Here is a 72,089-nt window from a genome sequence, read left to right on the forward strand (position 1 = left end):
CGTGTCATATATAGGCTGATGGATGACACGACATGACAAATGGAATTTGCCTCTCTAGGCTAAACGTCACAAACGTGCCAACACCTCACTCAAAAAGCAATGCTTGGTCAGGTGACTTTGGCGTTTGTTACTGCCGCAAAGTCTCCTTGAAATGTCTCCAGAATGTACGTTTCAGTGACACGCGGGACAAGAACGGGACACAAACCCCGGTCTACTGGGTGAAAAGTCTGTTTTGTTAACCGTTAACCGTTAAGGGTTGATGTGAGACAGGTGTAGAAAAAAAGGAAGAGAGTTCTGTTTTAGTAGTTTTTATGCTGTGCATTAATAACCTGTTTTATTTTAAATAAATTATTTAAGAGTCATCCTGTGTAAATTATTAATTGTTTTGCTGGTAAAACAGGACCTCACACTACCGTGTGACACAAGCTAATTAGAACTCCTCTGTTTTTCGTTTGTTTCAGATATGAAATTCCTGTAAGATTAATCAAATTTCAACAAAGAGGTTGATAAAAGTTTCCCGCTGCAGCAAACTTATTTATACTGCCGCTATGTGAAAAACACAAGGCGTGACTCACACTTTAATGTGACTTCCTCTTAGCCTCGTTCTCTCTCCAACTCTAAATTCAACTTTTTGGTTTCGCTCTGATTTGCATCGCATAAATACACACTAATGAATCAGCACTCCTGCTGCACAGAAACACACACACACACACGTCAGCGAGTGGTCGGATCTCAGCCAGGGCGATGAGTTAACTTCTATGAATAATTAAAACTCTACAATATTTTATTTTGATCGACTCCCGGGGGAAATCAGTGTATTGAACGTCTCTCTCTCTCTCTCTCTCTCTCTCAAACTGCAACTCAACTCTTTCTTTTGTTTTTCCTTCCACTCAAACCCCAAAACTCTCCATTTCTTTGTCCCGAAGCCACGCAAGCCTGAGGATAGTTGGAGTCTAGTCATTATATGTTTGAAAATGTAGCTTGTCATCACATTTTCACCCCTTTTCTTTCTATGTTGGTCTTTCAGCCTCATTTCTCACTCTGACTCTATTCTCTTCCTTTCCAATATCACACCAGCTTTGCTTTTGGCATAGAAACCCACTTTATAATACCAGCACGCTTTATTAAAGGGGACAAATTATGCTCATTTTCAGGTCCATACCTGTATTTTGGGTTGTTACTACAACACGTTTACATGCTTTAAAAAGGTATAGTAAGTGATGTTAATCCAATACAATTTTTTGTCAAAAATCAGTGAATATCTCCTCACGGTCACCTAGCTCTCTGTTTTCTATGTCCTTAAAAAAGATTTGGTGTCAATACACAGCCTTGGCCGTATGAATGGAAAACAAACAGAAAGGAGTGCACGAGCCACATAACACTGTTCCAGCCAATCAACAACAGGCAGCAACAGATGATGGTAGGGGTGGATGGGGGGAGGCAGCATTTGAATGTGCCAGCCGGTAGTTATCTGTCCGTGAATGTTAAGCAGTTGAGTTCAAATATCAACAATCTGCGCAGAATCACTTACTGGAATGCGCTGCCTCCTCCAATACGGTCTGCTGTCTCTGTGGACTGTTTTAAAAATCAGTTGACCTACTTTTTTAAACAGGCCTTTGGATGACCTGACCAGGACTCGTGACTCGACTTTTTAATCGAATTAATCGATTTTAATTGTACTTTGTTTTAATATGTATCATATTATATGTTTTATGTAAAGCACTTTGTGATTTCTTATCGGTGAAAAGTGCAATATGAATACATTTTACTTACTTACTGTTTACCCAGAAGCCCTGTGTCAACAAGCAGGTGCCAAACTGAAGTTTCCTTAAGTGCATCCCTGCTTCCCTCACAGTGAAAACACACCGGGTGCATCAGCGTAGCGCAGCTATTTTTATTTATTTCAGCGGCCATGTTATCCAATCTGTCCGTTCATACCAGGCGCGTAGCGTCCGCATCGGCCGCGCGCTGCAGCGATAGTTTCGGCGTCTCACCTAAAGAGTAAAATATTTCACAATAAAACACCCAGGTTTATGGTGATTTTGGCTGTCTTGACTTCTCACAGCGAGACAAGCAATCAGGCACACGGAAGGGGGGGACCGACGGACGGACAGAGAGTCTATCGGAGAGAGAGAGAGAGAGAGAAAGAGAGCCACATGGAGAAGGATCGCTTTGTGACTGGCGCGTAGAAATACAGGTCCGGTATGAATGGCCAGGCGCGGGATCAGGCACGTATCTACGCCTACGCAGGCTATACGCGACACTTACGCGCCCGGTGTGTTTTCGCTGTAAGACTTGCTGAGCTACAGTTGACTGTGCAAGAGAAAACATAAAATCCCACACATGGCTCAAAGTGCAGAAGAAAACACGAATTAACCAACATCAGGAGCCATAATGATGCTTTTATGTGTACAGAAACCATTCAGCTTACTTTCTTTTCCAAGTTAGAAATCTAACATGTCGTTAATGTCTTAGCGTGTTTTATTTTCTTCTATTATCATCAGAGGCAGAGTCGTAGGCTTGCCAGAGGGAACAGGAGGTGTAATTTCACATCACGGCGGCACAAATCTAACCCCGCTACCTCAAATTTCTTTATAACCGAGCCAATCGTTCCGATAACACTGCCAGGTCCTCTATGTGTATGTAAATATGTCACCAACTGTTTACCGCCAGGGCCAAGGTTGTCATATTAGCACTGATATGGTACTCAGCGTTCTTTATAGCAGTGCCAAACGCTGGCTAGAACGGATCTGGCGTGTCTGCGTCTGTGTAAATCTTATCACTGTCTGCCATAGGGACAAATGCAGCACATTAGCATTGATGCTCTACAATAACAGCATTCACGGCTGCGACGGGTTTCCAAACAACTGGAAATCAGAGAGCAGGGAGTGTGACAGAGAGGGAGGTAAGAGAAAAACAAATACGGTGAAAAGGGAGGAGGAAAATTAAAGAAAGAGGAACAAGGAAATTAGAAAACCGAGAAATAGTACAGAGGTACAGAGAAATGAAGGATCCAACAGGAAGATAAAATGAAAATATAAATAAGAAAGTGCATCTCTGCTCTAACTGCTGTCCAGAGAGGCAGAGTTTTCCCATTAACACTCATAAATAACAGCCTAGCCGCATCATTCTGTGTTCACTCAGAGCCAAACTGAAGAGCAGCATTACTGCCGACAGGCCACTGTGACTACGACAGCATCCATCGTAATGATTGGGCCAGGTGGCCTTATATTTTTTGGCCCTGGCAAAATTGGGCTTCCTTCAAGCTTTCCACTGCTGTTATTAGAAAGACTGATGTCTGTTATTGTCCAATGCAATTCCAAATGTGTCATGATCCTGGCTTCAGGTTAAACCTTTTGGAATACAAAACACAGATGTTACTTGAACTGCGTAAACTAGTAACACAAAATTGAGACATATTCAACTTTTGGAGATCGCCAATCATGTAACCGGCGATCAGGGCAGGACCTCACACAAATGGGTTAAGTCAGTAACACTCCCACCATCGCAGAGCCATGCGGCGAATCGCCAGGATCTCTTTCAACTTCCGACCATTAAAAAAACATTCATTTTTATACTTTGGTTTTTAGAGGTGTAGGTTGGTGGATTTTGTTACTCTTGGACAAAGCTTGGCTAGCTGTTTCACTCTGCTTTTAGTCTTTGTGCTAAGCTAAGCTAAACGCCTGCTGGTAGCTTTATATTATGCGTACAGACGTAAGAGTGGTATCAATCTTCTCATCTGACTCTTGGCAATAAAGCAAAAAAAAAACGTATTTCACAAAACTATTCCGTGGATTATAATAAGGGAATTTACATATTAGTCATCCAGTCTTAGTTTACAAAAATGTCTTCAGCTTTTTATTCTGTGATGTGTTGTCCTTAACAGGTTTGTGAGGCTTCAGTGAGTCCACTGAATCGGTATCAGGTCCAGGCGTCAGAATAGAAAACAACTTTCAGAAAAAGTAGAAACTATACTATCGTGCACACTCAGCACTGACTGCTGGCTATCTTAACCAGCCCCAGCCAAGTTCAGCTAACACCCTATAGAGTCCAGTGCTCTCAGGCCGACGTTGCTTTGCCGTCACTGTGCCAAACTCTTATCTGGCTGTGTTAATGTTCGCACCGTGTGGGATCAAGCAGGGGTATGATGTCTTGCTCAAGGACACTTGGCTGTTACAGAGACTGACAGTCAGATCTACTGGGTACAGGAGCATCTCTTTACCCGCTGCCCGCCCTTCTGTGCTTGTTATTTTACAATTCAGTTCTAAAACGCATTCTCATGAAGGGGTTCGTACAATATTTTACGAACATTTATGCACACTGATACGTATATCTTACTAAAATAGAAGACTGCCGACTGGTCACGTGACACCGGCTACAGAGCTCTGTGATATGTTGCTGTATCAGCAGCACTTGGTAGGTGAGTTTACCCGATAAAAGGTGACTTTGAGGGTACTTTGGGTACAGGGTACCGCGAGCTGCCGGTCATTTCGGTGGACATTACAGTTGAGTTTAGCTGGCAAAGAGTGAGCGTCATGCGGCAACAACAGTTAAGTTTATGCACAAAAACGATTAGATAAGTTTAGGGTTAGGGGTTAGGGTTAGGGTTAGGGTTTAGGGTTAGGGTAGCGATCGTGGTTTGGATTAAAACACTCCCAGAGAACACGCTTTTCTTGGGTGAAGGTCTTTTATTTTCCCCGGAAAGCCAACTCCGCTCCCCGGCTTGAAAGCGCTGTGTTTCATGACCCACCTATCCACTCCGACCTCCTGCCTACACGTTCCAGAGCGTTTGCATACAGTGGCAGTCAATGTGGTGCATACAGTAATGAATACGTGCAATGCTTCCGAATTACAGTGCATTACTTTGTGTAACTTTTTTGTACAAATGGTTCATGTTCTGTTCATGGAACAGCCTGAATGAAGCATCAGCCATTAGAAATAAAATCCTGCCATCTCTAACAAATGACTGCTAGCAAGGATGCAGAACACATTAAAGCTGACTGTTTAAGTTATGACTCATTTTAGAGTGTTCAGAGTATGGTATTTTTGTTTTTCTCGCCTCTGACGCAGACTAATGTAGCATAATAGTGATTAAACATGAAAGCTATTACACTTGATGCACTGAACAGCAGGTGCCCTAAAGATCTCTTCAGTTAAACCAGAGTGGTGTTCAGGAAGTGATGCCATTCATGTGTGAAGTGTCGGGACAGAGAAGAAGAGCGCCACCCACAGAAACCTCAGACTTCATCAGTGGAGAATCCAAGAGAAATGTTTCTGTTGCTTCATTGTTTGTATGACAGTTGATCTGTAGGAAGTGCAGAGGAGGAATATTACAATGATGAGTGCCAAACGGCAAAGACGGACAGAAGACCAATTATGCACAGTCATAGAGGTGTTGATTCTGTATTGCATTATACAGAGAGGTGTTTCTGTTATTTAGCCTAACCTCATTGATATAAATGGGTTGGACACAATAATAGAAAAACATGTAAGTACAAACTACAGCCCTCAACATTATTATACAGTTGAATCGGGAGTGTGTCTATGTTCCCTCAGCCCTATGTTCCCTCAGCCATATGTTCCCTCAGCCCTATGTTCCCTCAGCCATATGTTCTCTCAGCCCTGTGTTCCCTCAGCCCTATGTTCCCTCAGCCATATGTTCTCTCAGCCCTATGTTCCCTCACCCCTATGTTCCCTCAACCCTGTATCCCCTCAGCCCTTTGTTCCCTTAACCCTGTATCCCCTCAGCTCTATGTTCCCTTAACCCTATGTTCCCTCAGCCCTATGTTCCCTCAGCCCTATGAGCCCATTGATGATTGATGATTGATCCCGGGGCATCGTCCTCTGAGCTCGTCCTCATGTATGAGATGCTCAGCAACGCAATTTTAAGAACAGGTTCGTCGGTTATCCTACAAAAACATATGACAACAATTCGTAGGATATCCTACGAAATTACAACGAGATGTGATGACCGGTCACAGGACAGTTAAGTTCAGCCGTCTTTAAAGTTAAAAGTTAGCCGAGGAATTCTTACAGTGAGCCGGGGCCACAGCGTCAGGTGCCGGTAGTTTCAGAGTTATAGTTGAGTTTAGCCGACATAAAGGTGACCGTCACATGGTGACGACAGTTAAGTTAAGACACAAAAACGACAAATTAAGATTAGAAAAAGAGAGTATGGTTTGGATTAAAACACCGGTCCCCTTGAGTAGTACACCCGAGACACGAACATATGTTTCCTGTCTGAAAGTCTTGTGTTTTCCCCTTAACTTCTTGCAGGACAGCTCTGTGTTTTATGACCCAGAAATCTAACCCGACCTCCTCCCTACACAGACTGACAACAGCATGTGCTCAGCTTGTCCCTAAGACTGAGCCCACACACCCTGTCATTCCAGCTGCTTGAGCAATCTAATTCTTTCACTACCCTGCACTCATTACCACAGCTGCCTCATTTATATTCCACAATCCCTGTCTGAAGGAAACACCGCACAGGGACTGTGGATGGAGAGAGCTAAGTCTCGAACAGGAAGGTGTGCCTGGTAAAAAGTGGATACCGAAAGTATATTTAGCAGCTTCCCACCTGTCCATTATAGCTCATTATTTATACCGCCATTCCTCTTTGTAGAGGTTTGAATAATACATCCAACATGTTGTCCGGCACTGATGCTGACGCCTAGCAGGTGAGGTTTTGTATCCCAGCTAGGGGAGGCAGACAACAAAGACGGGGGCTCAGGGAACCTCTGGGTGCCACAGAGGGGATCAAACTGACAGCAGACCTGGCACCGCAAGAGCTGGGAATACATGAATACAGATACTGGACCAGGACAGATGGATGAAAGGGAGGGAGAGAGGGACCGGATGTTTAATTTATAGGCAGATTAATCCCGAACAAACTGGGTTGTCATCGGAGCAGTTACTCAGATACAGTAAAGAAAAGCAACAAGAAGCAATACATTCATAGATATTCAATGAAATAAACATAACATATGTTGATCTGCTTACCAAAAAGCAGCAGAAAACAAAATGTCCGACTTAATACATTGACAGGTTTGCATGAACAGCTATGATAGCGATGATAAAAATCCCTTCAGGGTGTGGTTGGTTAGGTAAAATGCTATTACTCATTCACAGCCTTTCATTTAAAATCTCTTGTACAATATATTATTAACGTTGCATCTGTTTGCACGATGGAGAGTGGTCAAACACTAAAAACATAATAGTGAGAAATGTGTATCTGGTTTGTGTAGTTGCATCTATCAGTTAGGTACATTTCTATTAACGGTTCATTGATACAATCTGTCGGATCGGTATCATTCTTATCGATGCAATATCAGTACTGACTCTGTTAAGCTATTTGAGTATTGACCCGACGTGACTTGAATATTTTCTGTAAAAACATGTGAGTGCTGGGAGCCAAGATCTGCCGGATAGCGTGAAAACGCGGGGAGCTCCGTGCACTGGCACCAAACATTGTTCGTATAAACACACTGCCCACATCGCCATGACACACACACACACACACACACACAGTCACATACAAACACACAGACATGCAAAGCAGAGACAGAGAATCCATGTTGCATGCTGAGCTCAGAGCAGCTGAGGTGTAAATGTAGCCTTGAACTATGAGAAAACCTTTCTCTGATACCACACTGAATAATTTATGCTTTGGAGTGTAGTGGAAAGAGTGTGTGTGCGTGTGTGTGTGTGTGTGTGTGTGTTTGTACCTGTGCCCCTTAGTAGGGTAGCAGGTGTGAGTCCTCGCAGTCCATCCATGATTCATGTCTGGATCCTGACCTGCAGGAGAGGGAGGCAGTCGAAGGGAAAGACGCTGATGTCCCCTGTAAACTATTCACACTTGATTGTGTGCGGCAGAGCCAATATGCAGGGGCCATTTTCCTCAGGCTCTCCTCCCAGCTGGACGGGTCCATACTGCATCCACAGGGAGACGGCCTGGACACATCCTGATCAGATGTTAAACCACCTCGACTGTATGTTTTTAACATGTAGGAGGCGCTGTGGTTGATCTCTTAGCTTCTCACCCTGAGCCCATGACAATAGGTTAAGGGTTGGAGCGTAAAATTCCGTTCCCACACAACTTCACTGCATCCTCAATTATGTTTTTCGAGGGGAACATATTTTGTCCTGGATTACATTTGTCTTTGACATAAACAGAAATATGTTTCAAATCAAAGTCCGTGAAGGTAGGTTGTGTTGGATGGATTGGTGAAACAAACAGGACTTTCTCCCAGGAGACCACTATTCGGGTCCCGTGTGAAACCATAAGTCAACGTTGACTTGAGCAATATAACATACTTAACCTACGTCAGGTATATAACATACTTAACTAAACGTACTTCAGTTACATAAACACAATACTTATTTTAACCAAACCCATCATCTTTGTCTTTACCGACGACGTTTCATTTCCGGGGATTGTTAGGGTGCAAAAGTACAATTTTCCCTCTGAGATGTAGCGGAGTAGAAGTAAAAAGTGGCATGAAAAGAAAAAGACTCTCAAATTTGTTGTACTTGGTTTAGAGGACTTGTTGTCCATGTAAGAATTTAAGAAAGACTTTATTGTTCCACCTGCCAAAGGTGAGTGTATAAACCGTAAGGTAAATTGCCAAAAACGTGACTGTAGGGATGAAGTTAGGTAAACGCTAGTCTATATCGACGACTTCAATTTCCGGGATTGCTCCGGTGCCGCCAGAAATTCCACCGGATGTCCCTCATTACGGCTGGATGTCCGTTACCTTCCACGTTCTTTGTGTTGGCGAACCTCCGGTGGATTTCTGAGGACTATGGTTAACTGCTCCTCAGATCTCTGCAGGGTAAATCCAGACAGCTAGCTAGACTATCTGTCCTATCTGAGTTTTCTGTTGCACGACTAAAACAACCTTTAAACGTACACGTTCCACCAAAACGTGTTCCGTTGCTCTGTCCGGCGCTTAGCTCCGCCCAAGACGATTACGATTGGTTTAAAGAAATGCCAATAAACCAGAGCATGTTTTTTTCCCATCCCGGAATGCTGTGTGGTCTAACCAGACCCTCTTTTGCAGCGCTGTGGAGGAAGGAAGGTCTGGCAATGCCAGACTATCTTTGTATAAACCTAACCAAGTAGAGTGTTTGTACCTTGAAAATCCTGACGTACATAGTTATTTTGAAAAACGGAGACATTTCCCTTCGTTTGTGCCCTTCGTTTACACGCAAACGGAGAATTCGACCTCTGAATATGAGTCTTTCTAAAAACTCAGGCCAGAGTGAAGATTTTGGAAAACTTCGTTTGCACGTAAACGGAGACCAACGGAGGTATAGGCAGCCGAGGAAGTGAGGAAGAGAAGAGAGAGGAAGTGATTTGTTGCTGTTGTTGCTATTTTTGGGATTCTGATTGGCTAACGTGAGCTTGAGTTTGTCGTTGCACTGCCACCTACAGGTTTGGCATGTTCTTGACGGCATATATACACGGGTACGTGTAAACGAACACTTTTTTGAAAACTGACAGCTGTGCACGATGTTATTTTTGAAAACGGAGAGGTTGAAATGTCCGTTTATGAAAATAGCCGGCCACGGAAACGTAGCAAAGAAGCTTTGGTGGACGGTTGACCCCACAAGAGCTGAATCCACAACTCAATCAAGCCTGGTTTTTGGACTTGAATAATGACTTGGACTTGAGTCCCAAACCTGATTAGATTTTACTTTAGACTCAGACTGAGTGAGTCCTGTTCGATGGGTCGATCCAGTGGGAAGAAAAAAACTGCAGTCTCACAAGATTTTTTAAATGTGTTTTGGCTCAGTGGATTTCTCTATATTGTTTACCCATCCTGATGCATGCCGCTGTAGGCGACTGCTCCTGCTGCTGACGTGTCCTTGAGCAAGACATGTACGCTCCTGAGAGGTAGAAAGAGAGAGGGCAAGGGAAAGGAGGGAGATGAATAGAGAGATAAAAGGGAGGGAAGGATTCAGAGAGGAATTGTCTGCTGAGATTTGTCTAACATCTTTTAGACAACCACAACTGTTCGTCAAGGGGTGTGTGTGTGTGTGTGTGTGTGTGTGTGTATGTGTATATTTGTGTACCCAGCCTGTGGCAAGGGTAGAGCTTACACTGAATATTAACTGTTCTTTTCTAAATAACACAGAGGGCTTAACACGCCTGCTGTGTGTGTGTGTGTGTGTGTGTGTGTGTGTGTGTGTGTGTGTGTGTGTGTGTGTGTGTGCGCGTGTGTGAATTTGTGTGTGTGAGGCAGTATGCCTCACAATAATATTAAAGCACTTTGAAACAGAACAGACTTATTTATAGTCTGGGGACAAACACACACAGAACATGTTTGGAGGTGACAGTGGCACAGATTAGTGTGTAGTGGTTTGTCCAGCTTCTACATGACCTTTATTATCTAATAATGTTGTCTAAGAACAATAAAGAAATAACAGGTTTAGTAATAACACCTCACATTATCAGCCGCATACATTGCTTTCTGCCACAATGTCTTCTTTTGATACTATCGAACGACAACCCTGTCTCCTAAAAAAAATGATATTCCCATACAACATTCTGCATTTAGAAGAAAAAGGTATTTTCTCCCAGATTACAATTGCCTGTGGTTCCTCACTGGGCGAGGCTGAGCTAGGCTGAACTGGGCTAAACTGGGCTGAACGGTGGTTCAGTGCCTAAAAAACAACCTTTGGCTGCCAGTATCCCCAAGTCAGAAAAGATTTTCCTCCCCACATTTCTGAGGTCTGTCTTCTGAGCGGCAGACCCGCTTTAACGGAGGCGCTGAGCAAATGCGGTTTAGAATTACGCTTTCATATATATATATATATATCCCGTAAATATGGCAATAAATCAGTCGCGCTTTGTTGCAGTGTACCAAGGGGTCTGAAATTTCAATTTATTACGTTTACAAATCAGGTCAGTGCTCGGTTGAGGTTAGAGCGGAAACTTACCAACCAGAACGCTGCAGGTCCTGCTCACCGAGGAGTCTACAAAACAAATATCATCCCACAGCACAGTTTACTTTTTTGATTGAAGTATTATTCACAACGGTGCGCTGACAAAACTCTGTTTTGTCAGTCAAACTCTCCTGACAGGAGACACTTCACACTCATTCTCTCCGTCTTTCTCTTGTGTTGCTCCTGGACTGTGGAAGCAACTCAGGCTGCCTGAATCATGAAATTGAGGTATGATTATTTATAAGTTTCATTTATTTATTTATTTTTAGTTTTAGGGCCCTATCTTGCACCCGGCGCAGCGCAAAGCCCGATGCAAGTGTCTTTGCTAGTTTAAGACCGACGCAGTTGTCAATTTCCCATCAAGCGCCCGTGTCTTTCAATAGCAAATCCTCCTGCACCCATTTTTGCGCCCATGGGCCTGCTGGTCTTACAGGGAGGTGTGTTCAGGTGCATTCTTGGTGTGTTGCTGTCTTAAGGCAGCGGGAAGTGATCTCGCCATTGACCAACAAAAACCTGGTTTTAAAGTCAATAACGCAGCATTTCATTGTTATTTTAACAGCAAATTAGTAAAATGCGCCTAGGCTCGTGCACAGCGCCCACACTATGCTTGTTACACACACAGGGACGCACAGCAGCAGACAAACGCGCAAAAGATTACAAATAAAAATATTACAATGTAAAATAGTTTTTTGATATGATGTACTCGCGCGCTTTCACTTCACACACAAGCAGATCCGTTTCTTTTTTTTAAATATTTTTTGGGGCATTTTTAGGCCTTTATTTTCACAGGACAGATGAAGACATGAAAGAGGAGAGAGAGACATGACATGACATGCAGCAAAGGGCCACAGGTCAGAGTCGAACCTGCGGCTGCCGCGACAAGGAGTAAACCTCTCTATATGTGCTCCTGCTTTACCAACTGAGCTAAACCGGCCACAGCAGATCACTTTCTTCTCCTGAAAATTCCTTCCTGCTTAGCAAATCACCACCATCATAATAGCAATGCACCAAGGTCCAAACGTGCCTGGCTTTTAAAGGGAATGGGAGATGACACTATGATTGGTTTATTGCATGTTACGCCCAAAACACACCTATGAATTAATGAAGACACTAAGTACAACCCTTTTTAACCATGTGCCCGGCGCACGGACCCTTGTTTCTGCCGTTAAAGTAGCGAAAGTAATTTCGTACACGCCCTAAACGCACCTGCGCCAGGCGCTTCACGCCGTGAGCTTAGATCATTAAAATAGGGCCCTTAATGTTAACCTAAAATCTTCTGGCCAAAGGACTACAGTTGAAAATTAGCCGGCTGGCTAACACTGACACATTTACAGAAATGTTGATTAATGTCTGTTGTCCATAAAATAAACAATAAGAATAAGAATGTTTTCAAAAATGTTTCATTGCAAATACAATTTACAATTTTCAACTGAACCATGGTCCGGTCCGTTTCTAGTGTGAAAGCATTTCTTTGGATGGTTCGGACTTTCTTACAATTTACAAACGGAGGCCAGGGCTCGCAGGATTGCTTGCAGTCTTCTCCTCCTCTCCTGGCGACGACGATAAAATGTTGGCACAACTAGGACATTCATTTTGCGAGTTTGAACTGTCTAGGAGTGTGGCAAATAACCTCAACAAGGCCACAAATGAATAAGAGGATGAGGCAGAAATGCCCTTGAAAGCTCATGTCATTAAGTTTGCTGCAGCCATGGTCACATGGTCAATTGAAATAAAACACAAACAAGACTTCAGTTAATAAAAAGGAACAATACAGTGTGTTTGTACAGTATATGTGTTGTAACTGGTTTAAGTTAGACAAACAGCTAGAAATATTACATTAATGAAAGTGACTTTCCATTATCTGGCACTTTACCACATTTCTCTGGGAATTATGTTCCAAAAATAGAGAATGTGTTATATTTGAAGATTAGACATTTACTGTAACCAAAGATCCTCTCTACTAAAGAGAGCGCATTTCAATCAGCGCCAATGGTATGAAACGGTTCACACTTCCTGTCTCCTAAAGGGGCGTGGTCTCGTTTGTAGGTGTAGTGAACGGTCAGTTGTCTGAATGGATGAAAAGTTATATTTAAATAATGTATTAATATGTTCTTTTGCTAACATTAGATATTTACACAGCTAAAAGACTTGTATCACAGAGATTAGTTCTGTTAGGGCGTTCGTGAACGTTAGCTGATGTTAGCTTCTCTGTGTCGCCAGATCTCGCGAGAGTTTGGTCCTGAGACAGAAACAGGTCTGGAACAAAGTTAATTTTCTCCAATTAAAAATTTTAGTGTCAGAATGTTCTGGAGATATGTGGCTTGTGTCCAATATTTACTTTGGTGACTACGCGGCGAAAGGATTGCTCATAATCTGTGGTCACGTTCACTTATCCCGTTGGAATCAATACAAGAGGGAGTTAGATTTTTAAGTGGCATGTGGCACGTGCCAGTGGCATGTACTTCTGGTACTTCCGCATGCCAATTGCGATTGCGTGTGAATTGACACCATAGCAAGTAGTATGAAATGGTAAAAATCTGTTTAGGAACATTGGTCGGGGTGGAGGATGGGTAAAACACAGGACTTTCACCCAGGAGAGCAGCGATCAAGTCCCGCGTATGACTTTGTGTCCCGCAATTGATATTTCCTTTTCACGGTTGTTGTTTTCCTAACCCTAACCCTGTTATTCTTTTCCTAAACCCAACCAGTTGTTATTTTCCTAAACCCTAACCTAACTCAGTTCTTCTTTTCCTAATCCCAACCGTTTCTTCTTTTCCTGAACGCAACCCGCGTGTCACGTAGCCTCGTGATAAGACGTAGCTTGCGCTAACACGCCACGTGGCTTTAGAAAGTGCCACGTATATTTTAACGAAATCTTACGTTATAAGTTATATTTTAACGAAATCTTACGTTATAAGTTATATTTTAACGTTATAAGTTATATTTTACGTCTTACGATGAAGAACATGCCACTTTCGGTGGCACATGCCAGGACATGCCACTTCCGGCCACATGCCACTTAAAAATTTAACTCTTACTGATCAATACACTCTGGACCTGCATCAAGTCTCCTAAAGAGGCGTGGCCGTGGTAGAGCCCACAGGACACAGATACAGGAAACTACTCCGAGTTGGGGCGTCTCGGTTCTAAACTGTCTCTGCTGTAACATCAGGGTCACTGGTGCCAACAGAGAGTGTTGCATTATGGGTTCTTTGTAGCATTGATGTGCCTTAGTTTCTTTTAGAGTCACGTATGTCGTCAGAATCAATTGAGTAATGTTAGAATCACATATATAAAAAGGAGGGAAAAACCCATTTGATTGATTTGCATTTGTTCCCACAGCAACAAATACACACAGTGTCCAATCAGAATAATCCCCTCCACTGCTCCCTGGATAACTTTAGTTAAATGGTATAAAATGTAGAAACCTTAAGTTGATGTGGAAGAACACAAAGGACTCTTGACTCAAACAAAAAAGCGGCCATTTATAACGGCAAACAACCTTGAGCTTAACTGGCCTTAAGCTCATTTGAAATGGTTTTAAGTGGAAATGTCTCAGCGTGCTGTCAGAGATTGCTGCAGGCTGCAGTCTCGTAGAGATACGAGTGTCACGCCACAGATCCTGAAATAAGCGTGATAACACCTGCTTCTTGTTTTTTTAATGGTTTACAAAGTCGGCGTCTGTGAGAAGCTAGAAGAAAGAGAGGAGAGAACTGATGGCAGGAAGGTGGGGTTAAAGAGTACGATAAGGATTAAGTGTGCTGTGGAATCAAGGCAAGAATGGAAAACAGGGATAGGAACAAGATGGACAGGAAAGGGGAAAGAAAACATTGAAGGGGGGAAACAACAAACTAGAGCAACAGAGAGAGTAACAACATGGAGATTTTTCGAAAAAAAGATGAAATGTAAAAGTGCAGAGTGGGGTATAATGAGCTCTATAATGAGTTCTGAATATCAGAACGTCAGCACATTCTTTGATTGGATGGTTTGCTTTAAATATGTAAAGAAAGTGTAGAATAAGTTTTTTCTCTCTGTGGATTCCTGAAACACTCATAGGAATACAAATCCCCAGAGGAGATTAACATGCAGCTCTGAGTGTGTGTGTGTGTGTGTGTGTGTGTGTGTGTGTGTGTGTGTGGCAAATAATGTGCATTCAACTGTTTCTATATGTGTGCTGACAGTATACTGTACATGTGTGCAGAATTTATTGGATATTCCCAGGTGGCAAGACTGTATGGACTGCATGTGTGTGTGTGTGTGTGTGTGTGTGTGTACTACCACAATTATGAATTTCACAATGTAAAGCCCTATTAATCTCTCTGAATAATGAGCACGGTTCTTAGCTTGAATCACAAATTTGAGCGCTCAAGTGCTTAACAACCTTTTTTTAAGTTTTTTAAATGGATCATTTTTGCCTTTTCAAGTCAAAGTTTAAAAGAAATAGCAGTTCATTCTGCAGTTTATAAATGTGAGTGTAGTTTTTTTGCATGCTTGTTTCTCAGGAGCTATAATATAGCTTATGCATGTTTTTCTATTTTGCAGAGGCAGCGTTGCTCCGTCAATTGTGATTGGTTTAAAGAAATGCCCGTTTTTCTCCCATCTTGGAATGCTGTGTGGACTAGCCAGACCTTCCTTTGCAGCGCTGTGGAGGAAGGTCTGGTAATGCGAGACTAGGTAAAGGAGGATGTGACGTGAATTTGAATTAAAGCTCCAGCGTATCCAACACGTTCTCACACTCATCTCGTAAAATGTGGACGCTTGGTCAGGTGCCTTTGTCGTTCTTATTGATGCTAAAAGTCTCCTTTAGCGCTTTAAGTAAACGCGCTTGGTCGGGACTATTGCCGTCCCTTTTGACGCAGATATGTTAAGGAAAAGGACGTGGGTGGGCAAACGGTTCTGTGACACGCGGGAGGAAAGAAAAAAATGACTATAGCAAGCGTGACAAGCGGGACGCAAACGCTGGGTGAAAGTCCTGTGTTTGACCCATCCGCCACCCCAACCAACCTCCTTACGTGGAAATTCACCCTTGCATACTACTCGCTAAATCCTATCTAACTGCTGCTCTCCCCGGTGCGTTACACGAACACGCTGAAAGACGCCTTTTTCGTCGCATCAGACGCTGACAGCCACTGACAGCCACTGTCCAAACGTCCTTATTTTACGAGTTCGGAACGAGAACGGGTTGGCGTATCAGATCTCTGAGTGTGATGCGAGGATTTCTGGGGTTAAATTACCCTGCACGCCGAAGACTGAAGATGACGGGGAGAGTGTGGAGTAAACATGGACATACTGTATATGGTGGACTGAGACGTAGATGATGGTGTAGCTGATAGATTGAGAGATGAATGGAGGAGTGGAGGGGTTGCCAGCTGCCCCTTGCAGGGATGAGAGGCTCCCCGCTGCCAGTGTTTGTGCGCCAGTTTGTTTATCTGCCATTTCTTTGTTTGGTCTTGATGTCATATTTTCATTTCCTGTTCTAGGCTTTGATGGGGACATGGCACATCTGCTCCAATCTCTGTGTCTGCTATACCTCTCCCTCCCTCTTTTCTGTCTTTTTATTAAACTGTCCCTCCTCTTCTCTTCTTATTTCAAAATCGGAGGTTCATCTTATTGTTCAAGGAACAGTTTACACACCCCAATTCCAATGAAGTTGGGACGTTTTGTAAAACGTAAATGAAAACAGAATGCAATGATCAAGCAAATCTTTTCCAACCTATATTCAATTCATTTCAATCAATATACTATAAGATATTTAATGTTCAAACGGATACAATTTTAAGTTTTCTTTTGCAAATATTCACTCATTTTGAATTTCATGCCTGCAACACGTTCCAAAAAAGCTGGGACAGGGGCAACGCAAGACTGGGAAAGTTGAGGAATGCTCAAAAAACACCTGTTTGGAAGATTCTACAGGTGAACAGGTTAATTGGTCATGACTGGGTAATGATAAAAGGAGCATCCCCAAAAGGCTCAGTCGTTCACAAGAAAGGATGGGGCGAGGTTCACCACTTTGTGAACAACTGTGTGAGCAAATAGTCCAGCAATTAACTTCATTTAATATTGTATGTGGCGTTATCTTTTGCGGGGTGCAAATGTTCAACCAAAACAAGTTCCTTTTGCAGATCCACCGTGGCTGCGTCGGGAGCTGAGCGCCGCCCAAGACAATTGTGATTGTTTAAAGGTCCAATGTGTGGGAATTTCTCCCATCTAGCGTTGAGATCATATATCGCAATCAACTCTCCTGCGCTATGCAGTTCAAAGTACGTATTACAGCTACGGTAGCCTTCACGCTTCAAAAAGCTTGCTCTTTTCAATATCCTTTTTCTTTTTCTGGCCGAAGAAGAAGTGTGGTCCTCCATGTTTCCTTCTTCAAACTTGCCGGGGCCGGAAAGCGACGATAGCCATTAGCAGCGTTAGAGAGAAGACACACCAGCCCGATAATCGGGCGTCGGACCGCCTGGCGAGGTCCGTGACTCGAGTTTGTTCTGTGTGTCCCGTGCCGTCGTCCGTCCGAGGAGCCGTCGGCGTTCATTTGGGCCGACCCGACATGTTCAGTCGGAGACAGGGCAGTCGGGACTCACCCGGAAATGGGGAGCGGATGAGCCGCTCAAAATCTGACGAAAATCTTTTAAACTGACCTTTGTCGATCTGAAATGAAGACAGATTCAGCAACTGCACGGCCTATTTCTCGCTTAAAATGTTTTCAGAAACACGTTTCGGTGAACTATTTTAGTACAATATGAGATCGTATTCTGAACGAGCCGCCATGACAGCCTGGCTGTGAATTTCCGGAGAAAAAACAACCACGTGACGCGTTCGTCCAATCAGCCGGTTTTCATTTTCTGGGAAATAATCAGACTGTTAATGGAAACAATACAGAGCAGCGCCGCCTGCTGCTATGGAGACGTATTGCGTTTCGCGCACGCGCAGAGCGTATGCTCAAGTCGGCGTCGCCTCAGTGTTTTCTGAGGCACTTTTTGGACCTCGGGGACCCAACTGATCAGTCCGACTGGCTTTTCTGCCGATGGTCGGCCCGTCTGGTTGCTGTGTCAGGGCCATTAGCAGCACCTGTGAGTTTATCATGTGATAGCGAAAACGCGAAAGGCAGAGCAGTATGTCCTGTATGTCCCTTACCAGCTAACGTATTTCAAGATACATGGAGCATGTACCCCAGTTCATGCAAATGCAAGTGCTAAATTTCAAGTCAATAGGAATCCTTGGAATTGACGGTGGCGGTAAATATTCATGAAAAAGGACAGAAAGTTTGTGAACGGGCAGCACAGATTTTGATAATGAACAACTGAACACGTTACACACTGGACCTTTAATGAAATGCAAAATGAGTTTTTTTTTGGAATCAGTAATGTATAGCCACCCTAATGTGACACTACCTATGCATCAACACAGTCCCAAAACTTTTATGTGAGAACGTACATTTCAGAAAGCATACTATATATTTTTGGGAACTCTTTTCCCATGCTTCCTACTCCTCCTTTGATCTTCTTCCCTCCAGTCTGATCCCTTTCTCTTTACCTCATTGTTCTTATTTTAATCTCTTCTGTTATTTTTGTATGTTCTCGTCTGTCTTCTTCTCCCCCTTCCTCACATTTGCTCCTTTCCAACCTTCCTCTTATCTCCCTTCTTTCCTCCATGCCATTGTCCTCGTCTTCCTTCTCCTCTGCTCTCAGGGTAGGAAATAAACCCACAGAGTGATAATCTCTAGCTAAATAGACAGCTGATCCCTTTAAAAGCTATGCTGCGGAGGGGAGGAGAGTGTTTACAGGGCCTCCAGCGAATGTGCTCCACTACTGGGAAATTAATTAGCCGGCCAAACTCTCAGATGATTGAAATTCTCATCCGTTTTCCCCCCTCTCTCCACATTTCAAGTTCTTTTTCTTTCAGAAAATCTCTCCCTCTCTGGCGGTCGCTTGGTTTCCATCCAAAAATTATTTTGCCAATTATAATGAGGTAAATTCGCTCTTGAAGTGGCATTTATTTTTCATTAAAAGGGATAATGCGATAATCAGTGATGGAAATGCATGTGTTGTGAAAAAGTAACCACAGGCTTGGCACAGTCCGTCCATTTTGTTCCACAGATAATCGAAAAGTGGTTTCGGACCTACTGAAAAACTTTCTGTGAGATATTTCTGAAATGGGAGCTTCAGATGTGCAATATTGGAATTTTAAAGCATGCAAATTCTTTGTTTTTTTTTGTCTTCAAATTGATGCATGAAATATGTTACCTGACAAGAAAGAATAAAAAACAATCAATTCAACGACCCGTTCCACTTTTCATGCAGATGCGTTTCGGTTTGATGTGGAGGAAGTTCATTTGTTTGCTTTAGCGTCGGCGTGCAGTGTGCAAAGCTTTCATTACCACCAATAAGGATGATCTATACAAGCAAACGCAGGTTTCTAATGTGTCCCAGAACAATATTAATCAAAGTAGACAATCTCTCTCTCACACACGCACACGCACACACACACACACACACACACACACACACACACACACACACAGTGCTGAAGGAAGTTTTAAACTAGAAACTTTTCTTGAGCAGTCATTATTCTTAGTTGTTGCTTTTGCAGTTGGGACATTAAAAGTGCAGCAGTCTGAACTATGTTCGGTTTCTTTTTACAAAATGTAACATTTGGGGGCGGCTGTGAGCGGTCGTCTACCAATCAGTCAATCCCTGGCCCTGGCAGTTCCATGTTTACGTGTCCTTGGGTAAGACACTGAACCCCAAATTGCTCCCGATGCTGCGCCATCGGAGTGTGAATGTTTATCTGATGAGCAGGTGGCACCTTTTATGGCAGCCTCTGCCACAGCGTATGAATGGTCTGTGAATGGTGAATGGTTCCTGTACTATAAAAAAGCGCTTTGAGTTGTTGTTAAGCCTAGAAAAAGCGCTATATAAATACAGTCCATTTAAAATAATTTGGTGAGTCTCTCTTTGGCGCTGTCTAGGTTTCTTCTTTCTGTCAATCAATACTACTATCTCTTGTGTAAATGTCAGCTGTGTTTTTGTTGAGATGAGAGAGTGAAGTGCATGGAGAAGCTGCTGATGTGCTGATTTTATTTGTGTATTCTTTTGAGTGTGTGTAACCCAAAGCAAACCGCGGTTTCCAATCATCACACAGCCTGTTGAGTTTAGTACTGTTCAAAAATCTCACATATTGTTGGTTCACTTTTCTGCACAGGGCACATGAGAGCAGGGTATTTTTCATACGCTCCAGCTCCCTGTTGGACGCATCTGGGAAGTCTTAATATGATTAGTTTGGCCCAAATTGTCTTGAGGCTCGTGAACCAAAAGGTTACTTTGTCCTTCCAGCCAGCTGTCCATCTTAGACGAGCGCTTTCAAGTTTTTACCCTTCACAACTCCCCTGTAGTTCAAAGGCATTGTGTGTGTGTGTGTGTGTGTCAGGACTGTATTCTATTAGTCATCCCTTGTCAAGTCCAAGACAAGTCCAAGACCAGGACTAGTCGAGACCAAGTCAAGACCGAGTCCAAAAAGGTTCAAGTCCAAGTCAATGCTAAGTCCAAACGAGAGACAGTCAAGACCGAGAATCCTCTTCTAGACCACTTAGGTTGCTTTCACATCTGCCTCCTTTGGTCCGTTTAAAACTCATCTAACTCTGGTGTGGATCAAACAAAAATCTGGTCCGCTTAAAAATGGGGTCTTGGTTCTCTTCCAGGTGAGTTTAGTTCACTTTAGGGGAGAACGCAATCCGACCCAAATACAGGAAGTGAACCAAAAACCCACTATTTACAGACTTATATATGATTTAAGGGACAATAACTTTCAGATCCATAAGCTGTTCAGAGCACACATCGCTGGTCGTCTTTGTATATAACCAGAGCTACGGGAGAAGCTGGAGAGGCAGAGCTTTCTCCCCACCCAATTAGGCTAATAAAGTAATGATTAAAAAAACACAAATGCTTGATCAAGGGCCCGGCCCGGGGATAGTGGATAGTGAATCTAAACTCTACTTGGGAGGGAAAGGGACGAAAAGGTGAGCAGAACTTTTTGCTGCTGTTATCTTGACTCAGGGAGGCATTTTACAAAGTCTACAGACTACCACGTTGTTGTTGGCATTAAGAGTGTAATACTCCCATACTTTAGAAGACCGTGTGCGATCCTTTTTCTCAACGTGTTGTTGAACTTGCGGGGACTCCATACTTGCGCTGTTGCTGCAGGCAGCCATGTTATTTTTAGATTTCTATGCGTGACGCGCCGATGCGCTGACGCTGACTCGCTCGAGTGTTTTTACTACTTTCCCTCATCAAAGTCACTTTCATAGACTAATTAGACATGTAAATGTCCATGTACCTATATGAAAATTCATACGTGATTGTTAGGTGGGTATAGATCAATTCTGCTAACATTTTTGGTGATGATCGTAAACGGAAAGTACCGTGAAAAGACTGGAAAGTGCGTCAGGTCGAAAGTGTCCGGATATGGCCAATAGCAGCGAGTGGTGTCCGAACGTGGACACAGTGACGCTAGCTGTGAAAGCACCCTTACTTACCCGTTCATAATTTATGTGATGCAAGAGACAGTATACCTTCTATTTTAAAATGATTATTTTGCATTATTATTATTATTTGTAATGATAAAAAAGCAGGTACAGAGTAACACACTGTAGGATCAAATTAGCAATCATCAAATTAAATTCAATACAAATCAAATTAAATAAAAAATTAGGCCATATTATTTACTTTTAGTATAAAAATGGCACTTAAGTCACACAAGGCTGAAGTGCAACTTCACATTTCAGATGTTATTCTGGTGTAACAAGAACGTTCTGGACTGACGATGGAAAATGTAACAAATAACAAGCAACCAAGGTGTCACTAAAAAAAAAAAACTAACATGTTACAAAATCTGACACAGCAAACTAGAAAAGATGGTCCACATTAAGACCGTACAGAATGACCCGGGGTCAGTCCTATGTTCCCACAGCCCAATGGTCCCACAGCCCTATGTTCCCACAGAAAAAAATTAGGCTCTATGTTAGGGTTAGGGTTAGGGTTACATTCCATCTGTAGTCCATTGCTAATGGATAATAGGTTGGGTGTAATTGGCTACTAAATTGGGAGAAAGGGGGTTAAAATCTGATACAAATTCATATAAAAGGAAATGTGGGAACATAGGGCCTAATTTTGGAAAAAAAATCTTAGAAATGTGGGAACTGTGGGAACATAGGGCCTAATTTTGAAAACAATCTTAGAAATGTGGGAACATAGGGCCTAATTTTCAGTAAAAAAAAATGGGAACATAGGGCTGTGAGAACATAGGCACGCTCCCAATGACCCAAGGTTTAATTCGTTTAGACACATTTCAAGTCTAAATGTTACAAAAAGTACAACTGTTAAGGGACATAAAGAAAGCAACTGCTGAGCTACATCTTCCAGGGACAAATTCATGTTGATATTTTCATTTGTCAGTGTCTTAATTTGACACCTTACTAGTACAGTGCGTGTCACAGTAGGCTTCGTTAATTCACTCGCTGTTTATCTCAAGTGTTTAGTATTATGATTCATTTATTTCCCCTTGTCACATTTTTCTTCCCACACAACTTGTATTTAGGTGTTAAATGGAGCCATTAGTCATGTCAGCAGGATGTGAAACCAGGCCGAGATTAAAACGGGAGGCGGCTTTTTAATTTGATTGTGTTTGCTATTTTTTCCTTGCTTCTTTGTTTTTCGTCTAGCTGTTACAATCACATTCACCTGATAACACGATATGGAAGTTTTTTTTTAGGACTTTTTCCCTGTTAAATGGTGTGTGGTGGGGGGTAATGCAGAAGCAGGAAGAAGAGGAAGATATGTCAATATTGTTGACAGCAAACTTTAAGTCAACGATTTGAAAATAAATTGATTGGCTTTTATTCAGCTCCAGCTGGGTAGATCACAGTCACACTTGGGCCAACTGACCGTAATGATCCCATGACTTTTTTCCCCGATATCAAACGTTTCAATTATACAGTGAAATATTTTTACAAATACGAGATGGATTGGCTCAATTTTTGTTTGTTTTTTTGTTTGATGAATCCTACTGACTTTGGTGATCGCCTGATCATCATCTTTATCGTCACCATGGGGTTATGGTGTGTGTCCATTGTCAGCGTCATTTCCCCGCTTCCCATTCATTTCTATCGGAGCAGCCGTGCAATGCATTCTGGTAGCGTTGCAGGGACTTTGGAAAAGCGGGGCATCAGATTCTGCTTGTGTCGCGTAATTCTAGTCTGGCTATCACCAGACCAAGCTCAATCTTTTAAGATTGAACATTAGTCTGTGGAGTCTGCTCTGTATGTTCAACTGCACAAGAGGCGTGATCAACGGGCATAGTTCAAATGACTGTATGCAATTGGATAGTCCTTCAACCAATCAGACCAATGATCCGGGTGACGTAGCAGCGACAACGGCATCAACGGGTTGCTGCGCTTCGGTGGCCGCCATGTTGAATGTAAACAAAAAGCTGCTTGGTCGCTTCTCTATCGTCATCGTGTTAAACCCGCCAAAAGCGCGCCAGGTGGGTAAGCCAGTTTGTGATTGGTTCCCGCAAATTTGATGAAAAATGAAAATGAAAAATGTTAAGGTTTCCAGCCTGAGCTGCAGGGAGAAATCAAATCGCCGGCAGATCGGGCTGGGTTTACCCAGTGTAGCGTAATTCCAGTTTGAAAGCAGTTCCCTAAATTGATATGGGAGCCAGATCAAAATTTGCGAGGGGCCGGATTTAGCCTGCGGGCCTTGAGTTTGACACGTGTCCAATGTTTTTACATGTACACCAGCAGAAAACTCTCTGAAAGTGTCTTACTCAAGGATACCTTAAAGTTGCTCATGTGGGACTTGTAAACCACTGCAGTGTTCAAAACATACTGAATGTCAGGTGGCCTTTTTAGAGTACAAATCGACAATTATGTTCCCCTGTTACAGTGTTCAGCTTCTGGCTGAAGGTGAACAGATGTTGCTCTACAGGAAGTGTTTGCTCAGTGGAAGAAATAAAGGGTGGGACTGAGCTCATACTTTGCTTGCTCAAGGTGAAGAGTTTCCTGGCACTCATTTATTAGCAGTGGTAGAAGTATTGCACTAATAACAAACTGTACAAATACTCTGTTACAAGTAAAAGTCCTGCATTGAAAATGTTGCTCAAGTGAAAGTATGTAAGTATCATCAGGAAAAAAATGTCCTTAAAATATCAAAAGTAAAAGTACTCAATGCAGAAAAATCCTCACGTTTTAGAAACTGGAAAAAGTAAATCAACTAAGGCTCGGCTAATCATTTCAGCTGTACTTGTAGGCCTGTATATTGTTGGGTAGCTTAAGTTACAAGAAAACATATTTTATTAAAATGCATGTGTTTGTGTGCAAAACTCTTAACTTGTAAAGTAACTAGTAACTAACGCTGTCAGATTATTGTAGTGTAGTAAAAAGTACAAAGAGCAAATGAAACAAATCAAGTGAGCGATTCCACACAAACAATTTATAAGTGGCGGGCAGGGTTGGGTACCATTCACATTTTGAAAGTATTACATTACATGTCATTTAGCTGACACTTTTATCCAAAGCGACTGACAACTGCTATATATGTCAAAGGTTGCGCGCCTCAACTGCCACAACTATGGGTCTTGCTCAGGGACACATTGGTTGATGTATCGCAGTGGGAATTGAAGAGCCTGACGTCGTCATACTCACTAGTCAGAATATGAGTCTGATGCTGCTCCATTGGGCTGTGATTATGGGGCGTGTTTCAACCGAACCAGGAAAGAAAATGCCTCTGCACTCAATTGGATAGACCTACAACCAATCAGAGCAACGCAGTATGTGACGTATGTTGAGCAAAAACATCTTTCCGATCGACAAATGCCTGACTTGTTGTCTGTTCCTCTTTTAAAATGAATGCGCTGTCGATATCTTCTATAACAGACGCGATGGTGGAATCTACACATCTCAATTCTCCAGCGGCAGCCATCTTTGTTGTATACAAATTCAACCCAAGCGCTCTTTGGTGACGTGGTTGATTACATTACTGTTGATCATCTATCCATCATTGTATAAAGCCCGCCCTGACAATTGATTGGTCTGAACAGCTCTGGTTCGAGCATAGTTGCTCCACAACGGATCAAGTCCATACCGAACTTCCCGAACTCAAATGTTGTGGGCGGGGCTAAATTCAACTGGCATCCAGGGTAGGAATTGAACCCAGATCTCCCACACCAAAGGCATGTGTCATATCCACTGCGCCATCACCATCAAACACAAGCTCGCACATCTCTCGTGGGACGAGATATCGTCACACCTCTATATTATACCGATGGACCATGGAGAGGTGGATTATTCTCTGGGAGTAGTTGAGAAATTTCTGTGGATGTTTGGATTTAAAAAAAAGTTACAATGGCTTCCATATAACCGAGAAGCCAACCAGAGATCTTTTACAGTCACCTTTCAAGCCTGAAGGTGATATTTTGGTACTTATTTTGGGAGAAGTGTCAGTTTAACGGACATTAACATTCAGAGGGGCCCAAATAACTAAAAAGGCACCCTAAACTTCCAACCCTGAGTCAGATGAAGGGAAACTCCCAGTCCTTAGGGGGAAACCTCATTAGAAGCCTTTGACAAAATCCTCCTCCATTATCATGAGCAGCCCTCATTAGCACATAATCTGCCCAATCAATCAACTCTGATCCGTCTGATCATTAAACGAGCGACTTTCCCCTTTATGTGTCGGATCTGCTTTGTTGGAACGGGGGTTTGGGCTCACGCTGTGATAAAGTGACGTCCTGGAGGTTCGCTTCCACTTTATCTCTCCCATTTGAATGTCTTTGATTTGGGAGTTCAGAGGGGAAGCCTTTTAAAATGGCTGTTTTTTTTTTTTTTGCATGAAGCTCCACACTGCGCCGCAGCTCCACAGAGGTGGAGTGCTGAAGATCACGCACTGCCTCGCTAGGAATATCAGCCTCACTGACGGTGAGAGTGAGACTTGATTCTTTGAAATGCAGGGCTCATTTGTTGGGATTTGTGAACTTGTGACTTCTATCCTCACCCTGAGGAATAAAGTATGAAACAGACTGGGCGCATATTAATGAAAAAAAGTATTTCACCTTGATGACTACAACTCATTTCAAACAGTTGACTATTTTCTCCTTATTAAGCATCTAGTGTTTATTATTGCTGGCAGGGAGGGATGAGCTTTAAATATCCCATTGCAGCTGGAGATCTGAATAATGTTTCTTTTAAAGTAGTAGAAATTCTCCTTGTTCTCTTAAAAATCACATAGCCAGGGGTGTGATGAATCAAGTATTTATGTCATGCTGCTTGGAGGGGAGGCATCTCAAGGCAATCCTCTCTCAACATTCTGAATCTTTTACTTTATTAAATATCCTCAAGTGAAACAAAGGAACCAATGCTAACCTCGTGACAATGTTGATTTTGTTTGGCAATGCAATATATATTTCCTGAAGCCATGTCATGTAAATGTACTTCAAAATACCCTTTGATGTGCAATAACTGCCCCCCTGATGTTATCCCCTAACCATTTGTCAGAAAAACATGTCTCTCAATTGACTGTTAATACACATCTAACAAACCTTAGACTTCGTCAAACTTAATAATTTAATTTTTTAATTATAAATTAAATTAAATAATTTATTTCCCAGATTGATTAGTTGATTCAATCGACATATCTGTCAAACTTTCTCAACAAATAATCACGCAAAAACAGCACTTTAATATACTTGGAAAAAAGTCCCTCAGCATGAAAAAGCATAAAACACAACTAATTGACTAAATAAATCTTAGGTGACTAAGACCAAGACTAGCGATTAGTCAACTAATCCACTAAGAGGGGGCAGCTCTACTTTCAACTTTGCTTTCATGTAACTGAAATATAATTTTACATAACATGTAGAATCACATTTTCCAGAATACAATGCATGTCATTACATTTTTAGTTGATTTGTCAACTAATCAACCATTTTAGCCTTTCATTTAGTCGATCCTCATCAGTCATCCTGTCACAAAATGCACCGCTGAGTGTGTAAGTTGCTGCTCTGTGCCCACATACGGACCCTGAGATTCAGTTTCAACAAGATAAGAAGAAAAGGTGCCAGTCAGCCTACAGACCAGCGTGCCCTGGGGATGTACAGATAACAGATTCAGCCTGACTTTCACTCTCACAAATGGACGCTTTGTCCTTTTCGTCTATGGATATTTTGGGGGCTATTTAAAGTGAACAAATACAGTTGAACCACCACACACAACACAGAATGAGGCATCAACAAGAACTTTGAGATAAACTGTAAAACTGTTATTTCCACTGTTCTCTGTGATAAGAAAAGGCAACTGGCTTATTAGAAATTCTTGAAGGGGAAGGTCCTGTGTTGTTTGACTTGGGTTAGCCCTATGTTCCCACATTTCTAAGAATTATTTTTCATTGAAAATTAGGCCCTATGTTCCCACAGCCCTATGTTCCCACATTTTTATGATTTTAAAATGAATGTGTTTTATCAATGTTAGGGTTAGGGGGTTACGGTTAGGGTTAATATGGGAACATAGGGCTGTGGGAACATAGGGCCTAATTTTCAGTGAAAAAATTAATTCTTAGAAATGTGGGAACATAGGCACGCTCCCGTTTGACCCATCCACCACCCCAACCTGCGTCCTTAGGTGGATTTTCAGTCTTTCATACTACTCGCTACAGTTGTCTCTCTTAATACTACATCATCTTACAGCGCCTCGGTCGAGCTGCTGCTCTGCCCGGTGCGTTCCATACAGACTCTAAAGGGTGATTTTTGTGTCGGTATCTGATGCTGAGAGACGCGGACCGTGTGAGTTGATGAGTTGGGAATGAGAACGGGTTGGCTGACCACATCCAAATACCAAGACATCAGCAAAGTGTCGCAAAGTACCAAAGTACCAGCAAAGTAGCAAAACATCCCAAAGTCAATGAAGATATATATATATATATATATATACTGAAAATCTATCCTGTGTATTTCACAGAGCAGTTTAAACTTCTCGCGTCTCTTTTTGCTGCTTCCCCCTTCTCTTGGCCTCTTCATAAACTTCTCTCTGCTTGACTTCTGAAGAGGCGGAACAACAGGAAACAGTACAGACAAGTTAGAACACAACGTGGAAATGAGATTTAGCATTCTGAGGCGGCGGATAAGAGCGCCGCTTCCAAGATGGGCTTTTTTCATTAGAATTTTTTTGTGTTTGTTTCTGCATTGAAAAAGCGCTTCCTCGCTGACGAAACCCTCCTCACAGCGGAGGCTTACCGGCTGCCACCAGTAACTATGAACTGGGATGTTTTGTTTTAGTGTGCAGATGTAGAAAAAAGAGGCTGGAAGGAAGTGTGTGTGTGTGTGTGTGTGTGTGTGTGTGTGTGTGTGTGTGTGTGTGTGTGCGTGTGTGCGTGTGCTTGTTTTACTATATTCGTGGGGTCCAAAAACCGGGGAATACAGTATACTTGTGGGGTCTGCACAGCCTTGTGGGGCCCAAAATGCTGGACCCCACAAGGTTAAAGGTCTGTTTGAGGGTTAAGACTTGGTTTTAGGATTAGGGTTAGAATTAGGTTATGGTTAGGGTGAGGGTAAGGGTTAAGGTTAGGTATTTAGTTGTGATGGTTAAGGTTAGGGTAAGGGGCTAGGGAATGCATTATGAAAATGATGGGTCCCCACAAAGATAGTGAAAGAAACGTGTGTGTGTGTGTGTGTGTGTGTGTGTGTGTGTGTGTGTGTGTGTGTGTGTGTGTGTGAAGAAAAGCTTAATTATGTTTATTTTATGGAAGTAGAAATGTATTTGTGCCTTTATGACTTCTGTGAATTCAGAGTCAGAGGTCAGAAATGAGACTGCAAACTCAACCATGTAAAAAAACAAGTTTCTGAGTTTGAAACTTTGACGAAAAAATGCATTCTGAATGTGAAGCAACAAAGACCTGCCAAAGCAGATCCTTGTTCCCTGGCGTGTCCGGTCCTCAGCCATGGATCTGTCGGCAGGTTTTTGTTCCAGCATTTCGGCAGCTGAGTTCACTAATTAGAAGCGTCCCTCTACGTTTGAAGATAATTAGTGAAATCAGCTGCTGCTGTGTTTGGTTTTAATACAACTCTGCAAACAGTTTAACTCGGGACTGGAGAGCAGCAGCTAAACTCTGAGCTCACACACATAAAATGCGTAGCCCAGATCAAAAATCTGGAACATTTAGTCGGCTATTTGGCGGAATTTAGTCGGGTGACAACACATCACAATCAGCTGTGCAGCACATAACTGAGGCACTGTTGAAGTGTTTTGTGGTTCCTTAGGAAAGAGCACACGCCACACTAATCACAAGTCACAACATTAATACATGTTTGTTTGAAACAAAGCTTCAAACGTTATGTGAAAGTATAGTAATAAGCTTGCAAATCCAGTCTAAGTGGGCTTTCACACCTACCTCGTTTGGTCCGGGCTTTCGGACTTTTCAGTTTGATCCAAATTAAAATTACAGGCGTGTTAGGGCGTTTTCACATCTAGTCCGGACCAAGGTCCGAACCAACGTTTGTGTTTAATTACATTGTATACATTTGATCCCGTTATTTTTGGTTTCACATAGTGATTTTGCTAACGCACTTAAGAACTTTCCACGACATGCCTACGGCGTGTCGTCACCACGTACGTGTGTTGCATCTCCCTTTGATTGGTGAGTAGATGGGCGTGCGTCTGACGTTGGCATGTTGTCATTTTGGCGTTTTTTGGCGGGTAGTCTTTTCCGTATGAATGAAAATGAATGAACAAATGAATGAGCAAATCCTGATTGCGTTATTATGGTATTACTACCAGCAGCAACAACGTCAGCACCAACTGCAAGCGCAGCACCAACTAAATGTCAGCATTTTTATGAGGGTTTTCTAATTGACTTTTAATGTTTTCGTCTGACCAAATTGAATTTGAAAGGGCCGGTACGTTTCAATTGTGGAAGCACTTCAGACCAAATACAGGACGTTCTGGCAGGCTATCATTCTGTTATAAGACCGGGAAAGCTCCTCTAAAATAGCTCAGTGTTTAGTGTGTACATGAGAGAGAGAGTGACGGTGAATGCCCTCAGAGCAGACAGCTGTCATCGGCTACCAGAGCAGAGAATAAATCTGCATTTTACTTGTTAAGTGGTAGTAAATATACAGTGTAGGTTTCAGTTTGTCTCTGAATAAATGCTGCAGCTGCTTAAAACCCAAGTAAAGTTCCCGTGTCTTGCTTCTCAACAACGCAACAAAACAAAAAGAGCCGTGGTACCACGGGGAGAGCAGCAGTCAGTTGGAAAAACTCACAAAACTCCTGACAGCAGAGAGTGGATTCGAGAGGACGGGGAAGCCCGTCTACAAGTATCAGAAGACGCGGCTCACGTATGTGATGACGACAGGCCGTAGTTTTGTCGGGTATAGTTCTTAAGTGCGCTTGCATAACTGCAGTGTGAAACTAAAACTAACTGGATCAAATGTATACAATATAACAAAAACATGAACCTTGGATCAGACTTTCAGGTGTGAAAAGGCCCTAAACTGGACTGGAGAGACTTTAGTTTCTAAAGTAGCGCAGAACTCCACCATTGCACCAGACGTATTCAGCGACAGAGGATATTATAATTGTACAATAACAATAAATCCCTCCATAGCGCTCTGCTAGTAGCAGCATGGATTCTCTTGAAATGACATAGTCGCCGTGTGTCGCGTTGCGAGACACGCGAAAGACCCTTTCGAAATCCAATTTGAGCGGCCAGAGTGTCCGCACTAAGACCCCTTTTTTAGAAATTGGAATCGCATTTCAAAAACCAATTCTAAATGTGGTTTGGATCCAATTTGCAACAAAAAAAAAAAGGATTTGTGCTGGCAGTCTGAACAAGGCCTAACATTCAATTTAATTTCAATTCATAAGATGCATAGCAGACCCCATCAATCACAGGTGAAACTAATATTACTAATTGCTGCAGTGCATTGCCATATGTGCTGGAACAGAGCCATCGTTAATGTTATTAATCCCACCTGTGCTCTTCCTATTGTGTCTGAAAAGGTTCATGAATTAGATTCTAGAGTTCTCTAATGCCGACCTTACACCAAATGACTTTTAGGGCCCTATCTTGCACCTGGCGCAGTAGTGTAGTGTGTGTGTAGTGTTTGGAAAGAAGTGTTTCATGCAATTGAAAACTGAGTGAAAGGCTGAGAAATAGCTTATGGTTTTGGAGATTTGGTGTGTAGTTCTGCACTGTGAGTGAGAGGTTTCACAAATCGTGTGACATGAAAAGATTTTGTGTGTAAGCAGTTGGAAAAAAAAACTGTAATATTCAAAAAGACAACCCTTCGTGACGACTTCTATTAAGCTGTACTGCATTTCTTATGGTGCACTGAATATTGTGCCCTATGTGCGCGAGTAGCTGCTTATCAGCGGCCCCCCGTTTCACTTTCTGCACCACTGTCACTTTGACAAACTACAGTACATGTACTTCACTTAGTGAGTGAACACAGGGACACAGTGGAGGAGCTCGATACATCGGTCTGAAATCCAAGGTTCTGCTTTGAGTTTCATACAGTAAGTGAATAAAGAGCCTTCAGCAGATAAAACACCTTTTTTGTGTTTTCCAGATTTAACACGAGATAGAACATTCCCTTTTCTTTTCTGTGTCTGTTTTTACTCATGTTATGCTGCAATACTTTGCTTTAGCACATTTGTGTGTTTGTGTGTGTGTGTGTGTGTGAATCCCTGCTGGCTGCCTGTGCTTGTCTTTGCAGTAAAGAAGTGACTCAGCTGACAGAAGAACAGGTCAGGTAATCTTCACAGCCCCTCAGCTCAACAAAGACTCTGTGCTCAGTCACGGCACAAAGTCTCACTGCTTCACACTCACACACACACACACACACACACACACACACACACACACACAGACACACAAACATCAAGCAGGACAGGACGAGCGCGGCAGAATATCTTCTGTCGAGAGCAGCGCTTCAATGGATTTAAAGCCTCTGACTGAGCTGTCTTTTGGTTTATTGGGATCTCTGACGCACATGTCGCTGCTGCTCGTCTTCATCATCTTTCTTCTCTTCTCGCTCTCTCATCTGAGTCCTCCCTCTGTCCTCTTTGGGTTGTTTACAATGGCGGTGATGTAAACTTCACAGCTACAAAATGCGACATTTTGATCTTTAGAGGCGGCTAAGTGTAGTGCTAGTCCTGCCCTCCTCCCCCTGCTCGTGTTCCGTAACAACACTTGTCACTTATCTTCATGCCCTGTCTCCGTGAGATAATCCGGTGCCGTAAACGTGCTCGGCAGAACAACACAACAAATTGGCAATTGAGCATCTGAGCCGTGCTCCTCTGTCACTGCTCCGCCAACCCTCTCTTCTCCTTAATATTGCGCCAGCCTGGAAAGTCGCATGCGGAGCAGATGTTCCAACACTACGCTTCCACTAAAATCAATGAAGCTGGCGACACCTGATACGAGTGCAGCGCGTAAATGGTGCCTATGCATCGCCAACCCGTTCTCACTCCGAACTCGTAAAATACGGACGTTTGGGCAGTGTTTGTCAGCATCAGAAACGACGAAAAAAGCGCCCTTCAGCGTGCGTGTAGAACACACCGGGGAGAGCAGCAGCTACACTCCGTTTGAAGATGACGTAGCATTAACAGCGACTACGGTAGCAAGTAGTATGAAAGCCCGAAAATCTGCATAGGGAGGTTGGTTGGGGTGGTGGATGGGTCAAACAACATCAGGACTTTCACCCAGGAGACCGGGGATCGTGTCCCGCGTGTCACGTTTTCCTAAACACAACCGTCGGTTTCTTCTTTTACTAAACCCAACCGTCCGTTCTTCTTTTACTAAACCCAACCGTCCCATTCTTGTCCTGCGTGTCACAGAAACATACCTTTTATACGCCCACCCACGACCTTTTCCTTAACCTAACTGCGTCAAAAGTGACGCCAATAGTCCCGACCAAGCGCGTTTAGTTAAATCGCGTTTAGATATGACGCTAAAGGAGACTTTTATTGTCAATAACAACGCCAAAGGCACCTGACCAAGCGTCTGTATTTTACGAGATGGGAATGATGTGTCGGCACCGCGGAGATCCGCTCTACAAGCGTATAAATAGGACAGTCTTCTATTTATATTTTTTTACGTGAGGTGCGTGCGGCCCTTTTACACACGTCCCGCATGTCAGTGAAACGTACATTTTGTAACCCCACCCACGATTTTTTCCTCAACCCAACTGTCCCGTTCTAGTGCCGCGTATCAGTTAAACAAACGTCCCGACCCACAGCGTTGAAAAGGGACACCAAGAGTCCCGAGCAAAAAGCACAAATTCGTTGAAAGCCCCACTGCGTCTGACTGAGACCCTAAATCAGATTTTTGGCGTCAGTAAAAAACGTCAAATGGTCATTTTTTTGACGCGCTGGAAGGGAGAATGTGTTGGAAACGATGATGGAGGATCTCACACTGGCATCGAGCCTGTAGGAGGTTAAGGAGTTCAGTATATTAGGCATTAAAACAGAAAATAATATTTAAAGATCGAGATCTCCATCCACACGCTCCACTTCTTTGCCCATTTTTTGTTTAAGCAGCATCAGGCCCTGCCAAGATGGCGACGGCCGGAGCCGCCGGGAGCCACCCACTTTGAGGATCATTTTGGCTCTTCGGAAACGTATTGGTGACGTCGCAGAGACTACGTTCATATTTTACAGAGTCTACAATGGACACCTCAAAATGAAAAAGAAAACCATGATTACAGCAAACACTTGCTGAGCTGTCACTTTGTCAGAAATACACTCGTATCTGTTGACAGTGCAACTAAACAAACTCATGTTGTAATAAAGAAGTCAGTAGATAACAATTACAATTCTGATTTCATTTTGCAATGTGCTAACTTCTCTTTTACCCTCGCTTAATTCCATGCCTCGTCTGTTTACATCGCTCCAGCTTTCCTTGGCCTCTTTTGTTTCCTCATTCTCTCTCTTTCTCTGCTCTTACTTCTCCTGCCGGCTCTTTATTTTTCCCCCTTTGTTCTTTGTCTCCTGTCTCATCTGATCTCCTCCTCTCCTCCTTTACCTGTAAAAGCAACATGAATATTTCAGAGATGAGGACTGCTGAAGCATTGAAGTGTGTGTGTGTGTGTGTGTGTGTGTGTGTGTGTGTGTGTGTGTGTGTGTGTGTGAGAGAGAGTTGGGCTACATGTACACAAGTGTGTGTCTTGTCTGGTCTCCATGTGATGTGATGTTTCAGGGTAGAAATGTTTACATATGTTGAGGGGGGTGTGTGTGTGTGTGTGTGTGTGTGTGTGTGTGTGTGTGTGTGTGTGTGTGTGTGTGTGTGTGTGTGTGCATGCGCGTGTGTGCGGGTTTTAACCTAATTGTGAGGACTATATCAGTTCCAGCTCTCACATTGCGGGGACTCAACTCGCATCTGGCGTGTGTGCACGTGTGACTAATGCTCATCTCCCATGATGCCACTTGCCGCGACATGCGAGCATTCAACACGAAAAAAACCCAGAGCTGCTGCTGGCAGCTGTGAAATGAAGGGAGAGGAAGGAAGGAGGAGTGAAAAAAAAAAAAAAAAATGACAAAAGATGCAGAGATGATAACAGCGCTAATTAGAAAATGTTATCATGCTAACACACTAAACTAGCATAGTGAGCATGACAACTTTACTTGATAGCTTGGCTGAAGACTTTTTTTTTTTCTATTTGTGTTTGTTATTTTCTTTTTTAATATTTCATGAGAGCAGTGGTTGATTTGAGCAGGGCTATAAAAAAAGAATGCCAATGCCATTTCTTCCTCTCTGTTGCCTCCGTGTCTGAGCTGTACCTTTTTAGAAATGGCTCCATATGATGCTTTTAATATTTCATGAAGTAGTAATGTTAAAACGTTCCACTGGGTACCTTTTGGTATTCTCGCTTCATCTCGTGTGTGTTCTGAAGCAGCAACCAGCACGCTAACGTTCGACACGAAACACAGATTCCCCCCCCCCCCCCACAGCCCCACACAGCGACCTGAACCCAAGAGATGAGAATATAGAGAAGGGTGTAAACAATAAACAAAGAGAGAAGGGAGGAGTAAATGGATGGAAATGAGGAAAGGAAGGAATAAAAGGGAAAGAAACAGTATTTTGGCTTGTTGTTAGTGATGATGATGAGATGACAATAACAGGTCACACTGTGCTGTACTTGTAGTTTGTTGTTGTTGAAGATAGGGAATGATACGTCTTTGTTGATAATTTAACCTACTGTAAGCTATACTGTGATCTGTTGTATATTTATGTGCGTTTTATATATTATGTTTTTATGCTTTATGCCTGCTGCGACACAAATTGCCCTCTGGGACAAATAATAAGTTGATTGATTGATTGGTTGGTTGGTTGGTTGGTTGGTTGGTTGAGAGAAAGGGGATTTTGGCAAATTGGGTGAATCCCAAGTCTTTTATTTGATAGTCTATATTGACAAAGTTTAATTTCCGGGATTGCTCCGGTGCCGCCTAAAAATCCGCAGGATGTCCCTCATTTTCGGCCGGATGTCTGTCACCTTCCGTTTTCTTTGTGTTGGCGTTCTAACCTCCGGTGGATTTCTGAGGACTATGGTTAACTGCTCCTCAGATCTCTGCAGGGTAAATCCAGACAGCTAGCTAGACCATCTGTCCAATCTGAGTTTTCTGTCGCACGACTAAAACAACTTTTGAACGTACACACGTTCCACCAAAACTAACTCCTTCCCGAGGCTATTTTGCAGAGGCACTGTTATTGCGTCTGGCATTAAGCGCCGCCCAAGACGATTGTGATTTGGTTTAAAGAAATGCCAATAAACCAGAGCACGTTTTCCTCCCATCCCGGCTCTTTGAACTAGCCAGACCCTCCTCCGCAGCGCTATGGGAGAAGGCCTGGCAATGCGAGACTACTTATTTGATATTTCCTCGCTCCTCGCTTGAACTGGAAGTTATTTTGGTCCGCCTTCTTGAAGGCCGTCACAAAGCTTTTAACCCTGCCCCGAGGAGCGAGGACGGAGGAGGGATCTCTGAGGAGCTATGAGCGAGGATACACGAGAGCAGCCTTCCCGGAAGCCGTGCAGCTGAAAGCCATTACTAACTCCGCCCGTACAGCTGACGAATTCACGTGACGCTTCAGAGAAAAAGAACGTCTCATCCCTCTGAAAACACATTTCCACGTTTCCTCTCTCCTCGCATGATTTTCTCGCGATGCTTCCTGCGTGGGACGGACTAAGACGCGAGAGAAGGAAACATGGAAGCAATTTAAGGATCTTGGGACGTACCCATTGAAGAAGGGAAGAGGAAAAGGAAGGGAATGAAAGAAAAGGAACAGAGAGAGAGAGGAGTGGAGGAAAGGAGGGTGGGAGAAGAGTAGAAAGGGATTGACAGATGGAGATAAAAAGACGACGAGATAATGTTTGGGAGGGGAAAAGTGAAAAAAGTGGTTAGGGATATGGTTGTTTCAAGACATGCCAAGTCACTTGATTATGTCACTAAACATTATTAAAGAAAACATTGCCCCTGACCTTTACTTTTCAGTTTCCGATGCCCCTGCATATGTTAGCTTTCCATTTACCACAATTAATATTACCATTATTGCAGAAAAAGCACAATTGAATAGCACAGCTTCCAAACCTCAGCCTCTCCGCCTTGTTTACCGCCCATGTGAGCTGTGCTGCTATCTCAGCGCGCACACAGGCAACACAAGCAGGATTTATGGACAAGTTGACATTTTATTATGCTTGTCATGGGCAATGAAAATCATCTTTGTTGTAGGAAGGACACACATAAAGGTCTGCACACCCACACTTAATGAAACTTTCCCCCCCCCCCCTGTGTATGAGGAGCTGCAAAAGTCATTACAGTGATTAGTATGGCACGGACAAAAGGACACACATAATGCACAAATGTACTTTGACATTTTCCTGCTTATCAGTGGTTATGAAAGCTGCTGCTATAAATAAAGGATATTCAAAACAAATGCCTGCATTATTCAAACATGTATTTGAATATAATAAGGCAGAAGGACACACAGACACAAACACACAGCATCCTCCAAGCAGGTTGAATAAGGTGAAGTGGAGATTGTGATTGTGCTCCTTGTAATGAATAACCTTTGTTTTATTAATCATAATCTCCCATTGCCAGACCTAGCTCCACAGCGCTACAAAGTAAGGTCTGGCTACACCACAGATACATTCTAGGATAGGAGAAGAAAAATTTCTTTAAACCAATCACAATCGTCTTGGGCGGCGCTAAGCTCCGGACGCAGTGACGGTGCACTCTGCAAAATAGTCTCGGGAAGGAACTTGTTTTGGTGGAACATATGCACCCCGCAAAAGAAAACGTCAAATACAATATTAAAGGAAGTTCACACAATAAAGTAACGTGAGCTATTTAAATTAGCTGGATACAAGTATTTTGCTCTTATCGTGTGTCGCCATGTGTACTTTGTTCGCAGCAATCCCACCAATGGCTCCCAAAACATTCCAGTTAGAGACGCCGTAAACATATTCTTTGTGAATTTTTACAATCTTTCCCCGAAAGAACCATACACCTTGTTGCATGATCCAAATTTTTTTTTCAAATCTTGCCATTTTTTTAGCGTGTAGCTTGCTAGCTCCAAGGTTGTTGTTTCCCGAAGAAAACGGAGTTAGATCACAGCACACTCAGCGCCGGATGTTCCGGCGATTATTGTGGAATGTCGTCAATCCAGACTAAGGGAAAATACCATTTCTTTTTTTTATTTTTACCAAATACCAAATGGCCTAGTCTTATATTTTTGATTTTTGACTTATATCTATTTGACATGGTCATTTAAAACTTGTTTGGATTGTCTGACGTGAGAGTTTGCAACCCTGACCTACACACATACATAAAATACATGAACTATGCCAAACTCATCCAATCACATAAATGCACACACATCTAGAGATACAGACATACTGTGCACTGACTCACTGAAGCAAACTCTCACTTCCTGCAGGATAAAGAAGCATAGCCCTGCTGCACACACACACACACACACACACACATAATCATAAGCACTCACACTGTGCACCGCATTGACACACATTTAATCAGCCTGGTCTCACAGAATTCCGTGAAATGATCACGAACTGTTAACAGCGCATTACGTGGTGGTGGCACGGAATGTGTAAAAATTCTGTGTGGCCACCACGGAAAACAATGCCAACGTAAAGTCAATGAGAAGATGACGTAGCATTAAGAGCGACAGTATGAAAGCCCGAAAATCCATGTAGGGAGGTTAGCTGGGGTGGTGGATGGGTGAAACAACAGGACTTTCACCCAGGAGGCCGGGGATCGTGTCCCTCATGATTCCTAACCCTAACCATCCCGTTGTTCTTTTCCTAAACCCAACCTGTTGTTGTCCCGCCCACCCACGACCTTTTCATTAACTTAAGGGGCCGTGTTCATTTCACGGAATTCTTCCGTGGGCCCATCTTTTTCACAGATTTTGAGTTAAGGGGCCGTGTTCATTTACGGAATTCTGTGATATCAGGTTGCATTTAATCCAGGCTCTGTGTGTAGATTCCAGCAGATATACTATATTAACTTCGGTGAGTGAGCAGTTACTGAAGCAGAAGATGCTTTTTTTCTTTTCTTTTCTATAGTGCCAAGCACTCGGTGGAGGATAAACAAGTTGCTGCATCCAGTCGGTGGATGTAAAGTGTGAATTAAGGTCTAAAATAGGCTGTGTGAAAAGAGGTGTTTGATGTTGCTGTGTGTGACACATACAGTAGGGTTTCTGAAACCCTCAACAGAAGGACAGAGTGAGCCAAATACAACAAAGTATCAATAGAGGACATATACAGTAGTATTGTATTACTATACTATAGTGTGGGTATCAGTAGAGGGTAAAAACAGACCATAGAGAGCTATTTTGAGTAATGGTTTGAAATTGGCGTTTTGTCGTTTACCTTCTTTTCAGGCTGTTCTCGTGAACCATTCGTGAACGTAATGCACTGTAATTTGCGTGTTTTCACAAATGTATAACTGTAAGCACCACACTAGTAATACAACAGTACTATATATGTCCTCTATTGACACTTTGTTGTATTTGGCTTACTCTGTCCTTCTGTTGAGGGTTTCAGAAACCCTACTGTATGTGTCACACACAGCAACATAAACCACCTCTTTTCACACAGCCTATTTTAGACCTTAATTCACACTTTACATCCACCGACTGGATGCAGCAACTTGTTGATCCTCCACTGAGTGCTTGGCACTATAGAAAAGAAAAGAAAAAAAACATCTTCTACTTTAGTTAACCGTTCACCGCAGGTATATCTGCTGGAATCTACACACAGTGCCTGGATTAAATGTGTGTCAATGCAGTGCACAGTGTGAGTGTGTGTGTGTGTGTGTGTGTGTGTGTGTGTGTGTGTGCACAGCAGTTCTATGCTTCTTTATCCTGCAAGAAGTGAGTTTGCTTCAGTGAGTCAGTGCACAGTATGTAACCCTAAACTTAACTGTCATGTGACAGGTCTTCACGGTGCCTGGCCGACAGTCCCTGTAATTTCCTAGGACCCTTTAATTGTCTTCTTTTTTTTTTTCTTCATAAAACATAATATCAGAATAACCAACCAACCCTGCAGATGATCCAAATCATAGTCCAAAATGTTCTTCAAGAATCTCTTGACGCAGAGTCCTGACGCAGCTAAATGCATCCCAGCTGGAGTGTTTCAAGTAGCTGCTGCTGTATATTACTGGGTCGTCACAGTGCTGTCAGGCAGAATTCTGGTTCCTGTGCGCTCCTCGCAACCCTGCTGTGGTTTAAAGCCAGATCTCTAAGTCGCTGTAGAGGGGATGTTATAAAAAAGTCTGGTTAGTCTAAAAGCTCCTGCAAGACTTCCTCTTTACTGAATTCATCCCTGGATGTCTCTGTACTGTCAGACTCAATAGTTCAACTTTTACTGTTTCATGTCTACAATTTTATATATATATATATTTCTCTCATGAGATGTAGTTTGTGCTTTTGTTATTGTTATTGTTTCTCTCACATTGTCATACTGGGGTCACCACAGGTTACATCTTAGTTACTGAGCTGACTTAAAGGTGCTCTAAGCGATGTCACGCATTTTTTAGTCTACCACATTTTTTGTCACGAACAGCAAACATCTCCTCACTATCCGCTAGCTGCCTGTCCCCTGAACACACTGTAAAAAAAACGCGGTCTCTGTAGATAGCCCAGGCTCCACAAACGCCAACAAAAACAAACTGCGCCAAAGTTTCTTCTCCGATACATTTGGTTTCAGCTGTTACTTCATTTGACCCATTAGTGATGATGAACTTCGCCAGGTGCCCTGACCAACCAGTGGGAGTCAATAACATTAATCCTCACTGGCTTCCGACCCACAAACTCTTGCTGGTTGTGTTTGCTGGAACTTATGTGTCACACATGCAGACGGCCTCATGGATCAACGCATTCTGTGCGCACACTGCATGGGCAGTGGTGGCGTAAAGGCTAGTCTATATCCACGACGTTCCACTTCTGGGATTGCTCCGGTGCCGCAGGAAATTCCGCTGGATGCATGTCTTTTCCATGTCCTTTCTTTCGTTTAGCTTTCTTTGTGTTGCAATTTTAATTTTGTCCAACCTGAGTTTTCTGTTGCACGACTAAAACTACTTATCAACGTACACACGTTCCACCAAAACAAGTTCCTTCCAGAGGCTATTTTGCAGCGGCTCCATGCGGAGCTTAGCGCCACCCATGACGATTGTGATTGGTTTAAAGAAATGCCAATAAAGCAGAGCACGTTTTTCTCCCATCCCGCAATGCTGTGTGGACTAGCCAGACCCTCCTCCGCAGCGCTGTGGAGGAAGGTCTGGCAATACGAGACTACATGACATGTAACCATGATAACCAGTTAAGGTCACGCCTCTCTCAGATTTACAGTTACTCTCTACGATTAAATCTCAACGATTAAATAAAGGCATAAATGCTAGAAGCAAGCCATAAATAAATGAGACTGCTGTTGATCCTCAGCTGTTACTGGACAAATAATGAAGTCAGGCACATATCTAAATACTATTTCCTCTATAATATGTAATGGGAAATGTGCTGCACATTGGTCATTATGGTTAAATAAGGCCTGACAGGCTGATTCAGTAAGCAACGTGAGGCCTGAAGGGGCTGATTTTGCAGTAACAGCATGCTCTCAGTACATTAGCTGCTTTATTACGCAGATGTTTTCAAAGACATTCATCATTTATTACAAGCTTAGTTAAGGTTCACGTTTCCACTGAACATCTGCACTAACAATGAAGCAATGTCGTTTTTGGAAAAGTTGTTGCAAGTTAATTCATATCAAAAACAGTTGAACTGAAAGAACAGATCAAACTGCTCTTACAAAAAGGAAGATTTAATTCTTCTATGATGGTGTCATGGATTTCTCTAAATGGAGTTTTTCATGAATACCGTATGAACATGATTCCACAGAGTTCTGAGTTAAGAGATACGGAAATATAAGGTATACGTTGGTGTGATGAAATGATACACCTACTGTGTTTGGTTTGGTTTAAATGAACTCTGATGAGCATGGTCCCAAACCCTTTTCACATGAGACTAGTATTACATGGGGTATACTTGGGGACCTCTAGTGAGAATGCGCCGAACGAAACACAGACGCGGGGGTGGTGGGCTTTCTCTTCAAGTAATCAAACTGTTGGAAGAGTAGAGATTGGCGGAGGTGGCGAGGAGACCCATCAGAAGCATCCGAGTGCTGCAAACACTGCGGCCCCCGACCTCTGTAAATGTATTCATAACGAGCAGAGAAGGAAAGAACTGGTCATGACAAATGCTGAAAGAAGGAGGGAGGGAGAGAGAGAAAGAGGAGGGAGGAAGGGAGGGGTGAAGGTTATAATTACCAACACCAGCTCAAAGGGCTGTTTAAAGATTGGATCCTGTGATGAATTATTGATGTGGAGCCTTTTGAATAAGGCCAGAGCTCGTTTGATTACAAATGTTATTAGGGCTTTACGAAAAAATGCTTTAATAACAAAATCCATCAACGTAATCGCTATGTAAAGAGAGTGAAAACTGTCATTACACAAAGCATACAGCAGCGGTATTGTTACTGTAGCTACAGATTTAGACTGGTCGTGGCTTCTCCTCATACTCACACTTGCTGCGTAAATGCATGTAAATGCACACCAAAAACATCATGAGTCGCATAAGAAAAAATATATCACCAGGCCAGCTACATCCACCCGATAATAAATGTATTACTGTATCTTAATTAGATATCTTATCTGTATCAGTAAACACTTTAAAGAGCCCCTATTATGCTTTTTTTGAATTTTTCCCATCTTTAAGTGTGTTGTTTAGTTTTTTGTGTAAGTAATAGATGTATAAAGTACAAAAAAAACACATTCACTCCGACAGACAGCACATTTTCTCAACTGCCTTAAAACGCCTCGCCCACATTCCTGTTTAAAATTCCTCATTTAGTGATGTCACTGATTGAGAAAGCCAGCCCAGTTTTTCATATGTGCTGCCCATTGGTGCTGCCTGGGCAAGCACAGCCCGCCCAGTGGCTTGTTTGAATTTGATCGACCAATCACAACAGAGTGGGCCAGCTGACCAATCAGAGTAGACTGGGCTTTTTAAGGAAGGCGGGCCAAGAGCTCCGACAGAATGTTTCAGGCAGAGGAGCTGCAGCAATGGGCAGTATGAGAAACATAATGTTTTTTGAACATCAAAGCATGTAAACCTATTCTAGTAAACCCCAAAATTACAAATATGTTGCTGAAAAGGACTATAATATGGGCTCTTTAACACAATGTGTTCATACATACAGCACACACTATGGAAATGAGATCAGACTTGAGTCTCAGTTGCACGCTACAGACTAATGTACCAACCAACCCAGTTTAAGTATGCAAAAAAAGTGAAAAGTGCTCAGCTGCATTGATCATAAAAACAATTACATTAGTGTTTAATATGATAGAGGTCACATGTATTGACAAACCCATGAAGATTTTAGCCTCTTTTAGCTCATAGTGTCGGTTTTATAGCACACTTCCTGTCTGGTTCAGTAAAGTCGGTTTTACAGCACACTTCCTGTCTGGTTCAGTCTCAGTGTCTTCAGCAGCAAGCTCTGATAAAAACTCTGTACTCAGACAGCAGACAGACACAGTTAGAGACTAGATGGTGAAGAAAGAAAAGCATTTAGCAGCTTCAGATGTATTTCTATATAGTCATAGAAACTAATAAGGTGATGTGTCAGCTTGCAGTGGTGTTCCACTGTCCCCTAATGGCCAGAAATCAATGAAGGCAGCCTAAACAGTCCAACTTAAAGGGGCGCTATGCAGTTTTGGCCATTTCTTCGCTGTTTTCTCGCTTTTTGCTCGCAGGTTTCTCTATAGAGCTCCCCCTACAGCTTCGGAATAGATATTTGGAAGCTCCTACGTTTACTTGCGTCTGACTCCTCGCTCAGTCAGTCTGCCGTTTCCTCTTTCTCTGTTCCTCTGACAATGCTTTCCTAGCTTTCTGCTTCTTTTTAGTCAGCTAAATATGTCACGATATGACGATAGTGTGAAAAACTCCATCGCTACCTTGCTAGCCGGTCCCTGAATGGCCGTATGTGTGCAGTGCCGTGAAGCAATTCGTTACATGGCGAGACCTGATATCACGCGATACTTCCTGGCGCTGAGGCCGGCGGCTCACTGGCCAAAAGTTACAAGTGTGGTTTTTCTGCTCACAGGCGCTAGGGGGGAAGCGAGACTCGAAAAAAGTCATATAACCATTCCAGTGACTCCGAATGTTCAGTTAAGGTAAATTCAGCTAAAAAAAACGGCATAGTTCCCCTTTAACACCTCTTTTTAGTAGTGTGTGTGTGTGTGGGGGGGGGGTACATGATGCAATATGCTACTCACAGCTGGGACAAATGCAAAAACTAAGCGGACATGTGTGATGGTGTGAAAGTAAACTTGCATGAAACATTGTTTTATCATTTATCAAGTTTTGATTACTGATACTCAAAATAGAAGACCTACTGTATGAAATTACACGGTGCATGGTTAAGACTTATGTCGGACGAATGTCATGTGCTCTTCCCACATAAAGTAGCCATTAATCTACATTGAGTTGTCAGATAATGTACACATGACTATATTATATTACAGTATATCCTATTTTCCTAAGACAATCATGATCTTGTTCCGGGGAAACTATATTTGATGCATTGTCCGTCTCCCTGGTCAGAAAGACAATGGTTCAAGCAACAGCTTCAGAAAAACTCCTTACAGTACCTCTGTGTTACAGACAGAACAAGCTGCTCTCATCCCTCACTTACACCTGGATTGTGCTGAGATGTGCCTTTGAAAAGCCTAATTGTGAACACGATGCACAGCCAACAGCTTGAACAAATAAATGCCAGATGTGAATGCATACGAGTGTGACTGGATTGTTCCTTATGTAGAGAGTAAATCACCATGCTGGTCACATTTTTAATTAAGGGGACATACTGTATTTAATCTCAATGGGGTTTTCTCATTAAACAAAGATGAAACAGACACTGAAGCTTCGAGAGTTACACTTCTAGATTTAAGTAGGCTATGTGGAGTGAATAAGGTTGTTCGTTTGCTCAAAACCGCCAGCCCAATCTGGGTTGTACACCAATTAAATGAGTCCCCATTCATGTTGTGGCATCTCTTTTGGAAGTCTGTGCAATAACACTGGAACCTATGGAAATGATTTTACTATTTAACTGATTTCGCACAGCTTTTTGACAAAAATATGTCCAGTAAATCCAAGCGGCAACTTCCAGGCCTAAAAGGTGAAGCTAATGCGGATGTGCTTGAAACCTGCGTTCTTTCTAATGGCCAAAGGGGGGGCCACTTCACTGGTTGCAAAAAAAGTCAGATAGTACAGAAGTTTATGAGAGAATGTCCCTGTTTTTAACCTGATTTATTGGAAACATTTTCCCAACAGGTTTATGGTCTCTATAAATCACTAGTTTCAAGTCTTATCTTCTTACAGCATGATATTCATTTTGTCAATTATGGTCCAGTTTAGAGTAAAATAGATGATGAAGCAGGGTATGGTTTAGGGCGTGGCTACCATGTGATTGACAATTTGCTGCCACAATGTTTCTGGTTTGGGTGCTGTCTGTGTTTTCATCTTAGAACTTTGACCCTTTCACTGTGTATTTTCAGCTCATGGCAGTTAATTGTAACATTTTGGTCGCCTAAAAATGTCTTGTTCAGGGTTCGGTTGTGCTAAAAAACATTCTACAGCAGAGATCTTCAACAGGGAATCCAGGACCCCTAAGAGGTCCTCAGAGTTACTTCAAGGGGGATTCCAAATTATGATTTTTTTATTTTTTTTATTTTATTAAGTTTTTTCAGTACAGCAAAATACTTTGCACATCTATAATGTAAGACAGGTGCATCGGAGGGGGATAAGCAGGTCAGAAGTTGCAAAGAAACTCACACAGACTTGCAAAAAATGAATTAAATAGTAGGCAACGTTTCGGTACTAGACCATCATCTGGCAAAATGAATGAAGGGAGTTTCTTTGCACCTTTTTGAAAGTTTTTTTTAAAGAATTAAAATGTCTTAATATGAATCCAACATATTATTAGCAAATATAAATCAGCCTACTTGTGTAAAAAACACATTGATGATAGGCTTACTGGCCAATACTGTAGGTTAGTTAGTCACTAAGGTAGTCATCCAGAGATGCCACATGAATGTTTAACATCATTAAAACATGATTAATAAAATCATGCCAATAATTTTTTCTTATAGCTTAGTTTCTATGCGCTAAACAAGGTATGTTTATTCTAGGCCCAGTTTAATATGCAACTTGATTTTATAAAATATGTAGTAGGGGGTCCCCACTCTATCTTTCTCTCAGATAAGGGATCCTTGGCTTAAAAAACGTTGAAGACCCCTGCTCTAAGGAGTCGGCTGTTCACTTTTGCCCCTTGGTGGTTCAATATGGTGTGCTTAGCTCCAACCTCTTGTCCAAATATGGTCACTTCTGGCTACAAAAAACCAAGAGGGCGACAACCAAAAACCAACATATCCAAAATGCAAAACTCAAGGCTTCAAAACGATAAGCAACAAACCAAGTGGCTATGTCCACTACTTTTAAATTCTGTTGAACCAGTTACATGTCGAAAATGTCGTCATTAAAATGTAATTGAAATAAAGGTTAATTGTAGTTAGAAATGGGCAGGTATACAGATTGTACTGGGTGGCTAATTGGGGAATGAGTAGCAAGTGTGTGAGTGGGTGTAGAGAATACAGAGGGTTACAGCTGGTTGAACTGGGAATGACTCACCAAAAATGGTCATCCTTTGCCCACGCTGTTTGTGTTTGATGGAACATCAATAGTCACTGCTAGGGGTAGGTTAGAAAATATATATTTTTATTGTGATTTGGGTAATCTGACCCCTGGTGGACTACAACATCAATTAAGTGCTAAAATCGGTGTGGCCTCTAGCTCACCCATTAAGAGCGTGTGCCCCATGTAGGCTGAGTCCTTTGCAGCGGCCCGGGTTCGAATCCAACCAGTGGCCCTTTGCCGCATGTCATCCCCTCTCTTTCTCTCCCCCTTTCTTGTCTGTCCACTGTCACTATCGAATACATAGAAAAGGCCCAAAAAATAATCTTAAAAAAAATGAAGTGCTAAAGTCAAGGAAAAGACAAATGTGTTTCTTGATCGCTATGTGAGAGAACCAACAGTGAATATGGAAAGAGAGGGAAGACAGGAAGAGTTTACCAAATATTTACGAGTCAAATGTGGGTGTAGAGGACCAAGGAGATGTGTAAATGCAGCCAGACAGTACAGGGACATTCTGGGATGACTTCAGTAAAGAGGAAGCCTCGCAGGAGCTTTTAGACACAGCAAATAACATCCCCTCTACATTAAGGACTCCGAGATCTGGCTTTAAACTAGAGCAGGGCTCAGAGAAGCACAAAGGAACCAGAATTCAGCCTGGCAGTACTGGGACGACCCAGTAATGTACAGCAGCAGCTACTTCCAACTCACAGAGCTGTGATGAATTTTAGTCCTGAGTCAGACATGGCCATGGTTTGTGTCAGCATCATGTCCAGCGTATTTCTGCACTTTCAGTGATAATTTGATGAATGGAACTCGTTGAAATATGCACATTACAGATGCAGTTTATATTAGCGAGGCAGGAAAATGTAATGTAGAGCTTTTGGCAGCTTTGTGGTCCAGGATGAATTCAGATGAAGTGAGATGTGGTTTTAGAGGTAATCAGCAGTTAATACCAGCTGGTGTGATTTTCATTTTTTACTAAAGATGGAAATGCTTTTGAAGTGGATGGATTAAACGCTTCACATCACTTAAACCCTCCTCTATTTTGCTCAAACCTGAATTATCACTGATTTACACCGGACCAGGATAATAATACAGGCCAGAAATCTCAACAGTAGTCCAGGCCAATACCCACACATTCACAACAGCCCACATTTTTTCTGTTTACTTTTAGGATGGCCATTCTCGTGTTCAATTATGTTTCATAAGTTGTTGCACCAATTTTTGGTTTGATACCATTCGTTACAGAGATTTGGTGAAAAATATAAGCATTTTTGACCACTCGAGAATTGACAAAATTGTCAGATATCGCTCCGAAATACCACATCAAGACACCAAGACCGTGACAAAAATCCATGCATTGTAAGGTAAAAGCATGTCGTTGCCGACAGGGACTTCATGGTGCATTCAGGTGCACCTCATAAGCTCTGGGGAACTTAAGCTGTTGTAAAGTACCTTTCTGCCATCTAGTGGCTCTTCTTTTCGTTGTTTTACAGTTTGCTCCCAGTTGACTGGTGAAAGACGTTCTTGTTATAACATTTTAAATAAACTATTTAATGTGGTCCATTCCAAAAAAATACAGCGGTTATTGATAGCATGTAGCGTATCTTTTTAAAGAAGAATTTGAAAATGTATATGTTGTCAGGGAATGAAACCAATGATCTGTTGATCATTACGAGTAAAGACTCCATAGTCTAACAATTTAAAAAATTAAATCAAATCTAGGATTTGGAGAATCACACCCTAAAGGTGTAGACACACAGAGCCGATAATCGTCCGTCGGACAGTCTGGCGAGATCAGTGACTCGAGTCTGTTCGGTGTGTTGCGTGCCGTCGTCCGTCTGAGGGGCCATCGTCCTTCATTTTGGCCGATTTGACATCGGCAGTCGGACTCAAATGACCCATCTGATTGGTAGAGTGCTAACCCGGAAACGGGGAGCGGGATGAGCATGACTAGAGTCTCTCAAAATCTGACGAAAATCTTTTAAACTGACCTTTGTCGATCTGAAATGAAGACAGATTCAGCAACTGTACGGCCTATTTCGCTCTTAAAATGTTTTCAGAAACATGTTTCGTGAAGTATTTTAGTACAATATGAGATCGTATTCTGAACAAGCCGCAATGACAGTCTGTCTGTGAATTTTCGGAGAAGTCGGACCAATGTGACGCGTTCATCCAATCAGCTGCCGGTTTTCATTTTTGGGCGACAATACAGATTAGCGCCGCCTGCTGTTATGGAGATGTATTGCGTCTCGTCGCTTTGGTGTGTTCCGAGGCACTTTTTTGACCAACTCTGGGAGACTGATCAGTCCAACGGCCTTTTCTGCCGATGTTTGGCCGTCGGCTCTGTGTGTCCACACCTTAACCCTTGTGTTGTCCTCTGGGTCCCGGTGACCCGGAGGACAACACAAGGGTTAATGAGTTGTACTACAGAGCACATGAAAACAGTTGGATAAGGTGCTTGGTCAAGTCTGATGAAATAAACCCTGAAGATGTCAGTTGTGTGGCATCCCCAAAGGGTCATAGTGGAGTTTTTTTTCTAAAAACTAAGAGAAAGCATTTTGTCACATGATCCATATTTCCAGAGGGCCAACATCTTACAGTTTTTTTTCCAATTGCTTAAACACAATTTTGCCAACTAGGCTGGTTTTATCAAAATACTTAACACAATTCACAAAACCACACACCCAAACTACAAAATACCTCATATATCCTGCACAATGAAGCACTGCAACCAAAACTACATATAGCATTATCATAATAAAACTTTTGCATCAAATGGCACACACTTCATTCATATTACCAGATGTTTGTCTAACCAACTACACACTGTTGGGCATAATGAAAAGCACCCTCATCTTTAGTATGCTTTGCCATAATACTAAAATAGTTCAAACTGTAGAATATTCTTGCTCACAAAAAACAGTAAACTGAAAAAGAAAATTGCAGAAAAAATGTGCAGAAAAAATGTATAGAAAAAAAAGAGGCAAGAAAAATAATTAGGCAGCATCTTGCCGCACAGCTGGGTCTCGCCACAACGCCTCGTCCACATCACAGGCAATATCTTCCCTTGCCAGACATTGAGGGAAGAAGCGCCTTGAGAGCCTTATCTATCCCTGAATCACACCCACATCAATCTCCTCACATGCTTCTTCCATAGCCTGCACAAGCCTGTCGTATACCTTCCACCGCCATGCCGAAAAGAACTCTTCTATGGGGTTCAGAAATGGTGAGCATGGTGGGAGGTATTGCATGAGAAATGGTGGGTGGTCAGCAAACCAGTTTTGGACTGGGGCTGCACGATGAAAGCTCACGTTGTCCCATACTACAACGTACCGGTTTCTTTGATGGTCTGCATCATTCATACGCTCTGGTGGTATGAGAATGTTGTGGAATCTGTCCAGAAATATGAGAATATGGGCTGTGTTGTATGGTCCAAGGTTGGCATGACGGTGGAGGACACCATGCGTATTGGAGATGGCAGCGTACATTGCGATGTTCCCACCACGTTGGCCAGGAACATCTATAATGGCTCTGTGGCCAGTAACGTTTCTCCCCCTTTTTCTGGTCTTTGTTAGGTTGAACCCAGCCTCATCTATAAAGATGAACTCATGTGGGATTGCATGAGCATCCATTTCCAGTACTCCCTGAAAACAAAGAACAAAAATCAGTCAATATGGTGTTATTCAGTACACAGGAAACAATGTTGCGTGTAGTGTACTGCAGTCAATATTGTACTTACATCCACATATTCTCGTCTGAGCTCTGAGTTTCTTTGAGAGATTCTCTCAAATGGCACCTTTATAAAGTTGTTTCATTCTGATTTGGTTTCGCTTGAGAATGCCTGCCAATGTGGACAGACTGACTTGTTGAATGTTGTTGAATATGGTGTTGTCTTGGATGATGTGGCTTTGAGTGGCTCGTAATCTAATTTCATTATTTTCCAAAACCAAGTTTACAATGGCAGCTTCCTGTACCCCGGTGAACATTTGGCCCTTTCCTCCACCATGGTTGCGTTTCTCAGTCCTTTAGAAAAACAAAAAAACTAAAATATAGGGCTTGGACAATGCAGCCTGAAGATATTCCCCCCACGGTAGAGTAAATTGTACAGGAAACTTGTACAGTTAGTGTATGACATCAGCCATTCATGAAGTAAACAGGTGTCACCCAACCTGATACACTATGACTTGGGGTGTACTACATAGTGTGAAAGAAATTTTGGTTATGTACCTGTACTCCAGTCTAGATGTCCGGATGACACAGGCGACAGTAAAACGGCTCAAGTTTGGCTGCACTCTCTGATCAGCCTCTCGCATTGTCAGCCCATGGTTGATGACATGATCAACTAAGGTTGCTCTGATTTCATTTGAAAGTTGTTGTCTTCTTTGGCCATGAACTCTGCCAGCTCTACCCCTACCTCTCACCTTACCTCTTCCTCTTCCTCCCTCTGCAACGTCTTCAATTGTTGTTGTAAAAAAAAAAGGTGCTTACTTCCTGATTGAAGTGGTAACAATTAACCATGGAGGTGTTTGGCCAGGTGGCACATATGTTGGCCAATCAGCTCATGTAGTGTCATTTTATATGGCAGTGGTTTGAAATGGCAAACATGTGACTTTATGTCCGATTGTTGTGTCCTATGCAGAGAACCGTGTTCAGTGCATTTAAAAAGTCCAATTTTGAATTACAAAATGTGTGTGAAGCAGAAAATGTGTTTTTGCTTTCTGTGTGTCAGTTTAAATAATTGTGCTATGCTATGTCATTTTAGTGTGTTAGCAGTTGAAAAAAAATGTAATACAAAAGATGTTTTTCTTTACAAATCTTATCTTCATTGTTCTTTCTCTCCCCATGTCTCTTCCCCTCTGTATTTTTCTTTCTTGTCTTTTCCCTCTCTTCTCTTTCCTTGTGCATGAAAATGTTAATGTGCTTTTAATGTCAAGAACCCTCTCTCTGTCTCTTCCCATCTTTCATATTGTTTATGGAATGTAAGTGGTATTTTAAAGTCAAGTTCTCTCTCTTTCTCTACTCTTCAGGTAGTTAATGCACTTTTAATGTTTATTTCTCTCTCTCTCTCTCTCTCTCGCTCTTATAAATGGCATTTTAATGTAACCTCGCACTTTCTGTTGTTTGCCTGGCTCTCTACCTCTGCCTGCCTGATTTCCCTTCTCTTTTCTTCTGCTCCTTCCTCCCCTTTTCCACCCTCCCTTCTTTAATCATCTGTACTCTTTTTGTTCTCCAGTTTTTCTCTCCTCTTTACTTCTGCTCACCTCATCTCTTCTTCTCACCCTCATTGACTCTCATTTATCACTTTTCCCTTAACCACATCCCTCTTTGTTCTTATTCTCCTCTCTTTTACTATCCTCCCATCCTTCCTTCACATGTATCTCCTTTCCAATCCATCTCATTTCCTCCTCTCCTTCTCATCCCTATTCTCCCTCTCCCCTTGCCTCCTCTCTCCATTCCTTAGTTCAGGGGTTTTCAAACTTTTTGTGTGTATGGACCACTATTTGTGATCAAGAATTTTCGCGGACCACCTCATAATACACATAATAAAATATGTCAACACACAGTCCTACCTGAATTAATCTGCACCTCTTAATAGGCCTACTAGCACTAAAACTATAACTGGTCATCTCATCAGTCCAACAGGCTCGTTAAAAGAAAGTTTACTGCACACAACAGCTGCCACATATTTAATTTATTTATTTACTCAAGCGCCCGAGGCATAATCAGGTTCATTTGAACAACAGGCTTATTTCCATAGCAACAAAGTATTAAATATATACAGTAATAAAAGCACTTGGATTTAGTCAACATTTCAAAACCTTTGGTGATTTTAGGGGATTATTAATCTTCAGAGTTTGGACTTGAACGTCACGGCCAAGCGCCACTATAGCCTATTTTAGTAATCACACAATAACATGACAATTTAATTTAAATTTAAATTTTATATCAATATACATATTCTTAATTTTTATGGGAATTTCCTGGTAAAATGAAGGTTAAAAAACAATCATTTTATATTTTATATTGCTTTTCCACGGACCACATGCAGTACCCTCACGGACCACTAGTGGTCCGCGGACCACAGTTTGGGAATGACTGCCTTAGTTCTCCTCCACTTCACTCGTCGACTCACTTTTGTTCACCTTTCTGCTGATTCTGCTGCCGGTTCCATTCCTGGCCTTTCAACCCAGCCAACACTGTGAGGTTCAGCCAATTATGGGCCCATTGTGGGATTCCTCCGCCTCGTTCTGACTAACGAGGGCAGAAAGGCAAAGAAACTCCAGAAACACACACTGGAGAATTTTGAATAAGGAATTTCTGTGTGTGTGTGTGTGTGTGTGTGTGTGTGTGTGTGTGTGTGTGTGTGTGCGTGTGTGTGTGTGTGTGCGCAGCAGGTCTATGCTTCTTTATCCTGCAGGAAGTGTGAGTTTGCTTCAGTGATTCAGTGCACAGTATGTAACCCTGTGTGTGTGTGTGTGTGTGTGTGTGTGTGTGTTTGTGTGCATGTGTTTAATTGAAGAAATGTGTAAAGAGTTGAGGGCTTTGTGTATGATGATTTGTGTATAAAGTACTACATGTACTGTACACATGTGTGTGTGTTGTCTGGTAAGATCATGTGTGAGGGTGGAAATCATGACAAATGGTGTGTGTGTGTGTGTGTGTGTGTGTGTGTGTGTGTGTGTGTGTGTGTGTGTGTGTTTAACCCCGTTGTGAGGACTATATCAGTTTCAGCTCTCACGTTGCGGGGACTCAACTTGTGGCGACAGGTGGCATAACATCAAATAACAAAAGAAAAAAAGATTTCCCCTCGGGGATATAAAAAGTACATCTTCTTCCAAAAAATAAGAAAAGCCATTGGTCATTTTTTACTTTCCCAGTGGCTGGTCCTGGTACTTCTGTGCTGGGTCGTAACATAACTACCACAGTACAGTAGCTGCTGAAACTAAAAAGGTATATATGTAAATGTATATGTATATAAATGAATAGTATCTCTGAAAACAGATATGCTAATCTAGATGTGAAGAAAAAAATCTTTTCTTAGAATGAATAAACCTGTGAGTAGAGGGTGGAGGTGAAGAGGACTTTTTATAGCTCAGAAGTGTGAACAGTGTTCTCTCACTTCTTATTGCTCTTTTTATAGTTTGCTGTCTCTCACCGCGTGATTGCTCTCATCCATTTCTCCATCTTTCCCTCTGCCTTTTCTCTCTACCTCCTCCCTCCATCTCATTTCTCCTGCTTGTCACTCTCTTTGAAGCTTTCTGTCCTCTTCCATGATTAATTGATACAATCAGGCTGTTCTCAAGAACCATTCGTACATACAGCTACAAAAAATAATACACTGTAATTTGTATGTATTCCACATATTTATTACCGTATGCACAGGGCTTTCAAGCAGGGAAACAGAGTTTGTGTCCCGAAGGAATTTAGGGGGAAAACGCAAGACTTTCATCCAGGAAATGGGTGTTCGTGTCCCGGAAGTACTTACCTAAAGGGCCCGGAGTTTTAACCCAAACAACCCTTACCCCCTAACCCTAACATCTTTTTTATAATCTTAACTAGTCATTTTAGTGCTTAAACGTAACTGTCGTCGACACAGGACAGTCACCTTTTGTCGGCTAAACTCAACTGGAACGGCCTCTGAAATGACCATAAAGTCACAGTGCCCTGTACACGGCTCACAGTCCCCTTTTCTTGGCTAAATTGAACTGTAAAGACCGCTAAACTTAAAGGACAAATCCGGCGCAAAATGAACCTAGGGGTTATTAACAGATGTGTACCCACTCTGTCGCTCTCTGGGACATGTTTTCATGCTAATTGAATGTGTTTGTAGCTTGAAAGACGCTAGCGCGGACCGCTGATTAACTTACAATGCTAGTATTAGGGGCACAGGGAAAGTAAAAACAAATTGCTATTTATACCACTAAAAAGGCTCAAAATATCACCAAACGTCAACGGTAGCATAATGAGGGTTTAAATTTTAACCGAAGCATTGAGAACTTTGTAAGTGTACAGACAGTTTATTGAAAAGATACATTATAAAGACACTCACGTTCAGGTTTACATGCCGCCGCCGTCTTGGAAATCATGACTTACATCTGGCGATGCAAACTAAAATCATTCATGAGAAAGTTATGCACTAATCCAGCTTGCGAGCGTGCCTATGTTCCCACAGCCCTATGTTCCCACATTTCTAAGATGTATTTCAAAATTAGGCCTTATGTTCCCACATTTCCTTTTTCATAAATTTGTATCAGATTTGATCCCCCTTTCTCCCAATTTGGTAGCTAATTACACCCAACCTATTATCCAGTAGAAATGTACTACAGATGGAATGTAACCCTAACCCTAACATAGGGCCTAATTTTAAGAAAGATCTTAGGAATTTGGGAACATAGTGCCTAATTTTCAGTGAAAAGAAATTCTTAGAAATGTGGGAATATAGGGCTCTGGGACCATTGGGCTGTGGGAACATAGGGCTGACCCCAAACCGCCCACCTCATCTCGAAAACTTTGTCTTTGAATTAAGATTTTTTTTTTGTCCAACTACTGCTTCTAAGGTAAAGAACAAACTTTCACACTGAACTAATTCTGTTTCACTTCTGTGGAAGTAAACAAATGTGGCTCACCGCACTGAATTTTGCAATTGGATCCTTTTTTTTTAAAGAAGGAAATGCTTAACAAGTACAGACAGGGGGAGAGCTGGATGTTTAATTGCATATATTCTCAGAGTTGGAGATAAAAGAGCTTGTAAGGCTGAAATAGCAAGGGAGAGAATAATATGCAAAGTCATGACTAAATGAACAGAGAAAGCAAAAGAAAAACAGCGAGAGCGGACACTGGACTGATATAAGAATTAGTTCCAAATAATTGATTAAGGCCTGAGTGAGAGATGATTCTTATCTTTCTCTCCGTGTTAATGGTAATGAGGTTGATAGACCAGTATATTTAAGGCCAGTGTGCCCTTTATCACATACAACGCTTCACAGCCTCCAGTAAATGGTCTGGAACATCTGCAGGGCGATAATATTTTGCTTTAAAGCTGTTTTAGTCATTCAATCGCTAATTCTTGATCTAATGAAATGAATAAACTATTTATAGAGCACATTTCCTCTGCAGTGCTCGCAAAGTGCTCGAAGATGAAAAACAAAAAAAAAAATTAAAAATATTTAAAAAAAAAAACAATATGAAAGAAGCAGCGTAATGACTTAAAATATGACGTCTTTTGTAAAAAGGGTGAAACATTAGCTGTGTGTGTGTGTGTGTGTGTGCGCGTGCATGTAGCAGGCAATGGGAAGATAAATCATCCATTAATTATTCAACCAAAGAAAAGAAACAAGGACATGAGCCGAGGCCAACTCCTCCTTCTTACCCCCCCCGCTCCTCTGCATGCATCGCTCTCTTTCACCTGCATCTCTTGTTTATCATTTTCTTAGTCCTTAATTATAAAAAAAAGTAATTTTTTATCTTTCACTCTCATCTTTTCTTCCTCAGTGTTAAGGAAGACTCAGGAGCAGCACAACTTATTTCACAAAAATGAAGAATGTTCGGGAGACCTTGATGAATTACACAGGAGCATTTAAGGAACGCTCAATTGAGGAGACAATTAAGCAGGCAGTAGAGTTTAACCACGATGTGTTATTGTGCAGTGCTGTCCCAACTCTCTGAAGTTCCTGTCCTCCTGAAGGTGTATTTAAACTCATGCTGGAGGCGTTACATTTAGCTGAACCTTTAAGGTAAACAAAGATATTGCAGTCGCCTAAAACACAGATGCTAAAGCCTAGTTCAGCCTCTCTCTCTCTCTCTCTCTCTCTGGGATGTATCAGAGCGTCAAAAACGCTAAAGGAGACTTTTTGTCAATAACAAACGCCAAAAAGGCCAAGACCAAGCGTCGCTTTTTGACGCGATGGGAGAGAGAATGGGTCGGCACATCCAATCGCCACCATCATAAGAACATAGAAAGACACCAAAACGTTCTAAAATGAAAATAAATAAAAAAACAGGATCAACCAGGATGCAAAAGAAATATCTAACTATGTAAAGCAATAACAGTGGAAGTCTGAAGGTCCAAAGAAATGTCCAAAAAGCGAGTGAGTTGATTTTCAGAAAGTTTTGTTCCACGAGTCAGGTCAGATCTTTCATCTCACCCTCCTCCTTTTTTTTCATCTACCTTTATTCCTTTTCCTTTCCACCTAATTTTCTCTTTCCTCATATTTCCTTTCTATTCTCTCACTTTCTTCCCTCTTGCACTAATCACTCCTTCCTTATCTCTTCTCTCCCACCCCTCCATCCACTCTCCCTCTTCTTCCATCCTCTTTCCATTTTTAATACCATGCTCCATCTCTCCCTCCATCCCTATTTCCTCCTTCTTTGACTCCCTCCTTCCTTTGTCCCATTGTCCCTTACATTCTCTATTTTTCATCACGGTTTCATTCTCTTCTTTGTCCACTTTCTCTGTAGCCTCTTTTGAATTCTTCCTTTACCTCTTTCCTTTCATTCATCTTCGCTTTCTTACTTTCCCTCATTTACTCAGCCCTCTTTGCCCCCTCTCTAGTTTTCCTTCCTCTCCACCATCTTTTCACCTTCACTCCTCGTCCCTTCTTCATTTTCTTTCTCTGCATGTGCGCTTTCGTCATTCTTCTTTTATTCTCTCGCCTTCCTGTTCCTCCATCTTTACTTTTTAATTAATTTCCCCATCCTCTATTCGTTTCCTCTGTCTAGTTTTCCCTCTCCAGCAGCTCTTCTCTGCTCCATTCATAATGCCTGCAAACAAGCAGAAGTTTCATTATATTTGTCCCTATACTTCCACAGTCGTGGAAGGAGCAGAATATCAATGAGCTTCCAGAAGACGTTAGAGTAATCTGAAGCGTCAGCTGGCAGCCTGCAGAGGGGGAAATATTTTCTCAGCCTCTCCTGCACGAACACCGGCTAAGGAATCCTGCAGATCGGATAAGAATAAAATGTCCCCGCAGCCTTGTCGGAGGAAATAATGGGCTGCTTCTTTGCTTTTCTGCTCGGCTTTCTCTGACAAAACAGACACCGATGTAACATACACAGAAATAAGCCCTATTCGCATGGGATTAGTAGGCTACTACCTGGTGACCCCTACAGTAGTTATTTGTAATAATTACAGCGGTTGGCTGTGATCTTATGCTGCGTTCCAGGCAACCCGTAACTCGTGTTTTTGAACTCGTACCAGATCGTTGTACTCCCAGTTACAGTTTTTGACGTCACACACACATAAACAACAATGACGAGCCCTGTTAATACTGTACAGACGCTGGTGATTAACAGTGAGAAATAGAAATAAATAGACATAAATAGGCACCGTAAAGTAATTCCGCACATTGTAATCAAAACAATACACATACGATTGTGTACTACTACAGGTTATGTTTATTAAATGAAGCCCAAAATATGTCGCCGACTAGAAATCACTGGTATCAGCTAGCGCTAGTTATCGCAACGTCAGTAAATTCAAGAAAAAGCAGGCTTCGGTTATCCCGTGCGAATGCACCACACGAAACTTGTGTGTGGTGGGGAGTAATTTCTAAATCACACGAGGTCCCCAGATGATCCCGTGCGAGTAGGATTTAAGACAGTAACTCTGATTCTCCACCGGGCACGTCTGCCACGTGCCATACCACACCGGGAGCATCTCAGAAGCGGAGCGTCTTGCCTGCCCGACTAGCAGATTATATTGTATCTACTTTGTACTTTACAGAACAATCGCGTGTTTATTAAGCTAGTGTCTACCTTCCACTCCAAGCACTCCTGCAGTTAAACTCCATGCCTTCTCTTTTCTGGCGTTGTCTTCATAAAAAAGATCTGTCATGTCTATTATGTTTTTCAACCTCCAAGATGAGTCTCTCGTCGTCCGTGGTGGTGTAGAGGAGACGTAAACGATATTGGGGGGGTGTGTTTTGGTAAATTGAAAGGATACTCTCGCTTTTTCACTTCCTGCCTGACTGTCTGAATGACCCGCGGCTCGCATGAAAATAGACCTATTTTAGCGGAGCGGCGAGCCGCTTCACTCACACTTCTGGGGCGCGGCTGGTGGAATACCAAACATTGACTTGAAAGGCCGTGATTGCTCGCGGGGCACGCCACGCGCCCGGAACGCAGCACACACGCACCTGGTGAAATTTAGGGGTAAAGGGAGCGTGAAAGATGAGACTTTTTATCTTTTTACATGTAAATGAGGCACTGCTGGAGACGGGTTTTGATGTCTGATTTGTTGTTCAACGCTGCACAGTCTGCAGAAATCAGTGCGACTATATTTTTCCAGTCATTTCCAGTTTCTCTGATTTTTGAGAATCAACATTCATCAATCTGCTTAGAAATTATATTAACTTTATTTTGCCTTGCAATCACCAATGTAGACCTTTTCTTCTGTAATAAAAATAATGCTTAAAGTCTGTACACGCATGGTGCAGCATGACTCCCCATGGTGAAGGTTCTGCAAAATGCTTATTCGGTAAAAGAAAAATGGGGCTGACTCCATGGCAATATTTCTTCCTAAAATTGAACCCTGGTGCTAAAGACCAGGGGTTATCCATCATCCACTCTCTCTCTCTCTCTCTCTCTCTCTCTCTCTGTCTATCTCCACGTTTCCTGTCTCACTCTTCTGTCACTATCAAGAAAAAGAAAACAATTGGATTGACAAAATCATTTTTTTGGACAGAATTAAGGCTCACAATACACAGTTCTATCAATGCTGATACTCTCCCAGTATGCTTTAAGCGCTCGAACCAAATTAAATGATCCGTACTGAGAATTTCTTCTTTCCCACTCCAAATTCAAAGAATCACTTTCTCCCCAAGTGTTCGACAGATGGTGGCTGCTCAGCACACTGACATGTTTTATTTTCCTACTTTTTGAAAAGTAGTAAGGTGCCTTCGGTCTTCTAGAGCTGGCAGACATCAGCATAAGGCTGTTGAATGTATGCATGTAGAAAATACTACTTTTCTCTGTCTAACACAACAACCCAAAAAAGATATTTCGTTCCTCCATATACACTCAAACTTTACTGGTGCGGAGATAAAAACGCAGTGTGTCTTCTTTCAGTTACTAAGCTTGTACTATACTAAGCTGTATATTGCTGCAGAAATATTTCTACAACAAGAAATTCTAAATAATAGATGAGCACAACTCGATACCAAAAATTAAAAAAAAAAAAGTTTTAGGAGAGCCTTCTTCTGTGTAGGTTATCAGCATGTTGGTGTTGGGAGACAGCCAGTGTCAAGTGCACAACGTCACGCCAGAACACATAGAACACTGAAGTGAAACTGATGCTCGGTGAACCGTATCTAATGATTTTAATTAACTGTAAACTGATGAGCTTGTCACAAGAGAGAATGTAGTCAGAGCAAACATTTAGCCTTTGTGAAATGAAGCAGTCACTACAATCTTTGAGTTATTCTTAGTAATGAAGACGAGGAGTGTGTGTGAGTGTATGTGTGTATGAGTGTGTCTCAGGAAACAATAGGAACCTCATAGGAAACAGCAGCGGCTCACAACTGAATGCAGAAAGTTCTGTAAACCATACAACGCTAAATCGGTCATTTATTTCTATCCTCTAACACGACCCACAGGAGCGTTTTTATAAATGAGCGCCCCCTAGAGGTGGCAGGAAATATGACCCACAGGACTTATATCCGTCCTAAACCACAGTTGCGGTTTTAATCACGTCAGTAATATAGTGACACTTGGTTAGTGTTTAGGCACAAAAAACACTTGGTTAGGTTTAGTTAGTTAGTTTCTCAGTTAGTTGAGTTTATTTTGAACATGTTAAAAAAAAAAAAAAAAAATTATATATATATATACCATAATTCCTCAAATAAAAACTGGTAGTCAATTAAACGCTGGGCCTCTGACAGTGGCCAGGGTTGTGGTCAACACCGACAAATAAAGGCCGGCCTCAAATTAAGGCTGGGCAAAAAATTGTGTGGATAATCACCTAAATGCTTTTCATATAATATTAAGTAAAAATAAAATTCAAGTTCATCGTAATGTACATTTCTACCAATTTAATTTAACAGATTCAACAATATATTAATGCGTTTTTCCACACTTTGTTTTCCTGGATTATGGTACTCATGTAAAGTATTATTGTCCTACCGGTATTTTAGTCAATGCGGCTGTATGTGTTACTCAGCCAAGTGTAGTTTGTAGTAACGTACAGGTGCCAATAGATGGCAGTAGCAACATTGGATGTAACGCGGGTCTCAATTAGTACTAGTGACGGACTTTTCAACAACTTATTAAAAACAAAACAAAATATGCAGAGGAAAACTGAATGAATAAATTGTTCAATTGCCAATAGGTCTTATTTCTTCAAACTTCAATCATCCAATCCACCAAACACAAACGAGTCAATGGCAGAATAAGCTGTTTGGCATTAGCAGAGAAGATTTGGCAAATTTTTCAGGGGCGCAACCCACATACTCAGCGCTGCTGCTCATCCCACAAATGCATGTTCCTTACAAATGGCACCATTTGAAAGGGAACTAAACAGGCTTTCCAACGGTATAAGATGTATTGCCAAAAAGCATTGTTACCACAGAGAAATAATCTACCAAACACAAATTTCCTTACTTTTTGTGCTAAGTTTATATGTATAATAAAATTTATATATATAAATTATATATATAGATACACATACATACGCATGTATATCCATAATAACAATTCAAGCCATTATCTTTTATTTGACTTTGCGTTAACTCAGATCAACTCGATGTTCCACTTCCACTGCTGCAGGTTTTACCGTGTGTCTCTTGTAGGAAACTGATGTTAACGGGAGGTTTCTCCAATTGTCTTTCCTTATTGTAGATCATGTAGTCATTTATACTCTTATTTTGTGTCCAGCAGACATGCTGCTGTAGGCAGTGTTGTCCTACATCAGGTGTCTGTGTAGGAATTGCGTTAATATTGGATGTGGATGATTCTGCACAGGATGATTTACAGGAAGCAGTGTGTGCTTTATGTTGCGAAGGCAAGCGTGTCAAGGTGGTGGATGGATGCACATCAGAGTTTGTGTCCCATCACAATCAGTTAACACAGAAAAAGACAGTTAAACAGTTAACGGTTGCCTTGTTTTTAAAAACCTTCAACCACAATATTTCTCAGACTATAAAGCTTTAGTGCGTAACTTTTTGATATAATGCTGCGGTCCAGGCAACCCATAACTCGTGTTTTCACAACCTTCCACCCGTGAAAGTGCCCTGGAATGGCAGTCAAACCCGTAACTTACTGCTCGTGAACTCGTACCAGATCGTTGTACTCCCAGTTACAGTTTTTGACGTCACACACATAAACAACAATGGCGACCCCTGTTGATGCTGTACAGTCGCCGGTGATTAACAGTGAGAAATAGAAATAAATAGACATAAATAGGCAACATAAAGTAATTCCATACATTGTAATCAAAACAATACGCATACGGTTGTGTACTACTACAGGTTATGCTTCTTAAATGAAGCCCAGAATATGTCGCAGACTAGAAATCGCTAGTATCAGCTAGCGCTAACTAACGTCAACGTTAGGTAGCCGCTAGCTAATGCTAGCTAACGCTAGCAAGAAGGGTTTGTCATCGTGACATTGCCTGGAAGGCTACCAAGTCGTGAGTCGTGACTTGAAGTCGTAACTTACGGGCTAAAAATTGTGTCTGGAACGCAGCATTAACGAACGTCTGTTACATTCAAGCCATTGCCAAATGAGTTGCTACAAAACTAATTAAGACTATCAGCTCCACACAGCCGCTCTGTGCGGAGTTTAGCGCCGTCCATGACGATTCTGATTGGTTTAAAGAAATGCCATTAAACCAGAGCTTTTTTTCCTCCCATCCCCGAATGCTTTGTGGAGTAGCCAGACCCTTCTTCAGCGCGCTTTGGAGGAGGGTCTGGTAAAGCCAGACTACTTAATCTATAGCTGTGATCCTCCTCACTGATCTCTGCAAGCTTTTCACTCTGTCATGAAGATGATGTACAGAAGCTTAAACACACCTATTATATTATATATATATTATATACTATTCTGTCTCTGTCCTTTTACTTTCTATACCATTTTTTTCATTCTGTCAGTATAGTCTGCTTTTCTGTTGTGAGATGTTTCATTATTGAATAACGTAATTTCATGTTCATCTGTCCGTGGCTCCGTCTTTCTGTCTTCCAGCAGAAGAAACATGCAGCAATACTGTAGTTGTCTGGTCTTTAAAAAACATCTCTGTCTCTGTCCCACTCAGTAGTGCAGTATGAAGATGTGTCCTCGAGTGTGTAATAAATGTGTCAGTCAGCAGCATTTGGTCCATTAAAGAACTCATGAAGCCTGCAGACTCTGCTCTATTTCTGGCTCTTCTTTCTTTCTATGTCTTTACTTTCTATTTTCTTTCATTTGTCTTTCATTCCTTCCCCTCCTTGCTAAAATATGATCTCTCATCTTCTCTCTCTCTCTCGCTCTCTCTCTCTTTGCAGGGAGGCTTTTAATAAGGTCAATTCAGAAAAAGCTCACAGCTTAGAGGAAGAGACAGGAAATAAATATCTCTTCTACACACACATACATACACACAGCCTCACAAAAAAATGCAAATGCAGGAGCTTTTTAAGCCCAATTTTACAGCGTTGTCCTGCTGCTTTCATGTTTGGTAATCCTCTCAGAAAGATGCTTGAAATCCTGAAAGCCTGTTCCTGACCAGGTACCATTCCGTCACACACACACACACACACACACACACACACACACACACACACACACAGGTAGCAAAGACCGTCTTCTCTGACCAGCTAGCAGTTTTGTTTGTCCTGGAGAACCGATCGTGTTAAAATCTCATTATTTCACCAGAGGTTTGGTTTATAACAATATCCCGTGGCTGGCGGGCACCGGGGTGTTTAAAAAGTTACGTTTTTCTACTAAAGGCAGACTCTCAAATTTGTGTGGTGATAGTTAATCCACATCGTTCATGTTTAAAAGAAATACCAACTTCTGCCAACAACAACAAAATTACAACAATAGCATTTGGCAACTAGCCAATCAAATTGCAGTGGGGCATCAGGTAATTCGCTCTATTTGGCATCAAATTTGTGACATCCACTTTTATTGCCAAAGGCTTTGAGCATGTGTATTGTTATTTTCTCACATTCGGAACATGGGGAGAACCAAGTGCATTTAAAACACAATTTTAAAACTCTTTTATCAGCCACTGACCTTAAACTGTAGAAAAATGATAAATAATAGCAGCAGACTTTTTTTATTTGTCATGCATTAATCCATAGTTATATCCCTACAAACAAAATGGTACAAAATTGTGTGGGCTCATCATTATGAGAAAACCATTTCACATTGCACACAATCATTTGATCCATTGTTAATATAAAAATATCTTTCAGCACAAACTGTGTGTTGCACTGAGGTGAACTAGAACCACTAATTACGTGTGTATGTTGGACAAAATAGACTTTAAGGATAAAACGATGTTGGTCGCTGTTATGTTCGTAAATGGCGATGAAAGGGCGAGCCGCTAAGCTACAATGATTAAAACTGAGTGTGAGCTAAAACGGCTGGAATAGATTTTACCCATCAACCAGTCTGTCTTGTCTCGTCCCTGTGTCAAGTTTCTGTTTTTAGTTTGTTTCATGTATTCTGTTAGTTTTCTCCATTTCCTGTTTTATTTTGTACATTCTCTGTTCTCCCATGTGTTGTCTTGTTTTACTTCCCGCCTCACCTGTCTCGGCCTGAACGCTTCTCCGGTGAGTCTGGTGACTGTCGAGCCTTTTTGATGCAGCGTGGTTTACATTTTTAGCTCCAGTCTGTCCACTATCCCATGCCTTCCTGTACGGTCTGTCCAGTGCGCTGAAAGATCAGCTGGCAGCATTGGATCTTCCAGGGGACCTCGACGCTCTCATCGCCCTAGCCATCAAAATTGACAAGCGGCTCTTCGAACGTGAGAGGGAGGGAGCTGCTGGCAGTTAAGGTGGCGTTGGAGGAGTGGATACACTAGTTGGAGGGGGCGGAGCATCCATTCTTGGTTTGGACATTCCACAAGAACTTGGAGTATCTACGATCTGCTAAACGACTGAACTCTCGTCAAGCCAGATGGGCCCTGTTTTTCTACCAATTCAACTTCACCCTGTCATATCGTCCTGGTTCCAAGAATGTTAAACCGGATGCTTTATCTCGACTGTTTGATTCTGGTTCCCTCCCTAAGTCAGAAGAGACCATTCTCCCAGTATCCTGTGTTGTTGGTGCTGTTTCATGGGAGGTGGAGGAGAGAGTCAGACAAGCTACTGTTGACATACCTTTCCCGGTCGGCTGTCCGCCTGTTTGTTCCTCCTGAGCTTAGGTCACAAGTCCTCCATTAGGCCCATTCCAGTTTTTCACCCGGGAGTCAAAAGAACTATTTTTGTGGTGCAGCAACAGCTTCTGGTGGCCCAGAATGGGGGAATCCATGAAGGAGTATGTGGCGGCCTGTCCTGTGTGTGCTCAGAACAAGTCTTCTGACCAACCACAAGCAGGGTTACTTCATCCTCTTACTGTGCCCTCTCGACCCTGGTCTAATATATCTCTGGACTTTGTCACAGGTTTGCCGCCTTACCATCCTTACCATAGTTGATAGGTTCTCTAAAATGGTCCACTTTGTTCCCCTATATATATATATATATATATATATATATATATATATATATATATATATACACATATATAATAATGCTCCATCATATGTTCAGGTTACATGGACTTCCCAGGGACGTGGTGTCGGATCGGATCTCGCTTCTGGAAGGCATTCTGCAATCTTCGCAGAGCCACTGTGAGTCTGTCCTCTGGTTATCATCCACAATCTAATGGCCAGACTGAACGTCTCAACTAGGAGTTGGAGGTGGGTCTCCATTGTCTGTCCTCTGGGAATCCTGCTAGTTGGAGCAAGCAGCTGATTTCGGTTGAATACGCCCATAATACTCTGCCCTGCTCATCCACTGGCCTCACTCCATTCCAGTGTGTGTACGGATACCAACTCCCCCCTCTTTGCAGCTCTGGAGTGAGAGGTGGCAGTCCGCCCTGGCATTAGTTCGCCGTTGTCGGCGGACGTGGACCAGGGCGCGTAAGTCCTGCTTCACAAGTCTTCACAGTACAAGGTTGCAGATCGCCGGAGTTCCAAGGCTCCAACCTACATGGAAGGTCAGAGAGTTTGGCTGTCTACCCGGGATCTTCCCCTCCGCGTTGAGAGCCGTAAGTTGGCACCTAGTTTCATTGGCCCATTCCCTGTCAAGAAAGTTATTAATCCTATTGCTTTGAGACTGAAACTTCCTAGGACCATGAGGGTGCATCCCACGTTCCATGTGAGCCGTGTGAAGCAGGTTCAAGTTGGTACCCGAGACCCCTGCTCCCCCTCCTCCGCGCATCATTGGCGGAGGGCCTGTCTATACTGTGAAGAAACTTCACGCTGTCAGAAAACGAGGAAGAGCCCGTCAGTACCTTGTGGACTGGGAGGAGTATGGACCCGAGGAAAGATCCTGGGTGTCAGCCAGCAACATACTGGATCCTGAGCTGATTTGGGAGTTCCATCAGCTACACCCTTAAGATCCTGGGCCGTCTGGTGTCGGCCTTTAAGGGAGGGGTACTGTCATGTCTCGTCCATGTGTCAAGTTTCTGTTTTTAGTTTGTTTCATGTTTTCTGTTAGTTTTTCATTTCCTGTTTTATTTTGTAGATTCTCTGTTCTCCCATGTGTTGTCTTGTTTTACTTCCTGTCGTTATTTTCCAGCCTGTGTGATTACCTGTCCCCACCCTAATGTGTTGCACCTGTGTCTCATTGTCTCCTCTGTCTTGTGTTTTTAAGTTCAGTCTTCCCCTTACCCCAGTGTGAGATCGTCTGCTTCCATGTGTTCAGCCTTCGAGCGTTTTTCCCTGTGTCCTGTTTTCTTGAGTTCCTGTTGTTTCCCTTGGATTTTGACCATTGCTTGTTTTCTTGGATGTCCCTTTGCCTGCCGTTTTTCTGGACACTGTTGCTTGTGAGTTTATTAGCTTGCTAATAAAACCATTGCATCTTACGTACCTGAGTCGTGCATCTCTGGGTCCATTTCCCTGCTGCCCCACCTCAACACCGGGATGGACTTTGTGTTCATTCAAACTCAAAACAGTGATTTATTTCCTTTCTCTGACAGTTTAGAGAGAAACTATTCCTTTTAAAACAGGTACTGACTTCTTATCCTCCCATCTTTTTAAGACACTCACATTTAGACAAAGTTAACAGTGACAAACATAACAGAATGAGCAAATCAATTTCTTATTACATGTGCGACAGCGTAGTGACTCACAGACACACATACACACAATGGTCAGAGCTGAAATAACACAACGCTAAGCTTCCCAAAAACTCCAGATGTGGCTGTGTACATGCTGTGTGGGCTTTACTCAAATCCCTGTTTAAACTTCGACTCTCCCTGGGAATTAAAAAATGAATAAGCTTCATTACTGAGGTGGTAAATAGAATACAGGGCTTAGTATCAATATCATCGAGCTTAAGCAAGAATTCAATGAAGAAGCAACTCAGCTCAAATTCAATGTCCGAGGAAAGTAAGGAAAGTAGGTAAAAACTAAACAACAGTCATACTGAGAATATAGAGAAATATGGGTGCTACATTTCAGTTACCTGTTCGCTTGTAAAGGCATGTTTTAAAGTTTGGGTTGATCACTCAGTGCAACACATTCTCATGAACGGGTTCGTAAGATATCGTACGAAAACCTATGCACACTAATTCGTATGATATCCTATGAAAGTGCCGGCTGGTCATGTGACGACCAGACACGTGACAGTTCATTTTAGCGGTCTTTACAGTTAAATTCAGCCGCCAAAAGGTGACTGTGAGTCGGGTACAGAGCACCATGAGGCCCCGCTCGTTTCAGCGCCCGTTACAGTTAAAGGTGCACTATGAGTTCCCAAGTGACGTCACTTCTGTTGACATTCGAAGTAGTAAATACCAAACAAAAAAGAGCAAGCTCGCCCCTCCCCCCATGTTTCCGTAACTGTCATGACTAACTGACTGTCACTAACCCCCACCCCTTCTCCCAACCATCTTGTCGGTGATTGGCTGGAATGAGGTTTGTTGTATTTTGGTGCACAGCCTGTGCCCCTAGTGTTTGTTTGACGTTTACGACCCCTGTGTTGTCTCCTGAGACCGGGCTTTTTCACGGTGTATTCAGGGGGCAGGCAGCTAGTGGATCAAGGAGAGATGCCTACGATTTGAGACAAAAATGAAATTGCGCTGAAACCATGCAGGAACTCATAGTGCACCTTTAAGTTTAGCTGACAAAAGGTGACCGTCCTGCAGCGACGACAGTTAAAGAGCCCCTATTGTGCTTATTTGGTAATTCCTGTCTTTTGGTGCGTTGTATAGTATTTTGTGTATGTTATAGATGTATCAAGTACAAAAAATAATAAGTTTATTTGATATAGCACCTTTTATAGACAGTCACAAAGTGCTTCACATGATAACATTTTTTTAAATACAGTAAGACCCAAACAGTAAATGAGCAACCAAAAAAGAAATAAAAGAAACATATCTATATAATAGGGGCTCTATAAGCTTAGAAACCAAATAGACTAGTTTAAATTAGAAAAAAGATACACATACCTACAGATTGGCATGGGGTACTTTCCATAAGATCATCTCTCAATGCAAATCAAACCAGCTATTAGGATAACTGAAATAAAACCATGTCAATCTCTAGGTATGGTGAAGGGGATGTGATGATGTGGGGCTATTTTAATTCCAAAGGCCAAGGGAACTTTATCAGGATGCATAGTATCCTGGATCCATGAAATAACTGGCCTTTAAAAATAAAAATCTGCCTGCCTCTATGGGAATTTAACATAGGGGTGTACTGACTTATGCCCCCTGTATTTTAAGGAAGAACATTTATTTATTTACGATACATTATTCATTCACAAAGAAAATTGGTGTCCTTAAAGGTTGGATTTTTCCTCATTTTTTTAAATTAAGGCATTAAGATCAATTTCCAAAAGATGTTGTTTATTCCTCTTTTTAGTCAACTTTAGCATGTGTATTCACTTATGCTTAGCACTGTAAATGATTTAGTTTTATTTTGATTTCTACAAGGACGTGTACAGCAGCAATGAAATGCAAAGAGTGCCTGTATATTACAGGTTTTCCCTGTTTATTTCAACTCATTTCCATAATCATATTCAACAGAACAGAAAAATACTATATACGGCTGATTGGCAGCTTTGGGGATTTAGCCAAAAGCCTGTCATTTCCTTGCTAGGATCTTTAATAAATGTGCTCCCCTGGTATGTTACGGAACAACACCAACTCATACATGGAAACATGTAGGTAGCTCCACTGGTTTGGAGTATGTATCATTAACAAATGGTAATTAAGAGGTGTGTTATGTGGAAAAAAAGGGCGAAAGTAAATGTCTATTTCATTCTAATGTACTCAGGATTAGTGAACCTTGGGTCTCCTTAATTCACAAAGTTACGAACGATCCTAATTTGGAGTTAAATGCCTTCCTGGTGACCTCAACAACAATGAGGATGCAGAGGGTTTCACACAGCAGGCGTTGATTTAGTAATTTGGTCAAAACAAGAAAGGGTTTTTTGTTATCTAGGTTGCATATAAATGTTTAGTTGACACTTTAACATGCAGTTAGAACCTGCCTCACACTGAAATAAAGCCATTTTAACCTGGTAAATCACCAAAACGATGCTTACTTGGAGCTTTAAAACACATTCCTGTGAGAGCGTCCTGTAATCTCAGATACTTTACTGCAGGTTTTTAATGAAGTAGAAGACCGTCTTCTCCTTCCCTGCTCTCAAAGGAATTTACTTTGCTTTGAAATCCTCAGTTATGCTGAGTTTGCACACTGAGACCCTTCTCAGCGCGGGCATCTGAGGAAACTAAGACATGCAAATATAATTCAGAATAAATGAATGGAGAGTGGACATGACAGAACAATACAGGCAGAAACAACAGGCTGATGAAAAACTGAAAGATTTGCTGGAACCCACGAGGCCTAAAATAATATCCAGGGATGAGCGAGACTTATTTGATTTCCTCCTTCCATCTTTCACCTTGTTCTCTGCTCCTGCATGGCTGGAGCTGATATCCTGGCTGGACAAGTGAGCACCATGCAAGGTTTTAATCTTCACGCAGAGTTATGAAAAATGTTTATCTTCAGTTTTAAGACTCAGACACCAAGACCAGATGTGCTGTCGCAATGCTCTGGCAAAATCAATTGTCAAGAATCTGGCGGACATTGAAAGCTATTAGGGATATTCATGTCATTTCTAAGGGTTTTGGTGTGTCCTGTTTATGTGTTTGTGCATTACATCATATCATATCCTGGTTGTAGATACCTGAATAAGGTTTGAGAAAAGCCAAATATGTAAACTGGATTACTTTGACAGAACCGGGATACTGTGTTATGTGTAGGGTTGGGTACCGAAACCTACGCAGCAGGTAGGAATCGAACCGGATTAGAACGCAAATTTCGGTTCCTCATTTCAGTTCCACTTAATGTGTCGACTAAAACGAGTGGACTTAAATACATCACACTTTCTCTGTAGTCTACCGTTAGCTAGCTACTGTAAATGTTGGCTACATTTAAAATGCCATCTTTTCCCTCTGGGCTCACCAAAACAGACGTAAAAGCCTTTCTTTGATGTCATTTTTCAGTTTTTCAAGAATTGGTTTAGGAATCTGAATTGTTTTAAAAGTATCGGTTCGGCGTCGGAATCGTAAAAATCCAAATGACGCCCAACCCTAGTTATGTGACCATCTCATCCAAGTGACTGATAATTGTCTGCTATTTCTGCAAGGACATTATTTAGCGACTTGCTTGCTTAAGAGCAAGTGAACCGTGATAACAAGGGAGAAGCAAGTATTGTTCTTTCACTTCCCCACTCAGATTTATTCTGCCGGTCTGGGGATTGACGGCTTTCAGTCCTAAATACAGTATATCTACATGTCTGTATATCACTTAGGTTACTGTGCGTATCAAAATGATAATCTGGAAAATTCATTTGTATTTGCATGATGGCTTCTTTTACTTCACTTTTGCACTATATTATATTTTTTCTGACACATCTTTAACCCACCTTATAAAAAAGGGACTCATTGGTGTGTGTTTTTCTGTATTTTCATACTGACTGGAAAAGATCAGTACGAAGGAGAAAAGCTGTGTCTCACATGAGGTTGGCAACTGCATTGGGAAACAATCAGCTGCTGTGTGAATGTTGCCTTTGAGATCAGGAAAGCTCACGTCTCTTTCGACGGATCCCCTGTAATTTCACACCCTGTATGCACACAGACAAAAAGCCCAAATAAGCCAATTTTTCAAGAATAGCCAACAATGAAAGTGGGAATTAAACTCGTAAATGTGTTTCAGTGTTACTGTCCAGGGCACAGAGAGAATAGGACATTAGACCACAAGGAGTTGAAGAGACTTACAGTACACCACAGGGACTCTAAAGTTAGGGCCAGACCACACAGGGAGTGACTGATGTGGGTCTTTAACAACCAGAGGAATGGCAAAAAAGCTCTTCTCTTAAGGGCTCTTTGTTGAAGCAGGTTGTGGTATGACACATCAGGATCTGGTCTGTGTTCGGGATGTGAATCATTACTGCTGTACTCTGCAGGGAATAAGAGTACAGCGCTGCACAGTGGGAAGGTTAGCCTTTAGTGAAGAGGCCTGGAGCGTGGTTGATAAGTTTCTTTCCTCTGGTTTTTACATCTTTCTAGGTCCCCTTGGGGAAGTAAAGGCAAGGCAAGGCAAGGCAGCTTTATTTGTATAGCACATTTCAGCAACAGGGCAATTCAAAGTGCTTTACATGAAACATTAAAGAGCAGTTAAAAACGATTAAAAGATTAAAGGGACATGTCTGGTGCTCTGTTGGCTAACTGTGCAGCTACTATTGTCTCATTCTTTATAGGTGGTTCTGCATTTCAAGTGTCACTTGTTGCATTAACGCTTTATGTGTTGATACAAATGTGTTGATACAAAGCTAATTAAGACTATCAGCTCCACAAAACTCTAACCCTAATTAACTCTTCTGAAGAGTCCATGTTTTTTTTAATCCTCTGTGTCCTCCTTGGCTACTAGCAACTGTGTGTTGGAGTGGTTTGGGCGGTACGCGATCACGGAAGGCTTGTATCATGTGGACGCGCCGACAGTTATGTTGTCATTACTTAGAATTCCATAGCATCAGCAATGTCACCTATTGGCTCATGGACTACCGTTTCGAAGCCCAGAGTTTGCCAATATGGACGTCGCCATCGTCGTTTTTTGAAACCGGATGTGACGATTTTTGACGAGAGGGTGGAGCTGGGGACGATGACACGGCAAAGCCAGTGTTGTTTATGGTTGCAATGGTGCTGCGTTAAGCTAAACGCTAAAGAGGGAAATTTGCCAGTTTTCAACCCTTCTGAAGTAAGTAGAGATTTACTGCCGTCATTCATCTGCATGTACGGAAGTAAAGACATTTGGCAAACTTCCACTTAAGTTACCAGCTAACCCTATCACTAGCTAGCTAGCTTGGTTGGCAGAATGCAGAACAAGACATTTAGGCATCCAAAATGTTGTAATTAACTTTGATGAATAACCACTCTAACTCTCACTTTTGCAACCCCCAAGAACAAGTTCCCGGCCATTTTAATGTACACAGTGCCATGGTTAGCATTGCAAAGCCTTTATCATGATTGATGATGAACATGTTGGCTTGTAGCGTGGCACTATAATTGACTAAATGAGCATCATGCTGTATTGTAGAAGAGTTGAAACTAGCGATTGAGACCATGAAGTAATTGTGAAAATGT

General features: G+C 42.1%; 1 long non-coding RNA gene across 1 annotated transcript; it reads left to right on the top strand.

Annotated features, from left to right (window-relative positions):
• Positions 1 to 20,974: 20,974 nt before the first annotated feature.
• LOC118494035 lies at positions 20,975 to 29,781 on the top strand. The gene is made up of 3 exons (XR_004896119.1): positions 20,975 to 21,031; positions 25,300 to 25,301; positions 29,771 to 29,781. It is a non-coding gene; the product is annotated as an uncharacterized LOC118494035 (long non-coding RNA).
• Positions 29,782 to 72,089: the final 42,308 nt, after the last annotated feature.

This window comes from Sander lucioperca, chromosome 20, assembly GCF_008315115.2.
Source record: "Sander lucioperca isolate FBNREF2018 chromosome 20, SLUC_FBN_1.2, whole genome shotgun sequence".
NCBI classification, from domain to species: Eukaryota; Metazoa; Chordata; class Actinopteri; order Perciformes; family Percidae; genus Sander; species Sander lucioperca.